The 72,089-nt window shown below is 44.8% G+C and overlaps 1 protein-coding gene across 1 annotated transcript; it reads left to right on the forward strand.

The window, feature by feature from the left end:
- The first annotated feature begins 26,758 nt into the window (after positions 1-26,758).
- On the forward strand, positions 26,759-52,596 carry PRELID3B (PRELI domain containing 3B). Its single transcript, XM_073607559.1, has 6 exons — positions 26,759-26,914; positions 38,526-38,694; positions 44,200-44,289; positions 44,928-44,998; positions 47,190-47,292; positions 48,917-52,596. The coding sequence occupies exons 1-6, from the start codon at positions 26,883-26,885 to the stop codon at positions 49,037-49,039; spliced, it is 588 nt and encodes a 195-aa protein (XP_073463660.1). The 5' UTR covers positions 26,759-26,882; the 3' UTR covers positions 49,040-52,596.
- The last annotated feature ends 19,493 nt before the right edge of the window (positions 52,597-72,089 follow it).

The following is a 72,089-nucleotide window of genomic DNA, read 5'->3' on the forward strand; positions in this document are numbered from 1 at the left end:
TGTCCCAAAATGTGTTTCCGAACCAGTACCTATGGAACAGTCCTCAACTGTATTAACGTATTGCGTTTTTCAACAGGAACATCTCCTATGGAATAGTACATAACTGTCTTACTGCGTAGCGTTTTTCAACGTGTGCTTCAGAAACAGCTCCTATGGAACAGTCCATAAGGGTCTTACCGTGTTGCGCTTCCCCACACGTGTCGCTTTGTTACTGGGTGACACACCAACATCACTCTTCCGTGATAGCTTCCATGTCACCATTCTATGTCTTCTTCTTTCTGATATCTTCAGGATGGGGTCCAGTACAGGCAAAGGGGTGTCCATTCACTCCCCATTCACCAACACACATTCAGAGCAACATATCAACCAGCTTTCTGATATAGAGTCTCGAGGAGGACCTTTTGCCCATATTATTAGCCTATAATACACCTTTATCACACTATACCAGGGATATTCAATTAGTGGACCTCCAGCTGTTGCAAAACTACAAGTCCCATCATGCCTCTGCCTCTGGGTGTCATGCTTGTGGCTATCAGAGTCTTGCTATGCCTCATGGGACCTGTAGTCCTGCAACAGCTGGAGGTCCGCTAATTGCATATCCCTGCACTATACCATAACATAAAATCAACCCATTACCATAATATATACATATATACCTATGATCCATCAGACTACGCATCCCATTCCCAACCTCTTATAACTCCTCAGTGCAAATACGGGCCAGGATTAGGCAGGTTCGCTCACAATGGCCTTTCCTACCGCAATTCTGGCACGTCAGTGGTATTTCAGGTTTCTGAACTGGCAGCAAAGCCTCTACCTTGTATGAAGAGACCTTACCGTCAATTCGTCCCTCCGCTTGTTTAGATAAATGCAAGACCTCCTATATAAATGTCGAGTCCAACAACACATACCAACTTGAACTAATGATGAAACTGCAGCAATAATGAGTAATACTACAATGGGATGTATCAAATAATTCAAAATACTGTTGGCCTTACTGGAATGTCTGAATATTACCTCCCACCAAGACCTTCCCACATCATTTTCTAGTTGATGTTCTACCTCCTTTATTACATTCTGGTCATGGTAGATGGCTATAGTAGCATTAGCTCTCTCTTGCTGCAGCATCCTCATAAGGCTCTCATCTCTATCCCAATCTGTTAACCATTCCTGTATCTTCCTTCCCATACCAAGGTTCAGGGCTCTCAGATTAACAGGGCGGTTCTGGTTGACATCCAGAGACAGATTGGCAATATGCGGTACCACATAATTCCATTCCTGTGTCTGGATTTCAGAGACACCGCCAAGGATACACCATGCTCCTCTAGCTATTGTCAGGTTCACAGAACATCCTAGTTCCATGACTAACGTTACGTTAGTATCCTTTAGGACAAAGAAACAAACTCTCCTATGTCCCAAATAATACACCGGAGTTCCCTTCCCGGCAATGTTCTCCCTATCCAGAACACAGAGTGAGGAATCTTCCCAACATTTCTCATCCACCACTGTGTATTGACCTGGCATACAAAGGACATCATGGTCATGCCTCCGACAGAGGAAAATATCAACCTGCCTCCAGCTCCCGTCCTCTCTGATCACGTGTGGGTAAGTTAGCCTCAGATGCAACAAAGTAGAATCCCCAGTCAGCAAGCCCATCAATATCACTGAATACACAGATTGAGTCTGCACTTCTGTATATGGGATCAATGAGGAAGCATAACATCTCTTATAATCCAAATTAGTACAGCCCATCCAGGCATTCGACCACCAACTTGGATTAGTGTAAGAGATGTGCTTTGGTAAAATCTTACTGAGTTGTGATGCCAACTCATAAGGCCACTGCCCCCCGTACATGGGACTGTAGAATCAGCTTGATGTTGGTTGATAATTACGCCTGTCCCTGCGTGCACGCCAGAGCCCATGACATATTTTTGCCCTGTGTCACCACACTATATCCAACCTCTTAAAATGGCGGATAAAATCTTGAGCTACTTTTACCTGGGTATTTATGTGACATTGTTGAATATTATCAAGAATGTCATTAATCTCTCTCTGAGCAACAAAGCCCCGTTTACTGTCTGAAGCTATAGCTGAGAGTTTGTTCCTCAGGAGATCGATGTTCACTCCATTAACGACATCCATCCCAGCTCCTATTCCCCCCAATATAGTGCTGAATATATCCCTCCTCTTTCGGTTACTCCTAGGAAATAAGCGTCCTGCATGGACCTCATTCTGCGTCCGCCCATCTCTGGGAGCAAGCCACTGATATACTGACCGTACTTGATTCAGTATATATTCAGCACATATAGGGTAATAGGAGTTTACCAACCATTGCGAGACATTGAAGTGCCATGTGGTGAAGGCATACTGTACCCTGGTAGCCAGCGTTTGGAACGAGCTCAGATCTATTTGTAGTGGTTCCCCTTTCTCTAACGGAGCATGCCCCTGTGTGTAGTCACTGGCATTACCTGTGCAGGGTTTTAACCTCTCAGGTGAGACATCAACCAGGCGTATCTCCCCCATGTCCAATTCTGGTGTCCCACATGTCCAATAACCGAGAGCTTCTCTGTAGGACTGATAAGACCGAGATACCACCCCCACAAGGAAATTTTCACCCCATTGATGTGTCATCTGGAGCTCCCTAGTTTGGCCAACAGCCACCTTACTATGCCTAAATGTCAGCCTCCTGGGCCTCCGCGCCCTATCACTTTGGTCATGCCAATACTGGGAGAGAGGCGTTTAGCCTCAGACAAGAATGTGACATTCTTATGGTCAGTAAGAATGAGAAGCGGCACAGTGGTACCTTTGAGGAGATGTCTTTCAGCGCTAAAATGATCGCTAACAGGTCTCTGTCATCAACCTCGTAATTGCACTCCACAGGTGACAATTTCTTGGAAAAGTAGCCACAAGGATGCATAGCGCTCTCAGCTGTAGGACGTTGAGACAGAAGGGCGCCAACTCCAGTCTCAGAAGCATCAACCTCAAGGATAAAAGGTAACGTAGGATCAGGATGTGCCAACACAGGAGCCGAAACAAAGGCAGCCTTGAGACTCTCAAAGGCCTTAATGGACTCTGGAGACCAACACTGTGGGTTACCGTTCTTTCTGGATATATCAGTCAGGGGCTTGACGAGAGACAAGAAGTTACAAATAAACTTCCGATAATAGTTGGCAAAGCCAAGAAAACGCTGCAGAGGACGTAAACCCATGGGTCGGAAACTGCCGGGGCGCTACAAAGGCAAAAGGCATTACGAGGTAATCATAATGGCCTGTTCTGGTATTAAATGCAGTTTCCACTCGTCGCCCTCCTTAATCCTCACAGGATTGTATGCACCTCTCAAATCAAGCTTCATGAAAACCATTGCACCCTTGAGGCAGTTAAATAACTCCGTAATCAACGGGATCGGATAGGCATTCCTAATTGTGAAATGATTGAGACCTCTATAATCAATACAAGGTCTCAGTTCACCACTCTTCTTCTTCACAAAGAAGAAACCAGCACCAGCAGGAGACAAGGATTTGTGTCTGCAACATACTCCTCTATGGCCTTATCCTCCAAGACCGGCAAAGGTTAAACCCGGCCACGAGGGGGTATGACACCAGATTGAAGGTCAATTGCGCAATCATACAACTGGTGTGGAGGCAAACTACTGGCTTGGTCTTTGTCAAAGACATCGCTAAAATCGCGGTACTCCTCTGGCAGGGAGGAGAGAGAAGAAATGCCTAGGATCTTGGCTACCTTCTGGAAGCATTTCTTACTGCATTGTGGCGACCAGGAGAGAAACTCAGCATGGAGCCAATCAAAAGAGGGGTTGTGCCTCTGTAACCAAGGCTAACCAATAACCAGAGGAAACTTAGGTGAGGAAATAACTTGGAATTGGATTATCTCATGGTGAAGAGCCCCTACGGCCATGGACAACAGAACAGTCTCATGAGTCACATGGGCAGGCTGTAGAGGTCTCCCATCAAGAGCCTCAATGGCAAGTGGAGTGTCATGCAGCTGCACCGGAATCGAGTGCTTCGATACAAAGGCAGCATCAATGAACAGGCCTGCAGCCCCAGAGTCGATTAGAGCCTGTATCTCGACGGACGACTCAGCCCAAGCAAGGGTAACTGAAACCAGGGGCTTATCTTTCTGGATAACTGGGGACGAAACAATGCCACCTAAGGTCAAGACAACAGGTTTTTGCATCTCCCATAGAGCCCAGGCCAAGGCTCTCTCAGAAAGCAAAGATATCACAAAACCTACTTTGCTTCTGTCCGTGGGAAATGCCTGGGGCAGCATTTCAAAGTATATCTCAATCTGGTTGAGAAACCCTCTGTATTGGACTGGATTGCCCCCAAATTGCTAGGGAAGCGGAGCAGAACCAGACATACCTCTTATAAAGGTAATACTCGAGGTGTGTGCCTGCAGCAGGGACGGCCTGCAACACAGGTTGTACCAGAGCAGCCACGGTGGGAGATTCCAGGTGAGCTGTGCGACTCAGGAGCATTTGTAATGCCATGGCAAACTGATTCATGCGGTGATCCTGCTCATCCAATCTGGAAAAAATATTACCAACATTGACTGGATTGACTGCATCTTCTGAATTCATGGCCTTCGCCTACTGTCAGAAACCATGAATCAGACTGAGACAGAAGTACAGTTAAATCTCACTTGTTTATTAATAATAAAAAAGGTAAACATAGTCAAAACATAGCCAGAGTTCAGGAACCGGAACGGATAGTCAGACAAGCCAAAATGTCAGGGAGCCAGAGATGAGCATAGTAGAACAGCAAGCAGGATCTGGAGCCAGAAGGAATGTCAGCCAAGTAAGTCTTTAACAAGAACACAGGAGAGCATCTCTAGAGACCAGGGCGAAGGCAGAGATCATCTTGGCTGGACAGCTTAAATAGGCAGGACTGACGAGCAGAATATCATCAACAGGTGAGTCACTGTGGAGAGATAGGAGCTGGCAATTAGCTGACAGCTGAGCGACCAGCTCAGAGAAGGAAGGGCTGAGCCCAGCCCTGACACCATGTGAATGTCACATGTTGGTGGAGTCTCCATGTGAACATCACATGCTCGTGGAGTCTCCATGTGAACATCACATGCTGGTGAAGTCTCAATGTGAACATCACATGCTGGTGGAGTCTCCAAGTGAATGTCACATTTTGGTGAAGTCTCAGTGTGAACTTCACATACTGGTGGAATCTCCATGTGAACCTCACATGCTGGTGGAGTCCTCGTGTAAATGGCACTTGCTGGTGGAGTTTCCATGTGAACATCACATACTGGTGGAGTCTCCGTTTGAACGTCACATGCTGGTGGAGTCTCCGTGTGAACGTCACATGCTGGTGAAGTCTCCATGTGAACGTCACATGCTGGTGGAGTCTCTGTGTGAATGTCCCATGCTGGTGGAGTCTCCGTGTGAACGTCACATGCTGGTGGAGTCTTAAAGTAACTTTCACATTCTGTCTCGCTCACTGGGGCAGACCTGCCTTGTGAGCTGCGTCTGCACTAAATACCGCGTACATCTGCAATAAAAAAGAATCGGATGTAGCACCTTTACCTACATTTCATATATCTTTTATACAACATCAAATTATAGAGAGAAACGTTCAAAATTCCAGTGCCAGGGACAATAAATAAACCTGACATGACATAGACACAAGGATGACTAATGTTGGCCTTTATATAAAAATTCTGGTTGCCTGGCAGTTATGCCAATCCACTAAAATGAATTGAGTCAGAAAGGAGACTGATTCTTCACTTTCGGGTGTGAGGGAATAATCTGCTGTGCTTCTGTTTCTTATTATTAAACTAAACACCCAGCCTCTTTTATTGTAGTCCCTCAAATTGTTGCGGTGGACTGATATAGAAGAGGTTGGGACCGGGAACCGCTGCATTGCAGATTACTCCGCCACACCCAAAAGTGAAAAAATAGTCTCCTGCACGTTTTGGCTTGATTGCCATGTGATTCTGTCATGTGACACTCGTGACAAGATCTTGCTATGTTTGGGGTGCCATTAAGAATAATGTAATCCAAATGCTGGTTGCACGTTTTCCCATTATTTGGAATTGCAGGCAGAATCACAGCGCTTCTGCCGGCCATTCCAAATCGCCAAGTGTGAGTGGGGTCTAAGGCAGAATTCCAGGCAAATACTGTAGATGCTGTATGTGGGAGCTGCTTTATGGCACAGCCCTGCAGCAACCTACTGGGGCCCCATTTGTTCAGCAGGGGGGAGGGGGCATAAAGGGTCTATTTAATGCCTTTGGGGTGCAGACAGGCTAATCTTCTGCACTGCAGTTCCCAATATTTAAATTTAAGTTCTGACCTCTTCTATATCAACCAATCAGGGACATGTCGTGACTGTAATTATTGAGGAATGCAGCACTGCAGATTACACCACCTGCACCCTAAAGGCATTAAATAACCCCCTGTCTGCCCCCTGCTGACAAAAACGGGGCCCAAGGAAGTATTTTTTGTTACTTATTTTGCCCTCTGAAGAGGGTGTTTGACAGGCAGTGATGAAGTGTTATATTGCTTGCTGGATGCACAGCAATACAAAGCTGGATTTTTTTTAATGTTGGTAACTACAGAGTGTATACTGTATGTGTTATGTGGGCAGCAAGGGGTTAAACATGTATGGAAGGTTCCCTTTTATTTCCATGTTGGGCATTTCTGGCAGCTGGTTGGCGCCACCATCTTGCTGGTTGGCACTGAGGTCATCAGCCCAGCCTTTAATAAGGGGAATGCAGCTCACAGGTGGAGAGAGAAGTGGGGGGGGGGCTTGGCTCCCTGTATACAGCACCAAGAATTACTGTTTGCTTCTCTTCATTTAAAAATCATCAGATTGCTGTTTACAAGACAAAAGCCAGCAATGTCCATGGCAATCCCTATACAAGTGTACATATGGGGGGAGCTGCCATCAATGTTCATGGTAATCCCTATACATGTGTATATAAGAGGGGTGGTGACCCCTCAGCAATGTCAATCCCTATGCATGTGTACAAATGGGGGGGGGCTGCCATCAATGTCCATGGCAATCCCTATACATGTGTACATATGGGGGGCGGACCCCACATCAATGTCTATGGCAATCCCTATACATGTGTACAGTACATATGGGGGGGAGGGAGGGAGGGACAGGAAGTTCCGGGTGAGAAGTGAGTCGGGAGGAAGTAGAGAGGAGACATTGCTGGAAGTGACAGCAGAGGAGAGATTACAGCGTCGAAACCACGCATCATCGCGAGGAGGGGACATAAGGACCAGCCGTTTTCTCTCCCTTTTTCCAGTCACAGAGACCACTAAGCCTGATTTGACTCCTCTTGCCATATGGCAAATAGGGTCAACAACCTCTGGTAAGTAATTTCTACCATATCCTGCACTGGTGTCCCATTGGAAATTTTTCATTTATTCTGTCTATGACATACATCAACCACTACCTTCCATTAATACTAGGATGATCCTATACACTTGAAAGACTTTTTTCACATTGGATGTCACAATTGTTTGTTTACGGAGGATTGTTTCATTACTTGGACTATTTTGCATTTGCTTGCTAGTTTTATATGAAATGTACTCAATCCCAAAGAATTAATTTCCTTCACATTCTTTCCTTATTGTATTTCACTTATATGCACTTGTATTGTATCTGATCATTTTATTCGTATAGTTTTGAGTAGCCAGCGCTGTTTTCTTCACACTGAGTCACTCCAGTGGATCACTTTACACTTTATCAACTCAACTGTTTGCAACAGCAGCTGCACCATATATATATATATATATATATATATATATATATATATATATATATATATATATATATATATTTTTTGTTATCCTTGTTTGGCGCGAGTGTATATATACTTTGGTATATACAGTATTCTTACAATCCCTATACATGTGTACATATGTGGGGGGGAGGGGCCCTCCCATCAATGTCTATAGCCATTCCTATACATGTGTACATATGGGGGGGGGTGACTCCTCATAAATAGGAAAGAAGGATCCAATGAATGGGTTTTATCTTGTATCTATCAATATCCATATTACCAATCCTGGCATCTCTAGCCTGGGGCAGTCCATTGGCTTTACAGCCGGATCCAAAACATCCAACAACAGCTCTGAAGCAGCCGTGCACAAAAGCCCGAGCCCTCTTTATTTTGGTGGTCTTCTTGGTATCTGCAGGCTGGTCACTGATATCTCCTTCCATAGCTGGGCTTCCTTTACTGGGTTTCTCTTTGGTGTCTTTCAGAGGAACAAGCTGTTTACATTTAAATTGTCTCATTATTAAGAATAAAGAAATGCACTTTAAATGCATAGGAATCGAAATCTCAGTGAAATTGAATCAAATGAAATCAAATCCAATTAAATCGCAAGAAAAATCTCAGGAGAGATAAAAAGAGTTCTTCACTGGTCTGCCAAACCCTCCTACAATCCCTTATATTGGATCAGCTGACAACAACAACATCAAAACACAGTGCAGGTCATGTGACCTTTTTTTTTCTTAAAAGAGCCTCGTCCTTGTTTGTGAGCTTTGTGAATTCAGCCTGTAGGCTCAGTATACAGATCTAATAGGGCTCTAATAGATCTAATATGGCTCCTGGAAAAACATGTTTTTCTTGAAGTGACGGTTATTGTGAATGAGATTTAAAGTGGTTGTAAACCCTTACAACACACTTTTTGCTACAGGTATGTGCCATTACCGGTGGCTCCCGTGCGCGTAACTCCGGGAGAGGTATACGTGGACATCTGCAGGGGCTTTGATCTCAGGTAAGTAATTCATAATGAGCTAGTATGCTATGCATACTAGCTCATTATACCTTTGTCTTGCAGTTTTATCTTTCACTTTATCATTATTAAAAACCAATATTTTCTTTTTTTTAACCCTTTCACTACCAAATCATAATGTTTTCCATTGTTAACCCTTTAACTGCCAAGTAAAATGTGTGTTTTTTTCTTTCATTTATGAACCCTTTCTTTGCCAAACCAATTCCCCTCCCCCCTTTCATTTTCAACCCTTTCACTGCCTAATCATATATTCCCCATTTTTAACCCTTTAACTGCCAAGTCAAATGTTTTCCTTTCATTTTTGAACCCATTCTTGCCAAACCAACCCTCCCCCTTAGTTTTTAACCCTTCTACTGCCAAACCATATTTTTTTCATTTCTAACCCTTTGCATTAACCCTTTCTTTGCCAAATCAAGATGTTTTTACCCTTTCATTTTTTTAACCCTTTCACCGCCAAACCAAAATGTTTTTTTTTAACCCTCCTCCTTCCCATTTTTAACCCTTTCACCGCTAAAACCATTTTTCCCTTTTTAACTCTTTCACTGCCAAACCAATCGTTTTTTTTCCCCCATTTCTCGCCCATATGTTAAAGTATAGCTAAAGGAAAACCTGTTTATTTTTAGGTTTGGATGGAGTGGAGAGGGATTAGAACCCCTGTCAGGTTTTTATTGCTGTCTGCACCCCTTTAGGGAGATTTATTCTCTCTATTTACCATTACCAACAAAAGTACCATATTATTCCACCATATTATAGCTCTCTACTTACTCCAGTAATTAATTTTGTTTTAAAACCCCTCCGGGTACACCTTGTGGGTAAACTGATTTGATCTCTAAATACTGATAGAATTTCTGTTAGATCTGTGTCTCTTTACGCTGATCATAAAGGTCTAACTATATCTATAAGTATTTGGAATTATTTTGACCCAGCTTTATACATGAGAGGAATTGATTTGGAAGCCCTGCATCGTTTGCTACGGTATGGGAATCATTATAATAATTAAAAATCTTTACTCTCTTTGCTCCATAATTATATACAAGACTGAATTCCATGACATTAATGACTTTTTCATCAGACTGTGGACTTGTGTGCCCCCTGGTGTATTGTTCCCACATTCGCCGGTACAGACTTGTACTGGTGGGTCTATACATTTGGCCATGTCCTGGGTAAGATTACGTGCAGTTCCTGTAACCACACCTGTATTTGATACTTTTCCATACCCATGAATGTTATCAATATTTCCTTTTTTCTTCTGCTTATACAATTAAAGTTGATGCTTGCTCTATAATTTATAATAAGCTCCTGAAGAAGCGGAAGTTTGTCTGCGAAACATGGCGAGCGCTCGATACACAGATGTTATATGAGAACTTAGATCTTTAGTGTCACTGCATCTGTGACTTTATAGCGCTCTTATGCTTTTTTTTATGTATGTCTGTTTTAAATTAATAATTTTTGTAATATATTACATTTTTTATACTTGCTCTGTCTATGTCAAGTCCAAGAAAGAAAATCACACATTTTGGGTTATCACCAGAACAGGAATTAGAGGGGAAATCCTTCAATGGAGACACTAGTTCTGGTGACAACCAGGGATTCCATCACTTTTTCTTTCACTTCTTTTCTGGCTATGGGAAAGGAAGTGACAGGAAATCCCCCCTGATGGGGACACAGGTGGCAAAGAAAACCTGACCGGGGTTATAACCCTACCTTACTGTATTGTAAATGAAAAAAAAAATGTTTGTCTTTAGTTCTGTTTTATCTGTTATCTGGTATGTGGGGGATGGTAGAGACTCAGTCTAAAAGAGGGTGCAGCATATTACACATTGGGCTCAGTGGGGGTGTAGTGTCTGCAGACACATGCCAATGCCACTGCCGGGGGGGGGGGGAGCGCTCAGTTAGTTTGAGGGTAATTTTAACACTTCCACTGTTGGACATTTTTTTTTCATTTTTGCACATGTGCTAATTGCTGATTTCTGCTCTCCCAGCATTCCATAATTTGTGAATTTATGAAGGCCCCAGTCACACCTCTAACATACACCTGGATGGCAAACACCAAATAAGCATGGAGCAGCCCATTGATTTCAGTGTGCTGCCCTATGCGGGACAAGCGTGGCAAAGTAGCTCATGGCGTGTTCCGGTTTGTTTTATTTGCCACGCATTTTGCCACATTTGTTGTATTGGGGGGACATTTACAATAAATGGCACTACAAGCGGGTCGCGCCTTTTGTTGCATGTTCCGGGATTGCGTGGAAACGTGCATTTCTGTGCACATTACCAGAACGCATAGATGTGAATGGAGATTGATATGGTGGAAAGTTGTCACAGCGGCATGCGGTGTTCCGCCATATTTCTTTTTTTTTTTCCTTTGTTCCTTGTTCCAATTTTTCCTTTTTCTCACTTATTGGGGTACTGATATGAGGACAACTAAGCTATGGAGCGCTCTGATGAGGCAACTAATCTATATGTGTACTTTGATGGGTGAAGCTAATCTATGGGAGCAACTAATCTAAGGGGGCAATCTGATGAGGTAACCGATCTATGAGGGCACTCTGATGGGGAAAGTGATTTGCGGGGGTACTCTGATGGGGGCAACTGATCTATGGGGGAATCCGAAATACAAAAATGTACTATACTGCAGATGACAGTCCTTAGATATAGTGGCTGCATTTGTTTTCTTTTTCCTTTTCACCTGGTGATCCTGCCAGTAACTCACTTCCTGTCCTAGGGTGACAACACTCACTGTACTGAATCTATGGAGATGTTGTGTTGTCACCGTAGGACAGAAAGTGTGTTTGGACTACAGAATACTTCCCCCTGTCTATAACATAGTGAGGTGATGTTTTGTAGTCCACATAGAGAACTGGGACTGAAAACAGTCCCGTGGCAACGAGACCAGAAAGTTATCAGCTCTGTTTATTTCCAGCAGGATCAAAAGTTACCTTTTTGCACTTATAGAACGGATAGAACAATACGCTATATACATTCGCATTTATTCATGCAGACTTGTAAAGTTGCTGAGAGGTCCACTTTAAGGTCTGCCTGGAGTCCTGCTATAAAGCCTTGTATGCCGAGCTGTTCTTGTCCAGGATAGTGACTCTTACGTGTTCCCTTTTTGTTGTCACAGGAAGAATACCTGAGCTCCTTGTTGAGTGAATATCAAGAGAAAAATAAAGTGGAGCAACAGATCAAGACCGCTGTGTGCCAAAGCCTGCCGAAGATCTTTCAAGAGTAAGTACTACCAGATAACAACCCCTGTTTCCCCACAGTGACACACTTTATTTTCTATGAAATCTGGTGGCAAAATTGAAATGACCTTGCCTTATAGAGGAGGTCCAGTCAAAAAAAAAAAAAATTAAAAGTCAGCAGCTACAAATACTGCAGCTGCTGACTTTTAATTGGACACTTACCTGTCCCAGGGTCCAGCCATGCGGGGGATCGAAGCCCCGCTCGTCTCCCCTCCGTTCAGCGGTGCCGGCAATGCTACTGTGGGCGCCAGGCTGTGGCTTCACAGCCTGGCACCCACTGCGCATGCGCGAGCAGCGCCGTGCGCCGTGATTGGCTGCTCAGTCACCTGAGACCTGTAATGGGTCCCAGATGATTGACAGGAAGGAGGGAGCAGAGCTGAGTCCTTCCTGTGCCGAGGGGGAAGTGATGTCACCAGCCCAGGCACTGGAAGAGGCAGACTACGAGGGACCCCCTAGCAACAGGCATTTAGAGGTAAGTAAAAAAAAAAAAATATCCAAATGTTTTTTTTTTATTTTTTTTTAGGATTTTTAATGTAGTTTTTTTTTTTTTTTTTTTTTTTTGGGTGGAACTCCACTTTAAGTGTGCATGTGGACTCCTGAGCAGTGGAAATATTTTGGTACTTACTGGGCATGGTAGCCTCCCCTATTCAGCCCTTTAACCACCCTATTGGACTGTGTAGCTTCCTGTCATACATGTACTGCATTATGACCACTAGATGGGGCTGAGAATCATGCTTTTTTTCTTATGATACTCATTGCCGTCTTTCCCCATTCACATTGTTTTTTTTTTTTTCTTTTAAAGTGGAATTCCAGGATAGATTCAACTAATCTTAAAACTGCTCCCACAGCCCTTCTAACACCTACAGTGGGGGGAAACGTAGTTAATCCCCTGCTGATTTTGTACTTTTGCCCACTGACAAAGAAATGCTCAGTCTATAATTTTAATGGTAGGTTTATTTTAACAGTGAGAGACAGAATTACGACAAAAATATCCAGAAAAAGGTATTTTAAAAAAGTTATAAATTGATTTGCATTTTAACGAGTGAAATAAGTATTTGATCCCCTATCAATTTAGCAAAATTTCTGGCTCCCAGGTGTCTTCTATACAGGTGACAGTCAGGAGGGGTAGAGGGGGAAGTGCCAGAGAGGCCGATCCAGGACTGGAGCATCCCAATAAGTACGCTCCATTGAGTGACATTGGTGAAACCAGTCAGGGACCAGCACTGCTGGAGATGAGGGACTCTCCTAGCTGCCGGGGGAAGAACTTCTCCAGTGAGAGTGGGGGGGGGCAGCAAAGGGAAAGGAAAGACAGATTCTGGTGGTAGGGGACTCAATTCTTAGAAGGACAGAGAGGGCAATCTGTAACCAAGACCTGAAGCGCCGAACAGTATGTTGTCTACCGGGCGCTCGGGTTCGGCACATCACGGATCTTGTGGACAGATTACTGGGAGGGGCTGGGGAAGACCCGGCTGTCATGGTGCACGTTGGCACCAATGACAAAGTCAGAGGCAGATGGAGTGTCCTAAAGAACGATTTTAGGGATTTAGGTGCTAAATTGAGCAAAAGGACCTCCAAGGTAGTGTTCTCAGGAATAGTACCGGTACATCGAGCCACACCAGAAAAGCAGAGGGAGATTAGGGAAGTAAACAAGTGGCTGAAGAGCTGGTGTAGTAAGGAGGGGTTTGGGTTCCTGGAGGACTGGGCCGACTTCTCTATAGAAGGGACGGACTGCACCTAAATGAGGAGGGTGCAGATCTGCTGGGAATGAAGATGGCCAAAAAGTAAGAGGGGTTTTTAAACTAGGCGATGGGGGGGAGGGTCCAGAGACAGTGATAGCCAGCGCGGAAGATATTCCAGAGGGTAGTATTGGGGGCATTAGTGGTAGGTTAACCAAAGCACAAAAACACAAGGTGAGTATAGTAGCAAGTCCTAGTTGCAATCTTGAAACACCCAATACAAGGACAATATGCGACCAGTCTAAACTATGTGGCATGTTCACTAATGCCAGGAGCATGGCGGACAAGATGGGTGAACTAGAGATACTGTTGTACGAGGAGGATTTGGATTTTGTGGGAATTTCAGAGACCGGGTTCAACAGCTCTCATGATTGGTTGGCAAACATTCAAGGGTATACCCTATACCGCAAGGATAGAGAAGGTAAAAAAGGTGGAGGGGTATGCCTATATATCAAGAATAATGTACAAGTGAATGTGAGAGATGACATCACTGAGGGAGCTAGAGAGGAGGTAGAATCCTTATGGGTAGAGCTCCAAAGGGATGAAGCTAAGGGGAAAATAATATTGGGAGTATGCTATAGGCTCCCTAACCTGAGGGAGGAAGTGGAGACGGATCTCCTATCACAAATTGGATTAGCAGCAAGGATGGGAAGTGTTATCATAATGGGGGATTTTAATTATCCAGACATAGACTGGGCGGAGGGAGCCGCGCATTCGTTTAAGGCTCGCCAGTTCCTTAATGTCTTGCAGGACAATTTATGGGTCAGATGGTAGATGCACGAACTAGAAATAAAACATTACTGGATCTACTGATTACCAACAATACAGACCTGATCACAGATGTGGAAATACGGGGCAATTTAGGTAACAGCGATCACAGGTCAATTAGTTTCAGTATAAATCACACAAATAGGAAACATGAAGGGAACACAAAGACACTGAATTTCAAAAGAGCCAACTTCCCTAAACTACAAACCTTGCTAAAAGGCATAAATTGGGATAAAATATTAGGAACAAAGAATACGGAGGAGAGATGGGTTTGCTTTAAGACCATATTAAATAAGGGCATTAGCCAATGTATCCCATTGGGTAATAAATTTAAAAGAGCGAACAAAAATCCTGGATGGCTTAACTCCAATGTAAAAATGCATATAAAAGCAAAGGAGAAGGCCTTCAAAAAATACAAGGTTGAGGGATCATCCTCAGCATTCAGACTTTATAAAGAATGCAATAAGAAATGTAAGGGTGCAATTAGGACGGCTAAGATAGAACATGAAAGACACATAGCGGAGGAGAGCAAAAAAAATCCCAAGAAATTCTTTAAGTATGTAAACAGTAAAAAAGGGAGGACAGACCATATTGGCCCCATAAAGAATGAGGAAGGACATCTGGTTACAAAGGATGGGGAGATGGCAAAGGTATTGAATTTATTCTTCTCCTCAGTCTTCACAAGTGAATCGGGGGGCTTCAATAACCAAATCTGCAGTGTTTATCCTCATGACACAACACAGGAAGCACCTACATGGTTAACAGAGGACGGAATTAAAATTAGACTTGAGAAACTTAACATTAATAAATCACCGGGACCAGATGGCTTGCATCCGAGGGTACTTAGGGAACTCAGTCAGGTGATTGCCAGACCGTTGTTCCTAATTTTTACAGACAGTCTATTGACTGGAATGGTACCAGCTGATTGGAGAAAAGCCAATGTAGCACCAATATTTAAAAAGGGCCCAAAAAACATCCCTAGGAATTACAGACCAGTTAGCCTAACATCAATAGTATGTAAACTCTTGGAGGGGATGATAAGGGACTATATACAAGATTTTAGTAATAAGAATGATATCATTAGCAGTAATCAGCATGGATTCATGAAGAATCGTTCTTGCCAAACCAATCTATTAACCTTCTATGAGGAGGTGAGTTGCCATCTAGATAAAGGAAGGCCCGTAGAAGTGGTGTATCTGGATTTTGCAAAAGCATTTGACACAGTTCCCCATAAACGTTTACTGTACAAAATAAGGTGCGTTGGCATGGACCATAGGGTGAGTACATGGATTGAAAACTGGCTACAAGGGCGTGTTCAGAGGGTGGTGATAAATGGGGAGTACTCAGAATGGTCAGGGGTGGGTAGTGGGGTTCCCCAGGGTTCTGTGCTGGGACCAATCCTATTTAATTTGTTCATAAATGACCTGGAGGATGGGATAAACAGTTCAATCTCTGAATTTGCAGACGATACTAAGCTAAGCAGGGCAATAACTTCTCCGCAGGATGTGGAAATCTTGCAAAAAGACCTGAACAAGTTAATGGGGTGGGCGACTACATGGCAAATGAGGTTCAATGTAGAAAAATGCAAAATAATGCATTTGGGTGGCAAAAATATGAATGCAATCTATACACTGGGGGGAGAACCTCTGGGGGAATCTAGGATGGAAAAGGACCTGGGGGTCCTAGTAGATAATAGGCTCAGCAATGGCATGCAATGCCAAGCTGCTGCTAATAAAGCAAACAGAATATTGGCATGCATTAAAAGGGGGATCAACTCCAGAGATAAAACGATAATTCTCCCGCTCTACAAGACTCTGGTCTGGCCGCACCTGGAGTATGCTGTCCAGTTCTGGGCACCAGTCCTCAGGAAGGATGTACTGGAAATGGAGCGAGTACAAAGAAGGGCAACAAAGCTAATAAAGGGTCTGGAGGATCTTAGTTATGAGGAAAGGTTGCGAGCACTGAACTTATTCTCTCTGGAAAAGAGACGCTTGAGAGGGGATATGATTTCAATTTACAAATACTGTACTGGTGACCCCACAATAGGGATAAAACTTTTTCGCAGAAGAGAGTTTAATAAGACTCGTGGCCACTCATTACAATTAGAAGAAAAGAGGTTTAACCTTAAACTACATAGAGGGTTCTTTACTGTAAGAGCGGCAAGGATGTGGAATTCCCTTCCACAGGCGGTGGTCTCAGCGGGGAGCATTGATAGCTTCAAGAAACTATTAGATAATCACCTGAATGACTGCAACATACAGGGATATGTAATGTAATACTGACACATAATCACACACATAGGTTGGACTTGATGGACTTGTGTCTTTTTTCAACCTCACCTACTATGTAACTATGTAAGGTAACGAGCTGAGATTAGGAGCACTCCCTTAAAGGGAGTGCTCCTAATCTCAGTTTGTTACCTGTATAAAAGACACCGGTTCACAAAAGCAATCAGTCAATCAGATTCCAATCTCTGCACCATGGCCAAGACCAAAGAGCTGTCCAAGGATGTCAGGGACAAGAGTGTAGGCCTACACAAGGCTGGAATGGGCTACAAGACCATCGCCAAGCAGCTTGGTGAGAGGGTGACAACAGTTGGTGCGATTATTCGCAAACGGAATAAACACAAAATAACTGTCAATCTCCTTCTGTCTGGGGCCCCATGCAAGATCTTACCTCGTGGAGTTTCAATGATCATGAGAACGGAGAAGAATCAGCCCAAAACTACACAGGAGAATCTTGTTAATGGTCTCAAGGCAGCTGGGACCATAGTCACCAAGAAAACAATTGGTAACATACTACGCCGTGAAGGACTGAAATCCTGCAGCACCTGCAAGGTCCCCCTGCTCAATAAAGCACATGTACAGGCCCGTCTGAAGTTTGCTGATGAACATCTGAATGTTTCAGAGGAGAACTGGGTGAAAGTGTTGTGGTCAGATGAGACCAAAATTGAGTTTTTTGGCATCAACTCAACTCTCTGTGTTTGGAGGAGGAGGAGGAGGAATGCTACCTATGACACCAAGAACACCATCCCCACTGTCAAACATGGAGGTGGAAACATTATGCTTTGGGGGTGTTTTTCTGCTAAGGGGACAGGACAACATCACCGCATCAAAGGGACGATGGACTGGCCATGTACTCTCAAATCTTGGGTGAGAACCTCCTTCCCTCAGTCAGGGCATTGAAAATGGGTCATGGATGGGTATTCCAGCATGACAATTACCCAAAACATACGGCCAAGGCAAGAAAGGAGTGGCTCAAGAAGCAGCACATTAAGGTCCTGGAGTGGCCTAGCCAGTCTCCAAACCTTAAAGTGATTGTAATAAACATGATGTATTGAATTCCATAGAGGTAAAGCATCTACTCTCTTCTACAAATTATGCCCTGTACACATGATCACACATTCCGACAACAAAATCCATCAGATTTTTTCCGACGGATGTTGGCTCAAACGTGTCTTGCATACACACGGTCACACAAAGTTGGTCGGAAATTCCGAACATCAAGAACGCGGTGACGTACAACACGTACAACAAGCCGAGAAAAATGAAGTTCTATAGCCAGTGCGGCTCTTCTGCTTGATTCTGAGCATGCGTGGCACTTTGTGCTACGGAATTGTCTACACATGATCGGAAAATGCGATCTGAGCTTGTTGTCGGAAAATTTTAGAGCCTGCTCTCAAACTTGTGTGCCAAAAATTCCAATGGAAAAAGTCCGATGGAGCCCACACACGGTCGGAATTTCCGACAACAAGCTCCGTCGGAAAGTCCGACTGTGTGTATCAGCAGGTGCCCCTTTTAAACTGATGGGCGCCGGGCCCAGCACAGGAGGGCTGGCTGTACCGCCTTAGCAGCCCTGATTGTCACTGTGCTGTCTCGTACACAGAGAGCCACTAGAAGACAATCATAGATTTTTATTTTATTTTTTTATTTATACTTCATAGCATACAACAAGGATGTACACACAAGAGAACAATGTGTTATGGGAGATAGACAACATCTGGAAGTGTAAATAATCATGCAATACATTAACCACAAGGTGTTAAAATTACATTAACACTGTTTAAAAAAAATCCTATTCAAGTGAGTAATTGTAAACCCTAATGCCACGTACACACGAGCGGACTTTCTGGCAGACTTTGTCCGGCGGACCGGACTCCGTCGGACAATTCGATCGTGTGTGGGCTCCAGCGGACTTTTTTTTCCCAAAAGTCCGACAGACCTAGAAATAAAATATGTTTCAAATCTTTCCGACGGACTCGAGTCCGGTCTAAAAATCCGCTCGTCTGTATGCTAGTCCAACAGACTAAAAACGACGCTAGGGCAGCTATTGGCTACTGGCTATCAACTTCCTCATTTTAGTCCAGTCATACGTCATCACGTACGAATCCATCGGACTTTGGTGTGATCGTGTGTAGGCAAGTCAGTTCATTGGGAAAGTCAGTTAGAAGTCCGCCGATAGTCCGTCGGATCAGTCCGGTCGAAAAGTCCACTCGTGTGTACGCGGCATTACATATACACAGTGAAGTGACTGGCCTCAGGTGATACACAGAGAGGAAACAAATCCTCCTACGTAAGTTGTACCTGTCTATCTGCAACTCTTTCTCCTCTGCAGCCCCCTAAAACACAGATCAAAGGCTTTTTCTCAGCTCCTGCAGGCAGGGGGCAGGGATCTGATATCACACACTGCACATCGTAGAGCACAGAGCTGAGTGTAATCTGAGAACTGAGTAGAGGGAAAGTACACGTGCCCCTCTACACAGTCTCATAGGGACACATCCACAGCTGAGGCTGTCAATCACCTGTGGAAGGCGGGGACTCCTAAGATTCTGTAGTGTTGGGATCCCCTGTGAGAAGTGACTAAGGCAGGGAGGAGAGAGGAGACAGAAATCGCACTTGGTGCTCTGGGTTGAGGCAAGTATACACTATAGCAGTGATGGTGAACCTTGGCACCCCAGATGTTTTGGAACTACATTTCCCATGATGCTCAACTACACTGCAGAGTGCATGAGCATCATGGGAAATGTAGTTCCAAAACATCTGGGGTACCAAGGTTCACCATCACTGCACTACAGTGAGATATGCTCTGTTCATTTTTTATTTCAGAGTTTTATAACCACTTTAACTCAGAGCAGTCCCTTCTATTGCTCTCAGCATCCCCCAAATCTCCAAATTCCTTTTTTTTTTTTTCTGCTGCGATACAACTATCTGTTAGAGGGTGGCTATGTTCGTTCTCCATTGTCTCACTGTATGTAGGAACATAGCCACCCTCCCTTGCATGCTCCTAAGATAGACTACAGACTGTGCATAGAAAATGCGACCAAACAGAAGTGAGGGGGAAAAGGAGAGGTTTGGGGGGGGGGGGGGTGATGGAAGACATTACAGGGAGGCAGAAGAACACAGTAAGAGATGATTTAATGAAAAATAGATTACAGGACCATTAAGTAGAGGATGTTTATGGATTGTGTTTAGAGAATAAGTGTCATTTTAGGGCAAGATTGGTATTACACAGCTCAGATTGGTATGCTGTGTAGCACTGCATGATACTATAGCTGCAGATTCCTGTATCCACATGGTGTGGAGGTAAGTTTTAAGATGACTGAAATATGGAACAGCAAGCATCTAAATCTGTGAAAGTCAAGTCTAAAGCGTAACTCCACTTTTGTTGAGAAAAAAACATTCCCCTCTGGTTGATCTACATTGTACATTGCAAAGATTTTAACAAACTTTGTTGCAGATTCCTACCTTTGTTGTTCTGAAGAAATCCCTGTGTGTTTGTCTGTGTCAATGTGGGAAAGTGAATCTAATGGGCGTGGTTTCATAATTATCAATCAGCTGTGGCATGTGCAGGGCTCTAAATGAGGAAAACTGCTGTACCTGCATCCCTTTAGACGTGTTCCTATTGGGAGTATCTCACCAAAAATGAAATTTTGGTTGCAGGGGATGCCTGAAATCTGACTTGTATCTTAGAGCTGACTTCTGAGAAAATTGGTGAGCCAATTGCACAAGCAGGGAATGATGTATCGGGGGGGGGGGCGTTCTGTATACATACTGTGTACAGAACACCTCCAGGTAGCCATATTGCATTTTACAGAAAATGACAGAGCTGCAGATTGAAAAGGAAAGGTCATTTTTAATAACATTCAGTTATAATATGACTTTTGTCGCAATTGTATACACTATATTATTTTTTCTTTATTTGCTATTTTTCCCCATGAAAGTGGAGTTACCCTTTAAAATGACTCTGAAGTAACATTAGAATACTTCATCAATATATTATAATACATTATGAGTTAGATGGAAATGATAGTAGCATCTGCATAGGTACAGTGGGGCAAAAAAGTATTTAGTCAGCCACCAATTGTGCAAGTTCTCCCACTTAAAAAGATGACAGAGGCCTGTAATTGTCATCATAGGTATACCTCAACTATGAGAGACAAAATGTGGAAACAAATCCAGACAATCACATTGTCTGATTTTTGAAAGAATTTATTTGCACATTATGGTGGAAAATAAGTATTTGGTCAATATCAATAGTTCATCTCAATACTTTGTTATATATCCTTTGTTGGCAATGACAGAGGTCAAACGTTTTCTGTAAGTTTTCACAAGGTTGTCACACACTGTTGCTGGTATGTTGGTCCATTCCTCCATGCAGATCTTCTCTAGAGCATTGATGTTTTGGGGCTGTCACTGAACAACACAGACTTTCAACTCCCTCCAAAGGTTTTCTATGGGGTTGAGGTCTGGAGACTGGCTAGGCCACTCCAGGACCTTGAAATGCTTCTTACGAAGCCACTCCTTCGTTGCCTGGGTGGTGTGTTTGGGATCAGTGTCATGCTGAAAGACCCAGCCACGTTTCATCTTCAATGCCCTTGCTGATGGGAGGAGGTTTGCACTCAAAATCTCACGATACATGGCCCCATTCATTCTTTCATGTACACAGATCAGTCGTCCTGTTCCCTTTGCAGAGAAACAGCCCCAAACCATGATGTTGCCACCCCCATGCTTCACAGTAGGTATGGTGTTCTTTGGTTGCAACTCAGCATTCTCTCTCCTCCAAACACGACGAGTTGTGTTTCTACCAAACAGTTCTACTTTAGTTTCATCCGACCATATGACATTCTCCCAATCCTCTTCTGGGTCATCCAAATGCTCTCTAGCAAACCTCAGACGGGCCCGGACATGTACTAGCTTAAGCAGGGGAACACGTAACAAACATAGTGTGTTACTGATGGTAGCCTTTGTTACGTTGGTCCCAGCTCTCTGCAGGTCATTCACTAGGTCCCCCCGTGTGGTTCTGGGATTTTTACTCACTGTTCTTGTGATCATTTTGACCCCACGGGGTGAGATCTTGTGTGGAGCCCCAGATCGAGGGAGATTATTAGTGGTCTTGTATGTCTTCCATTTTCTAATTATTGCTCCCACAGTTGATTTCTTCACTCCAAGCTGCTTGTCTATTGCAGATTCAGTCTTCCCAGCCTGGTGCAGGTCTACAATTTTGTTTCTGGTGTCCTTCGACAGCTCTTTGGTCTTCACCATAGTGGAGTTTGGAGTGTGACTGTTTGAGGTTGTGGACAGGTGTCTTTTATACTGATAACAAGTTCAAACAGGTGCCATTAATACAGGTAATGAGTGGAGGACAGAGGAGCCTCTTAAAGAAGAAGATACAGGTCTGTGAGAGCCAGAAATCTTGCTTGTTTGTAGGTGACCAAATACTTATTTTCCACCATAATTTGCAAATAAATCCTTTCAAAAATCATACAATGTGATTGTCTGGATTTGTTTCCACATTTTGTCTCTCATAGTTGAGGTATACCTATGATGACAATTACAGGCCTCTCTCATCTTTTTAAGTAGGAGAACTTGCACAATTGGTGGCTGACTAAATACTTTTTTGCCCCACTGTAATCATCCTAATCCTGGCTTTAAAAGGGATGCATTTTATTGGTTGAATGCTTGTTCCAGGCAGTGAAAGCAGGATACGGATAAACTGAACCCAGTCACCGGTGACACCTGCCATACTTGTTGGAGGGTCAGCACAGTGGAAGTGGCACAGTGTAGCAGGACGGTGATGGCACACACAGGCAGGGACAAGCACTTTTAGTGCCACGCTTTGAGTACATGGCAGAGTGCCTGGAGATCAGGGACAGTTGGCGGTGATGTGACTGGGATCTGACAATGTTCCCAGTGTGACAATCCTATTTGGAGGCCAGGCCCGTCACCTTTCCCCTAGTTACACAATGTAGTCAGGCTGGTTGCGTCATGCTCAGGGCGGGGTCCTGTCCTTGGCTTCCAGCCAGCCTCACTCATGTGTTGGGTAATTGATAGAAGAGAACACTGAGACTATATATATACATCGCTGTCCTGGAGTCCTACATTGGGAGGCCCACAAGTTCTATTTCCATACACCAGCCCCACTCTTATAACTCCGCTTGTGACTTCTTCTGTTGTCTATTTGGTTTCCTGAGACACCGAGGATGAGACATTCTGTACACTGTAATGTGTGCTTGCCTGCCAATTCTTACATGTCTGTCATACATGTAAAAATCTGCATTTTTTGCTAGAAAATTACATAGAACCCTCAAACATTATATATAAATACATATACAGTATCTCACAAACGTAAATACACCCCTCACATTTTTGTAAATATTTTCTTATATCTTTTCATGGGACAACACTGAAGAAATGACACTTTGCTACAATGTAAAGTAGTGAGTGTACAGCTTGTATAACAGTGTAAATTTACTGTCCCCTCAAAATAACTCAACACACAGCCAATAATGTCTAAACCACTGGCAACAAAAATGAGTACACCCCTAAGTGAAAATTTCCAAATTGGGCCCAATTAGCCATTTTCCCTCCCCGGTGTTGTGTGACTCGTTAGTGTTACAAGGTCTCAGGTGTGAATGGGGAGCAGGTGTGTTAAATTTGGTGTTATCGCTCTCACTCTCTCATACTGGTCACTGGAAGTTCAACATGGCACTTCATGGCAAAGAACTCTCTGAGGATCTGAAAAAAAGAATTGTTGCTCTACATAAAGATGGCCTAGGCTATAAGAAGATTGCCAAGACCCTGAAACTGAGCTCCAGCACGATGGCCAAGACCATAATAGCGGTTTAACAGGACAGGTTCCACTCAGAACAGGCTTCGCCATGGTCAACCAAAAGAGTTGAATGCACGTGCTCAGCATCATAGCCAGAGGTTGTCTTTGGGAAATAGACGTATGAGTGCTGCCAGCATTGCTGCAGATGTTGAACGGGTGGGGGGTCAGCTTGTCAGTGCTCAGACCATACGCCGCACACTGCATCAGATTGGTCTGTATGGCTGTTGTCCCAGAAGGAAGCCTCTTGTAAAGATGATGCACAAGAAAGCCCGCAAACAGTTTGCTGAAGACAAGCACACTAAGGACATGGATTACTGGAACCATGTCCTGTGGTCTGATGAGACCAAGATAAACTTATTTGGTTCAGATGGTGACAAGCGTGTGTGGCGGCAACCAGATGAGAAGTACAAAGACAAGTGTGTCTTGCCTACAGTCAAGCATGGTGATGGGAGTGCCATGGTCTGGGGCTGCATGAGTGCTGCAGGCACTGGGGAGCTACAGTTCACTGAGGGAACCATGAATGCCAACATGTACTGTGACATGCTGAAGCAGAGCATGATCCCCTCCCTTCGGAGACTGGGCGGCAGGGCAGTATTCCAACATGATAACGACCCCAAACACACCTCCAAGAGGACCACTGCCTTGCTAAAGAAGCTGAGGGTAAAGGTGATGGACTGGCCAAGCATGTCTCCAGACCTAAACCCTATTGAGCATCTGTGGGACATCCTCAAACGGAAGGTGGAGGAGCGCAAGGTCTCCAACATCCACCAGCGCCGTGATGTCATCATGGAGGAGTGGAAAAGGACTCCAGTGGCAACCTGTGAAGCTCTGGTGAACTCCATGCCCAAGAGGGTTAAGGCAGTGCTGGAAAATAATGGTGACCTCACAAAATATGGACACTTTGGGCCCAATTTGGACATTTTCACTTAGGAGTGTACTCAATTTTGTTGCCAGCGGTTTAGACATTAATGGCTGTGTGTTGAGTTATTTTGAGGGGACAGCAAATTTACACTGCTATACAAGCTGTACACTCACTCCCTAGGTGGCACTGATAGGCCGCACTGATAAGGTGGCAGTGATGGGCACTGATAGGTGGCAGGCAATGGGTACTGATAGGCAGCACTGATAGGTGGCACTGATAGGCAGCACTAATAGATGGCAATGATGGGCACTGATAGGTGGCAGTAATGGGTACCGATAGGTGGCACTGATAAGTGGCAGTAATGGGTACTAATAGGCAGCACTGATAAGTGGCAGTGATGAGCACTGATAGGTGGCACTGATAGATGGCAGTGATGGGCACTGATAGGTGGCACTGATAGGAAGCACTAATAAGTGGCACTGATAGGTGGCAGTGATGGGCTCTGATAGGCTGCACTGATAGGTGGCATTGATGGGCACTGATAGGCAGCACTGATAGGTGACAGTAATGAGCACTGATAGGTGGCACTGATAGGTGGCAGTGATGGGTACTGAGAGGCGGCACTGATAGTTGCCACTGATGGGCACTGATAGGTGGCAGTGATGGGCTCTGATAGGCTGCACTGACAGGTGGCACTAATGGGTGGCACTGATAGGTGGCAGTGATGGGCACTGATAGGTGGCACTAATAGGCAGCACTGATAGGCTGCACAGATAGGCGGCACTGATAGATGGCACTTATAGGCAGCACTGATGGGCACTGATAGGTGGCAGTGATGGGCACTGAGAGGTTGCAGTGATGGGCTCTGATAGGCTGCACTGATAGGTGGCACTGATAGATGACAGTGATGGGCACTGATAGGTGGCACTGATGGGCACTGATAGGTGGCACTGATGGGTACTGATAAGTGAAACTGATATGTGGCAGTGATGGGTACTAATAGGTGGCACTGATGGGTGCCAGTGATGGGCACTGATAGGTGGCACTGATGGGTGGCAGTGATGGGCACTGATAGGAGGCACTCATGGGTACTGATAAGCGGCACTGATTGGTGGCAGTAATGGGTACTGATAAGCGGCACGGATGGGTACTGATAAGCGGCACTGATAGGTGGCAGTGATGGGTACTGATAAGCGGCACTGATAGGTGGCAGTGATGAGGAGGCACTGATTGGGGCTGCACTGATAATCAGTGTAGATGTCCCTTTAATATGAGCTCTTCTCCCTTCCTACTGCTGTCAGCATGAGAAAAGGAATACCGATGACTGGCTTGTGTTTACATAGTGGTCATCAGTGATTGGACACAGCAGATCAAGTGGTAAAGGGTCGCTGTGATTGGCCCTTTACCGCGATCTGTGATCAGCTGTTTCTGAAGGACTTGGCGATCGCAGGGCACACAGGCAGCGGGTACAATCACCGGAGGACGTCATATGATGCCCCCCCAGAACTGGACAACTGTAGCCGTTATTCAGCTATAGCGTGGTCAGGAAGTGATTAGAGGAAGTTGAACAATAACAGACTTACTGGCTGGATCCCCAGGTGACAATGAAGTGGAATTAAGCCCATCGTTTTAACAGTTTCCAAAACAGTTCAATTCAAGGCATGCCATGAATGACAGTTGCTTGTGCTCTAAACCGAACTGTCAAGCCATCAAATGTCTGGTGTCCTAACTGATCACATGTGCAGCACCATGATAAGTGCAGATCAGAGAGGATAAGATGGCGGCTCCCTTGGCTGTATAGGAGAGGAGGGTTTAGTTCCCTGTAATGGGGCTCAGTATTGGTGAATTAAATTTTTCTGTACTCTGGACATATTCTGTTGATGATGATCACAGTCATCCCTCCCCCTTTGGCGTCTTTCTTACAGGCCCATCCCCCACCATCATCGGTGATCAGAACCTCTGATGGTGTTCTTATTACTGTCAGCCCTGGTGATCCTTCCATGTCTTCTCCTGGTGTCACTGGGACAGGAAGTGAGAGAAATCTCCCATATTGTGGGTCACAGACTGGAATAAAACCAGACAGAAGTGTCCCCTCTTCCCTGGTCTATCCAACATATTACTGTATATCTGGGCTGGGATTTCTGGGTCTGTACTGCGGGATAGAGAGAGACTGGGAGGAGGAGGAGGAGGGAGATCGGTGACATCGGTGACATGCGGGCCGTACAACAACGTGAAGGTCATCTTCTTCTGTCACTTTAACAATGCCGGGTGCGGGGGCGTGGTCTGATGACGGAAATGCGATGACGTTCCCGCCGCTGATTGGCGGCCCGGTTGTTCCCTCAGACAGAGCTGAGCGCGGATCGATCATTTGGTGACCGGAGAGCGGAGACATGAAGATCTGGACCTCCGAGCACGTGTTCGAGTGAGTACCGGGGGGGCGGCACCGTGAGGGGAAACAGAGGGGAACACAGGGGGATGGGCCTCCATGGAACCTTCTAGAAGGATCGCTGTGTGTGGAAGGAGAAGTCCCGGGGCGAGCTGCAGGTTCCGGCCTGTACTGTGCGGAACACAGGCTGTGTGCTCCCCGGAGGACTATAAGACCCAGCATGGGTCCTGTGGTGTCACTGGAGGGGGGAGGAGAACAGGTCCTGGAAGGTCTGCGGTGTCACTGGGGGAAGGACAGGTCCTGGAAGCTCTGCGGTGTCATGGGGGGGAAGGACAGGTCCTGGAAGCTCTGCGGTGTTACTGGGGGGGGGGGGGGGAGGACAGGTCCTGGAAGCTCTGCGGTGTCACTGGGGGAAGGACAGGTCCTGGAAGCTCTGCGGTGTCACTGGGGGAAGGACAGGTCCTGGAAGCTCTGCGGTGTCACTGGGGGAAGGACAGGTCCTGGAAGCTCTGCGGTGTCACTGGGGGAAGGACAGGTCCTGGAAGCTCTGCGGTGTCACTGGGGGGAGGACAGGTCCTGGAAGCTCTGCGGTGTCACTGGGGGGAGGACAGGTCCTGGAAGCTCTGCGGTGTCACTGGGGGGAGGACAGGTCCTGGAAGCTCTGCGGTGTCACTGGGGGGAGGACAGGTCCTGGAAGCTCTGCGGTGTCACTGGGGGGAGGACAGGTCCTGGAAGCTCTGCGGTGTCACTGGGGGAAGGACAGGTCCTGGAAGCTCTGCGGTGTTACTGGGGGGGGGGAGGACAGGTCCTGGAAGCTCTGCGGTGTCACTGGGGGGAGGACAGGTCCTGGAAGCTCTGCGGTGTCACTGGGGGGAGGACAGGTCCTGGAAGCTCTGCGGTGTCACTGGGGGGAGGACAGGTCCTGGAAGCTCTGCGGTGTCACTGGGGGAAGGACAGGTCCTGGAAGCTCTGCGGTGTCACTGGGGGAAGGACAGGTCCTGGAAGCTCTGCGGTGTCACTGGGGGGAGGACAGGTCCTGGAAGCTCTGCGGTGTCACTGGGGGAAGGACAGGTCCTGGAAGCTCTGCGGTGTCACTGGGGGGAGGACAGGTCCTGGAAGCTCTGCGGTGTCACTGGGGGGAGGACAGGTCCTGGAAGCTCTGCGGTGTCATTGGGGGAAGGACAGGTCCTGGAAGCTCTGCGGTGTCACTGGGGGAAGGACAGGTCCTGGAAGGTCTGCGGTGTCACTGGGGGGAGGACAGGTCCTGGAAGGTCTGCGGTGTCACTGGGGGGAGGACAGGTCCTGGAAGGTCTGCGGTGTCACTGGGGGGAGGACAGGTCCTGGAAGGTCTGCGGTGTCACTGGGGGAAGGACAGGTCCTGGAAGGTCTGCGGTGTCACGGGGGGGAGGACAGGTGACAGGTCCTAGCAGGCCTGTAATTCTTCCCATCATAGATGCACATTTGATTGTCTGATTACAGGATGTCTCCTGTGCCAGCATGCTCTGTCACCTCTGTATTGGTACCAGCATAGCTTATTACATCACCTTCATCCCCCTCCATTATAAGAGGAGTTATCACCATCCTACCACTACATGTCTCATCATGTCCATCCTCCTCACAATGACAGAATATTTCCCAGCATGCCGACTCCTTCATCTCTGAGGTTCCCATGGTGACCAGTCTGAGCACTGCACAGCTCCGCTGGATCATCGTTCTGCAGCTCCCCGCTGTCTGGCAGTGATTGGACGATCTGACGGTTGGATGGCTGAGTCAGGTTTCTGCAGAATGTGACATTCTCTGCATTTCTCAACCCCCCGGAGGAAATGATTGTGATCACAAGAAGAGGACTTCTGTATTTGATGATTTGGTTTTGAATGGGCGCTGCGGTTGTCTTGCGGCATTACCACGGGAAATGACATTTGGTAACACCTGACATATAGAAGTACAGGCCTGCCAGCTCCAGTGACTGTCCCCAGTGCCTGCCATAGATCGGTGACTGGTTTCTATAGTAGAGGTCAGGGTGCTCCGCAGTCATTGTAGAGGAGAATGGACTGTGTGTAGGGGGGTGGATTTGATTTGAATCGCTAGTAAAAAGGCTCAATTTAAATCATCATTTTTAAAGAGCAACTGTCATCTCTGTCCTGCAGAGGATCCTCCTCTGACCCACTGTGGACTCACCGACAGTCCCATTCACTTTAATGGGACGGCTGGTGATGCGGCACAACAAGGTGAGGGACGTGGCTAGAGGTCGACCGATATGGGTTTTTCTCTGGCCGATGCCGATATTAAGAAATCGCGGTGGCCGATGGCCGATATATGATGCCGATTTTTTTGGGCCGATATATTGGGCCGATTTTTTTTTTTTTTTCCCCTTCATCTCATAAAATCTAACAGTTAGACCCTTTTCACACTGGGGCGTTTTTTTAGGCGCTTTTGGGCTAAAAATAGCGCCTGTAAAGTGCCTGTAAAACGGCTCCCCTGCAGTCTGTGTGATATCCCGAGTGCTTTCACACTGAGGCGATGCGCTGGCAGGATGTTAAAAAAAAAAGTCCTGCAAGCAGCATCTTTGGAGCGGTGTATACCGCTCCTCCACCACTCCTGCCCATTGAAATGAATGCACACCGCTGCCGAAGCGCCTGCAAAGCGTTTTGGCAGCAGCACTTCATGAGTGCATTTAACCCCTTCCTCGGCCTCTAGCTGGGTTATAAGCGCCCCGCTAGCAGCCGAATAGCGCCGCTAAAATGACGGTAAAGCGCCGCTAAAACTAACAGCGTTTTACCGTCAACGCATGCCCGCTCCAGTGTGAAAGCCTTAAGTAATAAGTGATACAGAAAATTTTTTACATTTAAACATTTATTGAACAAAACAAACCTCCAATCAGTTCACTTGTATGTAGAATTTAGATTAAAAAAAAAAAAAAACTATATCTTAAATATTAAATACACAAAAACAGGTAATCATAACTTTTGGACGAAAAAAATGGGCTAACTTTACTGCTTTTTTTTTTTTTTTTTTTTAAATTAGTGTAAAAAAAAATTGCATTTGAAAGACCGCTGCGCAAATACCGTGTGACAAAAAATATTGCAACAACCGCTATTTTATTCCCTAGGGTCTCTGCTAAAAAAAATATATATAATGTTTGGGGGTTCTAAGTGATTTTCTAGCAGAAAATACAGGATTTTTACTTGTAAGCAACAAGTGTCAGAAAAGATTGAGTCTTTAAATGGTTAAACTGAGAAATTCTACACACAGAGTTCAGTCTATTGATAAAAGAACTCGAAAAGATACAAATGTATCTTCTTATCAGATTTGGCAGGCTGCCCAGAGGAGGAGAGAAGATAACTTCAGACAACTTGCATTGACTTCTATTACAGAAGTCATTTGCAAGTCCCACTGAAGTTATAATCGGCTTTTTTTATCAGCACAATCGGCCAAATATCGGCCGATATATCGGTCGACCTCTAGACGTGGCGGCAGCGGGTGAGTGGATGCCCGCTAACGGGCACTGCCATGATGGATCTGAAATGACAGGTGCTCTTTAAATGCAAGGACCTATTCTTGCTGGTAGTTAGAATCTTTAATATTTGAAAACAAAATGAAGGTTTAGAATAAGAAGCTGTCGGGTTAGTAAAACGGCGATATCAGAACCGATTTTTAGGTTAATCACACATAGTTGTACTAATCAAATTCTTTTTAATTTTTTTTTAAAACAATAACATTGCCAGTGCATGTTATCTCAGCTTGCAGAGCTTGGATTCAATCTGAATGAGTTTACCAAAAATATCAATATTGGAGAACATACAGCCTCATGCTACATAACTAAGCTCCATTTCATGCTGAATAAACTAAATAATTAATGTATCTTAAGTAGAAAACGATCTTTTAGATTTTTTTTTTTTTGTAACTCCAAAAGCATTTTATTAAAACAAATTTTATAAAAATCCAAACAATTTGATTTAAAATCAAAAAAATCCAAATTGTGTTTCTTTTTTTTTTTTTTTTTTGCTTGTTTTTTAGATCATCGCTTTTTATCCACCCTGGTGTGTATTATTAATTTATGTACCGGTCATGGTGAGTGATCACCAAATACTGTAGTCCAGGCCCAGTGGCTTCCACATGTCATCCCCTCGCTGGCTGGATGAGAACGGCATCGCTGCCTGAAATGTTGCAGAATATATCACCGCCGTCCCATCCAACCAGTAAGAGGGCCTCACATAGAGCCAGGCTGCTATCCCCCTCCTCCTATCTAGCCATGTATAATGATCCTGTTGTTTTCTAGCTGTCGCCAACAATAGAATGGCTAGCGTGAGATCAGCCTGAATGAATGTTGGTATCTGGGGAATGTCTCCAAGCTATGACAGCCGACTAGTGATTTTAGAGATCAGCGATAACATTCTCTACAGCGGAGCAACCAATTAGATCTGAGCTTACTGTCCCCAAATCAGGAAATCCTCAGATTAGGCCGTCTCGTACTCTTGCGGTGTGTGAACACAAAGCTCTGTGACATGTCAGAGTGAGGTGTGTTTGGGCAGGTCATTCGTTTACATGGGCTCCCTATAATGTGACAGAGCGCATTGATTTATCTACGTCAGCAAACCACAACGTGCATTCCCTTTAGTTGTGTGCCAAAATGTACATTATTATGTGCTGGTAAGGTGCATTGGGGTGCCTCTATGATTGGTTAAATGGCACAGGAGCACCCCATAGCACGACATGTATGCTATGGGGTAACCCCCCCCCCCCCCCAAAGCAGGTTGCGTTTTGAATGTGATAGACTTCAACGGACCCACACCTAAACTGCAAGCATTGCTTTTTTTTAATTTTTTTTTGTTTGTTTGTTTTGTTTTTTGCTAATAGGAAAGTATGACAGTACTGTTCATGTAGTGCAACTTTGATGTGACTATAAACCCTGGCATTCAAGTAGCATCCAAGTAGTTCAGGAAACTGTGTCCAAAGTTTCATGTTAGAGATAGTTAGGATTAGCAGTAATTTTTACAGTTAGAACCCAGACTAACCCCAATCCTAATGACTACCGCTAACCCTGACCCCAACATGCGACTGTGCACTTATAAAGGTTCCTGCAGGACTTTGATGTGTCTTAAGTGCCAGAGAGTATAAAGTCACTTCAGTCGCACTACATGAACAGACGTGACGTACTTTGCTATTAGCAAAAAAAAAAATGCATGTTCAAAAAATGCGCTACAAAAAACGCATCAAGCGCAACCTAGCTTCACTCCTCAAAGTACAGTCAGCACACGTCACATTTGGTGATTTGAGGTGTCTGCAGACCTTTTTGGTAACTCTCGGGTGACTTCAGCCAGCCGTACATAGATCGGAATTCAGCAGGGACCAGCTGACTTTCAATCCAATAAGGTTTAGGGAAGGGGCTGGGTTGGCGCTTGGCTATCAGTAATTGGACTGCTGCACCTAACGTAGTGAATACCCTACTAAACAAATACTATACGGAAAATGAGTGTGCTGTCCCTAAATATATGAATTTCATGCTGAGTTCACACCATTGAGATTTGAATGTGGCTTCTCCGCATCCAATTTGCAATAGCAGGAGATTTTGTCCAGCTCTCTATGGAGCCGGTTCACACATCTCCGCAGCGGCTCCTGTGCAAATTAGCACAGGAGCCCTGTGCATCTTTTGGTCCATTTTCAGGTCTGCATTCAGCCTAAAATTTGGGCTGAAATCGGACCTCAAACGTTGAACCATGGGAGCCGCATATGGCGATGGTGTGAACCCAGCCTCAGTCCATGTATGGGCAGGCTGGTTGTACACAAGTCAATCGGTTTGTGTACTAGTAGTCGGTTGGGTTTTTCCCAAATAAGTGCTGCCGGCTATAGCCAGCAACACTGATCATGGTATTCTCATGGTAGGTAAGGCTCCCGCCGTCAGAATAAAATACCACAGCGGGAGGGATTCTCCCATCCACCTTGACTGTATTGGTGGGGGTATAGAGGGATTTTAAATTGCATAATCTATTAGGGGTGTTGAAAATAATTGTTTAATTGATGCATGGCGATTCAGCCTTACACTACTCTGCATCGATGCAGAGAACGGCTGAATCGCGATTGCATTGATGATGTCATCCCGACGCTCCTCCCCCTCTCTGTATGTCACACACAGCGGGGATCTCCCGCTGTATCACGGAGCTTTCATCAGAAATGCCCAGGGCGGCCGTTCACCTGTGCCTGGATCACACACAGCGGGCATCTCCAGCTGTGTCACAGAGCTTGGATTTCAATATGGCCGCTGTAACAAAGTCCTGCCTCCTAGACCACCTTCTGTGATAGATGGCACACTGGTCCAATGGCTGCACTGATGGTTTTTTGATGAAAACCATGGGCAGTAATTGTGGAATCGAATTGTTGACACGATAATCAAATTGTGAGACCAGTGAAGATGTGCAGCTCTATAATCTATGGCCTGCTTAAGAGATTACAGAGTCGGCATGCTGGGAATTTTTCAGTCATGAAGGAATGGACATGATGGTACATGTCGGACCTAGGATAATGGTAACTGGTATAATGGAGGGTGATTGAGGTCAGCTTGCTGTGTGATCTAATGACAAGCTAGATAGATAGATAGACCAGCTGGTTGAACAAATAAAATGCACAATGAGGTTGATTTACTAAAGGCCAATCCACTCTGCACTACAAGTGCACTTGGAAGTTCAGTCACTGTAGATCTGAGGGGGACATGCAAGGATAATAAAAAACATAATTTTTACTTGCACATGATTGGATGATAAAATAGGCAGAGCCTCCCCCTTATTTCAGATCTTCCCCACAAATCTACACTTCCACTTGTAGTGAAGAGTGAATTTGCCTTTAGTAAATAAACCCCAATGTATTGGCTGCCTTTCAGGTGTGTGGAGACTTTTAAGTGACTTCCAGATGACTGTAGACCTTCAATGACTGACTCTTATCGGTCATGTTGCAATGTGGAATACCTGGTAACCTTCTCTGTGTATGTGAGTGTACACATTCCTCAGAATCCACCCGACTGGTTATTCCAAGGCGGCACGTGTTTGCTGAGTGTTCATAATGTGTCATGTGAAAGGTCTAGTCCATAAAACTCTGTAAATGACAGCATTATAGACTGATACTAGTAACCTGTACTAATCAGTCCTGGAGGCACCTTGAAAGATAATACAGGGCTATGGGGGTTATTTACTAAATGAAAAACCACTTTGCACTACAAGTGCACTTGGAAGTGCAGTCGCTGTAGATCTGAGGGGGACATGCAAGGAAAATGTAAAACAGCATTTTAGCTTGCACATGATTGGATGATAAAATCAGCAGAGCTTCCCCTCATTTTAGATCTTCCCCTCAGATCTACAGTGACTGAACTTCCAAGTGCACTTGTAGTGCAAAGTGGATTTACCTTTAGTAAATAAGCCCCTATGTGTTCTTCCCAGCTACTGGATTCCAGGGGCAGTGTCTGCTTGGAGTTTGTATATTCTCCTCTGGGCACTCCTGTCATCCTCCATCAGCCACAAAAAAAATCTATCAGTAGTTTTATCCACTTCTGGCTGAATTGTCCCTGGTGTGTTTGACACTGCTAGTGACATTAAGCTGGCCATACACTATACAATCTGTACAATTTCCTTTTTGGAGTTATCAAATGATGTAATATGAGGACACACATAAACAATACATTCAAATTGTATCAGATCAGGCAGGCCCTTGCACTACATAGGAGATTGTACAGTCAGATTGTAGTGTATGGTCAGCCTAAAGCTCGGTATAAATGCACAGCTTTTTCATTCAGTCGGCGGGTTGAACGAATAAACTTGACAGGTCCCCGGATCCACATGGGTGATGTGGCTGTAGAGATCTCCCTTGCTGGCTATTGTATTCTGATGGGGGATCTCCCTGCCTGTCCTGATTTCACAGATCAGCGCTGGTTTTCCAGCCGGACCGTTTGATGGAGGCAGGTTGGGTTGTTGGACGGTTTTTGTTGGCCAGAGCGCGGCACACAGCCTGAAATTTGTCAGGTTAACGGAGAACCAGCTGGATTCCTGTGCTTGTATACCCAGCTTTAGAGTGCAAACGCCTCATCTCCTTGTTCAAAATCAGTTAGGATAGCCATACATCCTGCGATTGTCAGCCCCAGGCTAAATAAGAGAAAATCGATTGATTCCCCTAATCGGTGACTGCATCCGATGAGGTGTACTTACTGTTCGCCTGATCGTTTTCAACCCACCTCAGTTGATTTCTTAAATCGTCCGTTGTTGAGCCAGGTTATGGCTCCAGAAAGCCGTGCTGTGTGTCAAAGGAGTCTATTTATAAAACATTAATTGCTTAAATGTTAGACGTATTTATGCAACCTGAATGAAATGTCATCATCATTTTTCTAAGAGATGAATTCCTGTTTTATCAGCTCTGTCTAGTGGTCGGCTTGGTATAAATTTCAGAAATACCGCAATGAGAAAACGTTATCGCTTTTTATCCACCAGATTGAGCTGATGATACAGGAACTAATCTCTTGGAAACATTCCAGGGACGGTTCAGCATGAACACTTCTGTAATTAGTGCAATGAATGTTTTATAAACAGACCCCAAAGTTTCCCATACCTGTACTGGTGGCGGTGTGTGTTCTCTAGTGGCGGTGTGTGTTCTCTAGTGGCGGTGTGTGTACTAGTGACAGTGTGTTTTTGCGCCTTTTGGGTTTTTTTTTTCCCCCACCACCATAAGTTGGTTATCACGTCTCATTGTCCCACCACAAAACATTTTCTTTACTGAAGAGGTTTAACAAGTCTGAAGCGGCTTCTTGAAGTTGGTCATCAATTCCGGGAAGATGATCTTAAAGTGGTTCTAAAGGTTGAAGTTTTTTTTTTTTAACCTTCATACATTCTATGCACCTCTCCATCCCTCTTTTATACTTACCTGAGCCTGATCTCTATCCAGCGATGTGTACAAGAGCTCTCCCAGCTCTCTCCTTCCTGATTGGCTCAAACACAGTAGCCAGAGCCGTTGGCTCTGGCTGCTGTCAATCACAGCTAGCATTCTGTGTGTCAATGGACACACAGGGCACAGTGTGGACGAATGTATTTATTTCAGTTACTTATATAGCGCCGTCAATTTACGCAGCGCTTTACATGTACATTCACTCTACCCTCCAGGAGCTTACAATCTAAGGTCCCTAACTCACATTCATACATACTAGGGACAATTTAGACAGGATCCAGTTAACCTACCAGCATGTCTTTGGAGTGTGGGAGGAAACCGGAGAACCCAGAGAAAACCCACGCAGACACAGGGAGAACATGCAAACTCCAGGCAGGTAGAGTCGTGGTTGGGATTCGAACCAGCGACCCTTCTTACTGCTAGGCAAAAGTGCTATCCACTACACCACTGTGCCGCCTAAGAATGCCCCTCATAGCGGCGGGGTTGGGGGGGGCACAGAGCAGCGACGGGGGAATCCAGAAGAGGAGGATCAGGGTTGCTCAAAACCATTATACAGAGCAGGTAAGTATGACATGTTTGTTATTTGAAAAAAAAAATCTTTTTAATAGTGTCATCACATACCATAGTGCTGCATTACAGGGTATACTGTTAATCATCATTGCTACTAATGTATGTACACCTAACAGGAAACACAGATAAGGCAGCACTGCTCGTTGGCTTACAATGTGAATCTTCCATTTTGTTTAGAGAAGTTGCGTTTAGCCTTCAGGAAAGTTTGAATGTGACGGGGGTGGGGTGGAAGGGGTGTGTGTCAGTTTCATCTGCCTCGTGCTTTTTCCATGATGATGGGGGGGCAGCTCCCTCGTCATCCCCCTCGTCATCCCCTCATGTGACTTCACATCAAAGGATTGTGCACAGTGTGACCTTCCTACAGCTCCGATAAAGAGGAAAGTGACTCCTCTGAGGACATTCCTGACAACTCCGGCTCTGCCACCTTCACTTCCTATTTTATGAAGAGGTTTCCTGAGCTTTGCAGAATTCTCGCTGCACCTCTGCTCACTGACATCTGATTCTAATTATGTGGAGTCACATGGCTTTTTTTCCCCAGCAGCTTCTCACAATAAGACAGCACAATATTAATTAGAGAACAGGACACTGAGGCAAGAACTTAATTATATTACATAATACAGTGATACACGAGAGCCTCCTCCCTGTACAATGTGCAACAGACAACAAGTACACCGTACATGGACAAGGTCACGCATTGTTCTGTTGTTATGACCACATGACTCAAAGCACCTATTTATCGTACATGATTATCAGGTTTGTAAGGTTGTTGCTATGGATAGACTTATTCCCTTGAGAGAATACTGCCATTAAGGTTGTCTGCTTTGTGAATATACTCAGACACGTATGATATACAATTGGGATTTATTTACCAAAGGCAAATCCACTTTGCACTACAAGTGCACTTGGAAGTAAAGTCACTGTAGATCTGAGGGGGACATGCGAGGAAAATAAAAAAACAGCATTTTTGCTTGAATGGATGATAAAATCAGCAGAGCTTCCCCTCATTTCAGATCTTCCCCTCAGATCTAAATCGACTGCACCTCCAAGTGCACTTGTGGATTTGCCTTTAGTAAATAAACCCCTATGCATCAATCTTCTCTTTTATTTTGGGGGGGGGGGGGGGGGGGGGGGGCTTCTGGTTCTATTTAGACTTATTTTCTTTGCTTTTCATTTTTATTCTGTATTTTCTATTTTGTATTCTGCTATAAAAAATTTTAAATAAAGGATTAAAAAAAAAAAAAAAAAAAAAAAGAATGGAAAAAAAAAAGACAAATAAGACAGTCCATAGAGTATGCAATTTATTTTCCCTTCCTTTAAACACGGGTTGCAGGAAAGAAATTTGCTTGATTTCCCCCATGAACACAATTCATGGGGGAATCCCTCCTGCGAGCTGTTGTGTTCTCCTGACGGGGCGGTGCGTGGAACCGTTCCTTCAAGAGAAATCTGACATGCTGGTTGTACCCAAGTGGATTGACTAACTTGGGCCCAGTCAGTCTGTCCATAGATGGATCGAATCCTGGCCAGTCCCTGCTGAACCAACGAAAGTTCAAACCATCTATGGCCAGCTTAACCAAACTTCTCCAACCACACAAACAAGAATTCCCCGTGCCAGGACATTGTATTCTGACAGTGACACCCCCAGCTGTCCGAATATCCTGATCGGCAACTAATTGGCTACAGACACTAATCAAGAGGTTTTCCGGCACCTTTCTTTAACAGAAATCGATCAAATAATCAACTTCTGTCTAGTGGAGTCAGCCACATGCCAATCGAAATTCAGATGTTCTCTCCTGAACTGACCAAATTTCAATCGGTATATAGCCTGACTGCCACATAATACGGCTTCTCCGTTTTGAACTTTGAAGATGAGCCTGCAGGTTTAATATTCACTCTGAATAACCAGACTGATGTTAAGCAAGCAAATAGATGTGTGTGGTGGGGTGTTTATTTTTTTATTTTTTTTTTATTTTTTTTTTTCCATCCCAAAAAAAGAACAGGAGACAATAAAAACCATACAGAGGCTGTAACCCTTCTCTGCTCTATGCAATACAATCGAAAATGGTATGCTTTAAATGCAGGTTTGATACTGTACAAACTTGATGTATGTCACTTTTATGTATGTTTTTTTACTTAATGCTTTTAATCCTGTTCTTGACAGCCACCCATGGGAAACGGTCACAACAGCAGCCATGCAGAAGTACCCCAACCCCATGAACCCCAGTGTGGTTGGCGTGGATGTGTTGGACAGACACGTGGATAACAGTGGGAAGTTACACAGTGACCGGCTGCTGAGCACGGAGTGGGGAATGCCTTCTTTAGTGAAATCAGTAAGTCCGATTCCATAGAAGCAGATGTGTTAGAAGAAACACAAGTGTATCCTAACCTGAGAACAAAAATGTATAACACCACAGAGTACCAGTCCTTAGATGTGGTGGCTTTCTGTCCTAGGGTAACAGCACTCTCCCCTATAGATCCAATACAGTGGGAAACAATGTTGTCTCAGGAAAGGACACCCCCTTCCATAACATGGGGGTGTTCTGTAGTTCTGGCACACTTTCTCATATCATTGTTTTAGAAAACACTGCAAGGTTAAACGGAAAAAGGGCAGCACCGGATTTCTGGCAGGTCCTTTATTGCAATTATTGAACAGCTCTAACAAAATGCTTAAATTGTAGATTTTAACAAACCAGAAGGAAGCAAATAAAAGAAGTTAATTTAGTGTTTATATGGACTTTAATTCTCTCCTCCCACGGACATCAGTGGCAATTGCTGAGCGTAGGGTGTTTCCTGTGAATGGCTTTCACTAGTTACAAAGAAATTCTTGTTATCAGCAGATTCCCTGCAGTTCACTGTAACGTGTCGCCTTTCTTAAAGGGAACCTGTCAGGGTAAAAATACGGCTGCTGTTTTCTGGTTAGTAGAATCTAATGCTTTTATTCCTGTCCTTAAAGAATTGCTGATCTTAAACAAGTGCAGTATATGCATATCAGTGGCTGAATGCAGGCTGCAAAAGTGTAGTACTAGTCAAAGCCAATTCCAGCCATGATGTTAGTTTTAAGCATGTACTTGCATATATTGAATAGTTCTGTCTATGGGACCTAATGGTGATGTATTTCCAGCTTTATGCACTACTGCAGCTTTCAGAAAAGGGTCTAGTGCTTTATTAAAGTGATACTAACCACACTGTTTAATTTACATTGTCCCTTCCCTTTCTGTATGTGGATGATGAAATTGTAATTATTTTAAAGGCGAAGTACAGCCAAAGCTTATTTGGCTGTGCTTCCCCCTATGGATCACAGGAGTCTAGTTCGTTCTTCACTCCTGTGATCCATTTTCAGCAGCCTGAAGCCCGCTGACGTCACAGAGCCAGTCCAGGCTCGGGCAAGAGCGCGACAATGAAGTCATGACCCGCCCACATGCCTGAGCTGGCCGCACCCGCCCCCTCCACAGCGTAGAGCTCCAGTGAGCTGACAGTCACCAGCTCTCTGCTCAGGGAGGACTGAGCGCTCGGTGTTTGAGCCACCGGGGGACCGATGCTGCATCCACCTAGGAAAGTTGTGCTCATAAGTTTACATACCCTGGCAGAATTTATGATTGCTTGGCCTTTTTTCAGAGAATATAAATAACACACTTTTCTTTCATTCATGGTTAGTGTTTGGCTGAAGCCATTTATTAATCAACTGTGTTTACTTTTTTTTTTTTTTTAAATCATAATGGCAACAAACTACCCAAATGACCCTGATCAAAAGTTTACATACCCTGATGATTTTGGCCTGATAACATGCACACAAGTTGACACAAAGGGGTTTGAATGGCTATTAAAGGTAACCACCCTCTCCTGCCTGTGATCTGTTTGCTTTGTAATTCGTGTGTATAAAAGGTCAAGGAGTTTCTGGACTTCTGACAGACCCTTGCATCTTTCATCCAGTGCTGCACTGACGTTTCTGGATTTGGAGTCATGGGGAGAGCAAAAGAATTGTCAAAGGATCTGTGCGAAAAGGTAGTTGAACTGTATAAAACAGGAAAGGAATATAAAAAGATATCCAATGAATTGAGAATGCCAAACAGCAGTGTTCAAACTCTAATCAAGAAGTGGAAAATGAGGGGTTCTGTTGAAACCAAACCACGGTCAGGTAGATCAACTAAATTTTCAGCCACAATTGCCAGGAAAATTGTTCGGGATGCAAAGAAAAACCAACAAATAACTTCAGGTGAAATACAGGACTCCCTGAAAACATGTGGTGTGGCTGTTTCAAGATGCACAATAAGGAGGCACTTGAAGAAAGATGGGCTGCATGGTCGAGTCACAAGAAGAAAGCCATTACTACGCAAATGCCACAAAGTATCCCACTTACAATATGCCAAACAGCACAGAGGCAAGCCTCAAACCTTCTGGCACAAAGTCATTTGGAGTAATGCGACCAAAATTGAGGTTTTTGGCCACAATCATAAACGCTACATTTGGAGAGGAGTCAATAAGGCCTATGATGAAAGGTACACCATTCCTACTGTGAAACACAGAGGTGGATCGCTGATATTTTGGGGATGTGTGACCTACAAAGGCACAGAAAATTTGGTCAGAATTGATGGCAAGATGAATGCAATATGTTATCAAAAAATACTGGAGGAACATTTGCATTCATCAGCCGGGAAGCTGCGCATGGGACGTACTTGGACATTCCAACATGACAATGATCCAAAACACGGCCAAGTCGACCTGTCATTGGCTACAGCAGAGTAAAGTGAAGGTTCTGGAATGACCATCTCAGTCTCCTGACCTCAATATCATTGAGCCACTCTGGGGAGATCTCAAACATTCAGTTCATACAAGTAGGGCTGCAACTAACGATTATTTTCATAATCGATTAATCGGCAGATTGTTTTTTCGATTAATCGATGAATCGGATAAAATCATAAAAAAAATCGTAATGTGCCATTTTTTTCTATTCCTCCCGGGGACACCAATGACGGGGTGCTATTCCTCCCGGGGACACCAATGACGGGGCGCTATTCCTCCCGGGGTCACCAATGACGGGGCGCTATTCCTCCCGGGGTCACCAATGACGGGGCGCTATTCCTCCCGGGGTCACCAATGACGGGGCGCTATTCCTCCCGGGGTCACCAATGACGGGGCGCTATTCCTCCCGGGGTCACCAATGACGGGGCGCTATTCCTCCCGGGGTCACCAATGACGGGGCGCTATTCCTCCCGGGGTCACCAATGACGGGGCGCTATTCCTCCCGGGGTCACCAATGACGGGGCGCTATTCCTCCCGGGGTCACCAATGACGGGGCGCTATTCCTCCCGGGGTCACCAATGACGGGGCGCTATTCCTCCCGGGGTCACCAATGACGGGGCGCTATTCCTCCCGGGGTCACCAATGACGGGGCGCTATTCCTCCCGGGGTCACCAATGACGGGGCGCTATTCCTCCCGGGGTCACCAATGACGGGGCGCTATTCCTCCCGGGGTCACCAATGACGGGGCGCTATTCCTCCCGGGGTCACCAATGACGGGGCGCTATTCCTCCCGGGGTCACCAATGACGGGGCGCTATTCCTCCCGGGGTCACCAATGACGGGGCGCTATTCCTCCCGGGGTCACCAATGACGGGGCGCTATTCCTCCCGGGGTCACCAATGACGGGGCGCTATTCCTCCCGGGGTCACCAATGACGGGGCGCTATTCCTCCCGGGGTCACCAATGACGGGGCGCTATTCCTCCCGGGGTCACCAATGACGGGGCGCTATTCCTCCCGGGGTCACCAATGACGGGGCGCTATCCCCCCCGGGGTCACCAATGACGGGGCGCTATCCCCCCACCCCTCCCAAGAACACCAATGGGGCACTACCCCCCCCCCTCCCAGGAACACCAATGGGGCACTATGTCTATTCTCCTCCCACCCAGGAAAACCAATGATGGGGAACTACTACTCCAGGCAGCCACCCCCCGGAACACCAATGATGGGGAATTATCCCCCCCCCTCCCAGGAACACCAATGGGGCACTATTCCCCCCCCCCCCCCCCCCCCCCAGGAACACCAATGGGGCACTATTCCCCCCCCCCCCCCCAGGAACACCAATGGGGCACTATTCCCCCCCCCCCCCCCCAGGAACACCAATGGGGCACTATTCCCCCCCCCCCCCAGGAACACCAATGGGGCACTATTCCCCCCCCCCCCTCCCAGGAACACCAATGGGGCACTATCCCCCCCCCTCCCAGGAACACCAATGGGGCACTATTTCCCCCCCCCCCCCCTCCCAGGAACACCAATGGGGCACTATGTCTATTCCCCTCCCTCCCAGGAACACCAATGATGGGGCATTCCCCCCTCCCTCCCCAGTAATACTGTTAGGATGGTGCCCGGTCATAAAAATGTGCTGTTTTTACTGTGTTATTAGCTGCTACCTTTCACTATGAATGAGCAGCTCGGCTCTCCTCCTTCTTGCCCTCGCCTCTCTGTTCCCTCGAGGCAGCGGGCAGGGCTGAGATCAGTGGGGATGACGTCTGCAAAGAGGAGGAGGGGGAGAGGTGCGCCGCGGACGTGCCTGGTCACAAACGGCGGCGCCGAGGACACAGGGAGGGAGGATTTAAAACGGACGGACAGACAGAAGGAAGGTGCGGACCAACTAATCGATAATGAAAATCGTTGACAACGATTTTCATTATCGATTATTATCGATAATATCGATTAATCGTTTCAGCCCTACATACAAGACAGCCCAAGAATTTACAGGAACTGGAGGCTTTTTGCCAAGAGGAATGGGCATCTTTACCATCTGAGAAGATAAAGAGCCTCATCCACAAAAGACTTCAAGCTGTCATTGATGTTAAAGGGGGCAATACACGGTATTAAGAACTGGGGTATGTAAACTTTTTGATCAGGATCATTTGGGTAGTTTCTGTTGTCATTATGATTTAAAGAGAGTAAACAGTTGATTGATAATAAATGGCTTCAGCCAAACACTAACCATGAGTGAAAGAAGTTTTTGTGTTATTCATATTCTCTGAAAAATGGCCAAGAAATCATAAATTATGCCAGGGTATGTAAACTTATGAGCACAACTGTAACACAAATCCCATACTACTTTTAATTAATTACAAAAAAAAAAAAAAAAATCCCCCCCCGATAATATACAACTACCACATGACTCAGATCTTCCCCAGCCTGTCTGTAGTAAATAAACTAGGAGGAGCTTCTGGTCCTCTGCTGCTGGTCACGTGTTTAAAAATAAAAAATGCTTTTGGAATACCGAGTACAAATAAATGAATATCCAACAGTTTTAAACTATCACACAAATATATATTTGACATCAAATCTTTATTATTTTTGGCAATACCATGGTGTGGGTGGATTTCTGCCAGTCACAGGTTGTCACGCCCCTCCAGCCTGTATCTTAGAATAACAGGGAGGAGAAGCCTCAATCAATCTTCATGTAATATCCCACCCCCCCATTTTTTATTTATTTATTTATTTATTTTTTTGTGTGTGTTTAGAGACACTTTAAAATATTCTTCATAATGCAGAGTGAGAAAATGCATGCCACCCTGTGTGAGCTCCGGTGTTGGAGCTTACCAGGGGTGCTGATGTCTGTGCCTTCTCCATCCTTCAGTGTGACAGTGTTTGGCCTGGTGATTTGGCTACTCTAGCATCCATACCCAGAAGCCCCACTCTACTAGAGCGAAAGAGTGGATTTGTAAATCTACTTTGCTAGGGAGTGGGCTGTCAGGAAATACAGTTACTTTCCCCTGAAGGGTCATAGTGTGCATTGACAGGAGGATAAAAATTTCCAGGAATCTGTTTTCTAATGAGTTCTATGTTTATTTATTTTTTAGATTATTGGGGCAACCAGAACAAGGACGTACGTTCAAGAACATTCGGTGGTTGATCCTGTTGAAAAAACAATGGAACTAAAATCAACAAATGTAGGTGGCGCTTTTGTGTTAGATTATGTAATGAAAGTGTAAAAAGACCTTCAACCTTGACCAGACATTACTACTTCCACATGACAGCTCTAGGTGGGTGGGGGGGGGGGCAGCGATGTTGCACACTGATGCCTGAACATCATATCACATGTGGGGTATGGCACAATGTTTTCACCTTTGAACCTCCGACAGCAGACGCAGCCACTCGGCCAGCTCTCGTCACTAATTTACACTCGTCATTTGCAGGGCAGGGATCATAACCTTCTGTCTGGTAGCTGGCTGAGTGTGCACTATTCCTAATGATAGAATGATGACATTTTTTTACTGAGCTAAAATACAGCACATTAATTGTAATGTGCCTATGCACACAGGTGCGTAAACAAGCGTGCATATTCTTCAGTAATTTATTTATTTATTTTAACTTTAAAGAGGACGAAAAATTTAAAAGTCATCAGCAAAGGTAGCTGCTGACTTTGAATACATGGACACTTGCCTGTCCAGGGAGCCTACAATGTCGGCACCACATCACCCCCCCCCCCAAAAGGGGTCAAGTGTGGCACTGGAGGGGGGGGGGGGGACAGTTAAGCGGGAGTTGTTTGCTCGTTGTGTAACTTGTTGACTTGTCTTCTTGATTCTAGATCACATTCACAAATATGGTGTCTGTGGATGAAAGACTAGTGTACAAGCCACATCCTCAGGACAACAAAAAGTAAGTACAGAGCTGTGCTAAAGATCTCTAATCTTCTAATTCAGAACATATACCGTGTTTATCTTTTTAGTATTATTTTATTTTGTTCTGTGTATTTGTATAGTCATATTTTTTTTTAAATAAGCCAACATATTCCATAGCTGTGATTTACTTAGAAACCCCCCAAACAATGACATGCCTACAGAGGCCCTGTAGAATAAAAATTATGTTAGTTGCAACTGTTTATTTTGCACAGTTGCGCAGCTGTTTATCAAACTCATATTTTCAGGAAAAAATACACTAAAATTATTTTTTATTGTTCACAATATAATACGCAATATATGGCCAAATATAACATATGGGATCGCCTGGATCACTCTTACTGAACAGCCCATCACTGGCTGCAAAAAATGCTACCGGCATGAACTTGGTTTTACCACTAGAAGTCCAGGACATTTTAAAGGTTGGCAAGTGGTTAGTGTTACTAAACCCACACAGTAAAATCAGTCTGTATATGCAGTAAAGCATGCTTGTTATACTCAAGGTGGATCCTAAGGGGTTAATCCTCTGCATTGTGTCAAAAGGCTGTTTTATCCTATATGCACAGATCCTTCTCTTTTTCCACTGACTCCAAAAAGAAGTTCATATAAGACAGAGTTTGTGGAGTTGGGGTGCACGTGCTCAGTTTGGTGCGTATTGCTAGAGGGTTTTTTCTTCTTGGGAGAGTGCATGTGCAGAGGGCCAATCAGCACTATTCAGACAGAGGGTCAGGGGTCCTTCATCCTGATAGGTCAACCAGTGCAGTATGAAAACTCCTACAAGCTTTAACCATACACTGATAGTAGTCACAAGACTGCTATATACTGCTAAGAGGTATTTAGTAGTTTATATTTACTTAAATAATTGCATTTCCATGTTCTGAGTACTGTGGAAGACCAGATATAGTAAATGCAAGGTCCTGGGTTTAGTAACACTTTAACCACTTGCCGACCGCCGCACGACGATGTACGTCCTAAGTTTGGCGGCGGATATCGTTATAATGGCAGCAGCTAGCTGCCATAACCCCAGTATCCCCATTTTCGTGCAGCGGCCGGCTTTCAGATAAAAGTGGTCCCTGCGGCGGATTCGCCGCGAGATCACTTTTATCGGTGGCGGGAGAGGGGTGCCCCCCGCCGCTTACCGGAGCCGTCGGTAGCGGCGGAGGCGATCGCGTCCTTCCCTGTGGTGTGTCTGGGGACGAGTGAGGCTAAGATGGCACCCACTCGTCTGGGCGGAAGCGACATCAAAACGTCACTTCCATCCACGCCTCTTAAAGGCACATTTTTTCAAATGTCATTTTTTTAAATGACTTTTTTTTTTTTTTTCCTGCATTTTTGTGTAAATATGAGATCTGAGGTCTTTTTGACCCCAGATCTCATATTTAAGAGGTCCTGCCATGCTTTTTCCTATTACAAGGGATGTTTACATAAAAGTGACACCATTATTTTTTTTTTTTTTTTTTTTTTATTTTTTTTTTAAACAGCGAGTAGCACCTGCATGTGAAAACAGTGGTCAAACCACACATGTGAGGTATTGCAGCGACCGGTAGAGCAAGAGCAATAATTCTAGCGCTAGACCTCCTCTGTACTGCAAAATATGCAGCCTGTAGAATTTTTTAAACGTCGCCTATGGAGATTTTTGAGGGTAAAAGTTTGACGCCATTCCACGAGCAGGCGCAATTTTCAAGCGTGACATGTTTGGTATCAATTTACTTGGCGTAACATTATATTTCACAATATTAAAAAAAAAATGGGCTAACTTTACTGTTGTCTTATTTTTTTTATTCAAAAAAGTGATTTTTTTTCCAAAAAAAAGTGCGCTTTTAAGACCGCTGCGCAAATACGGTGCAAATAAAAGTATTTGCAACGACCGCCATTTTATTCTCTAGAGTGTTAGAAGAAAAACCATATATAATGTTTGAGGGTTCTAAGTAATTTTCTAGCAGAAAAACCTGTTTTAAACATGTAAACACCTAAGATCCAAAACGAGTGGTTAAAGACATTTTATATGGTAGCAGTCAGCAATATCAGTCCTAAGCATATAAATTGTTGCTTGATTCAGCTTTGGAAATGCCTTGGCGTGCAGAGAATAGGAAGACGCTTTCTTGTTATGTGTATTTGTCTGTATTTTTCTTGGATAAGGCAAGACTTCAATGCAGTCTTTGTGTTTTCAGGACCGTTCTTACTCAGGAAGCGATCATATCTGTAAAAGGTGTCAGTCTAAGCAGCTATTTAGAGGGAATGATGGCCAATACCATTTCTAGCAATGCCAGTAAGGTAAGTATGTGACTAGCCTAAAATCCAGTACTTCCTGCCATTATTTGGGTGTCGTATTCCCCTGGATGACTTCCATTGATGTTTGTTTTTGTTAGGTGGGGTAGGAAAACAATCTGAAACAGATAAGCCTCCCTTATCTACTGTATTGCATCTAGGATTGTGCTCTCCATCCTCACATGTTTCAGTTGCAACTTGAAATTCTGGCTTTCTTTTATAATGACTTGTAAACAGCAGAATTAGTCCATCCGCAACTAGTGATTCGGGGTTAGTGTATAAAGGTCAAGTAGGCAGTGTAAGCGGCCAAATATCTAGGAAAGACCTGCCTAAACCTTTATAGGAAAAGTAGTAATTTACATTTTGTACATGCATACAGAAATTATCAGCTTACTTTAAATAGTCTTATGTCCCGTACACACGAGCTGAAAATCAGACGACCGATCGTCCGTTTAAAAATTTTAAAAAAATTATTTTTTAAAATAATTATTTTTTTGCATGCTAGTCGCATATCGAAAATAGAGAGGTTACTAAAGTTAGGAAAATTCTCGTACGACAGAATAAAAAAATCGTAAGTGATGTCATTTGTTGTAGTGTATTTTTGGACGACAACTGTACTGATTAAATGAAAATTATACGATCTGGTATCATACGAGAATTGTTCACGTTTGTCGGATAATATCGAATGAACAATCGTGATCGGCTCTGTACTAACTATCCAATTTATCGTAGGATTAGTTCGAAAGAGGTTTTTTTTTTTGTTTGTTTGTTTTTTTTGGGTCAATTTTCGGATCGTGTGTACGAGCCTTTGGTCTTAGTTTTAAGATTGCATTGTTGCATTGTAAAACTTTTTTTTTTCCTATGTATAGCTTGTAGTTACAACTGTACATGGGGCAGCTATTTTATTTTTGTCATTCAGCAGAGATCGTATACAAGGTATTCCATTGAGGTATAAAAATTAGCATACCTACCAGTCAGGGTCTGTCTAAAAGGGAAAACTTTAGACCCCTTATCCCATGCAATCATTGGTACTTTGAGACTTTGTGAGTTAAAGTGATTATAAAGGCTTTGTTCTTTTTAAAGGGGAAAAAAATGTTATACTTGCCTACTCTTTTGCAGTGGATTTGCACAGAGCAGCCCGTATCCTCCTCTTCTTGGGTCCCTCTTCTTGGGTCCCTCTTCTGTCATCCAAGCAGCTTGCTATAGGGGCACCCGAGCTGAGGCACAGCTCTGTGTCCATTTAGATACCAAGCCCGCCCCCTCTGTCCCCTGATTGGCTAGCTGACTTTGACAGCAGCGGGAGCCAGTGGCACCGCTGCTGTGTCTCAGCCAATCAGGAAGGATTGTCTGATTTATCTAAAGAGATACAATATACTTACACTAATATTGTGAGGTGTTGTGTGTGTTTTTTTTTTTTTTTTTATTAGTTTTGCATAATAGAAATAGTACAAAACAAGTTATCTAGAATATTGTTAGTTTTAGAAATGCTTGACTTGTATGAATATATGAATTTAATGACAGGTCCACTTTAATTGCTGTGTTTAGACTAGACTAGCTTGCTGCTTCAAGGGATTCTGGGTCATTTCTAAAAATTATTACTTATAACAGAACTTCTCTCTTGATTCTTTAGGGCCGGGATGCTCTGGAGTGGGTGATTGGCAAACTAAACTCTGAACTTGAGGATCTGAAGGCGGCAACAACAAGAGGGGGCATCAGGACGACCATGGCAGCAGCAGCCTATGTAGAGGAATGATGTTTACTCATGCCATAGCCATTGGGCGTTCCTACTGGAAATGCTAGGATTTTCCTCTTGGCACTTCAATTATTTATTCTTATTTAAGAATGTAACTATTAAGTAGGATTTTTCAAATTGAAGCGTGGAGAGAGGAGGCAGCGGTGTGGGAACAATGAATGAAGGGGACCAGGTAGTTAAGTGACTGTACACAGTTGTACAGTGACTTTCTCTAAATACCTCCATCACCCTTCCCAGTATTAATACTTGACAGGTTTTGATGTGATCTCAGCAGCTTTATCTCCACCATTGGACCAAGAGCCATGTTGAACCAGCTTCTTTCATCAGGCTATATTTATAAAGGTGTTCAAGGAAATTGTCCTGGACATTCTAATGCCCAAGGCAGTTAATCACAAGCTTCCATTCTGTTTCCTGGTGCCATACAGGTAGCCCAAACTTGGCAGATGTTACGTCAGACACTTCAGTAAATGAGTGCCATTTTCATCGCCTGTCGCTCATCTGCACACCTGCAATCTGACTAAACAGTGTACTAAGCTAGCTCTCAATTACAACCACATTCGTTAAAAGATGAGGAAAACATAGAGTGCCATTCTGACCTTTTTGCACATGCCAGTTGCCTGGTTTGGTGATGGACAAGTGCAGATCCAGCTGCAAACAGTCACATAACGACTTTGACTTTTCTCTGACTTGGTCTTTTGACCTGCTCTGAGTCAAAATTGGAGTTGTTCAGTTGGTCTGGCAGCCAGGCGGGTAGCATTTTCAGAAGTCACTGAAAATTGATGGGCTGCTTTGCGGTAAAAGTGCATCCACAAACATGGCTTCTTCGTCTGATAGGTGATAAAGTCTGTTGATATTGCAAAGGAACACCATGCTTGTAGCAGTTAATTGAAATCAATCGTGGCACTTATCCTCCAGGATTTTGAAGGCTATTAAAGACTTGACACTTTCTTATTTCTAGCAGTAAAGTTAATTGGATTTACATTATAAGTTTGTCTTTTGGATAAAGTTTGGAGAACCTAAATGTGGTGCAGTTACAGCCCTAGAGCACCCCTACATACCCCAGGCTGCAAAGTCTGAGTTTTGCTGCACCCCCTCTGCTTCTTAAACATATAAATGAGTTTGCATCAAGGGTGTGGCTTGGCTTTGACTTTCTGGCTGGGAAAGTTGGTATTTGCATCCAGAGTGAGCCGGGTTCAAGGGCTTCGAAGACAGAAATAGTGTGCATGTAGGTAACCTCTAGGTTTCAGCTTCTAGGTTCTCCTAAATGTGGATAGCTTTAGTGACAAGTGAACTTTTAAAATACTGTATGTGTTAGGATCAGTAAAACTGCACTCAAAATGGATTTTTCTGTATCCCCTGCAAATGAGGCATCACCACCTGTGCCACAGCTTGGAAATTTCAGTCTTGGCAGACATCCAATGTTGCCTACTGAAGTGTCTTTTCAACATTCCCCAAATTCAATACAGGGTAGCAGGCACAAATGCTGCATTGTGTGTTCTGTATTATTCTCTGTAAGGATACATGGGGGGAAGACACTATTGCAGGGGACACCTGAAAAAGCCTTTCACAGCTTTGGTAGGGTTGGAGATGATTTTGCCATCTTGGATAGCTGTGAAGACCTGAACAGGGATCACGCCTTGCCACCAAACCACCCTAAACAGACAAATCAGTTTAATCAAATAAGTGTTTTTCAGTCCAGGCTTTCAGCAAAACTGAGACTCCTACTCAGTGCTGTATAATGGTACTTCCATCTTTTTCTGACTGGGGATGTACATATCACAACAAAATAGGATACTGTACATCAGTTTAACTTTATGCTTTCATCCTTTCCCTGTATCAGTTCATTAGTTGGGTTGTTTCTGACTTATGTACAGCTAGGTAAATTCTGAAAATGTGGTGGTTATAAAGTAGATGTATGAGAGCTGATGTGATATGTTTAATGTTAAAAGCCCTCTTCATGTGGAAACAGTATTGGGGAGCCCTTTCTAGAAATTCAGTGTAAACATTGGCATCTATAGCAGCCAATCAGATGCTAGTTGTTATGTTTTGTTATTTATTTTTTATTAATATTTTGAAAAACTCAATGAAGGGGATGTTGGCTGCACTGGAAAACGCCACTTTTCTTTTGAAGAGACAGTCGTCTTGCTCAAGCAGGCAACAGTGTCATGGAAGGATATCTGCTAACCCCCTTACTGCACTCCGTTGTAGCTCCTTGCTCCTCTTCAGCCGGCGCTGAGATTGGCTCTGTCTGTGACCATGAGGAGCAGTAATGTTCAGTCCTCCAGTCACGTGACAGGGCCTAGGGATTGGCCTCTCAGAAGGGTGCCATCGCTGGTTTTCTTGCTTTCTGCTGAGAAAGGAGCTGCAAGGGAGCGCAGGTTAAGTGAATATCGGGGGGGGGAGGGAGAATACCCTTTCCAAAGTCTGTGCCATTTACTTGGGCAATGTGACAGGCTAAGCCCACCTTTTGTATGAAAATTCAGTATGCAGCAAAGGTGCACCCACAGTATGTAGAAAAAAAAAAAAAAAAAAGTAAAATATATTATATTATACTTTTTTTTTTTTTTTTTTTCTTCATACTGAATTTTCATACAAAGGTGTGTTCTATATACACACACATATTTTTATTTATATAATTAAAATATATACACACACACACACTTTTGGGGAGAAATTGAGCTTATTTTCAAGGATGTTACAGTAGGTCAAGTGTGAATTCCAATGACATCAGCTGCGTCCTGCATTTAGGATGGGAGAACTGCTGGGTGCAGCATCTAAGGTGTGTCCCAGCAACTTACGAACTTCACCTTAAGCCCATTGAAATGGATGAATACAAGTAAAAAAGGATCTCTGGTGAGCATGAAGACAGTTTGGAGTTAAATTGTCTCTTGTATAGCTGTGGAAGTGTCACAAATTTTTTTTTTTTTTTTTTTTTATTCCTAATCTCTGAAAATACCAGTTATATCAACATACTGCTTGAAATATTTTTCTAATGAATAGTATGGCTAGCATGTAGCTTTAATCCTGTTAAGTAGGAGTTTAAAAAAAATGCCACAAGGCTTCAACTCCCAGCATAGAGCTGCATAAATTTGGTTGTCGCCCAGTCCAGCAGCTATTTTGTGATTTGGACTCTACCGCCTACCAGCTGGCTAGCAATATCACCGGGTGACCAAGCAGCAGCGGCCATTTTGTCAGCTGAAGATCGTTGCCTTATGACTGCGCTGTCAATGTCGCTGGCTAAATCGGATCATTTCTCAGAATGGCGGACTGGACTATGCGTAAGCATTTGCATCATACAAATCCTGTCCTATGGTATGAGCACAGTTTTGTTTCACCCGTCTAGAAATAGTTTGTTTTATACCAAAAAAAAAAAAAAAAAACAGCTGTTTGCTTGTGTGGCAGAAATGTTAACATGGCCTTAACTGTACAGACAATAAGGGTTAAATGACAAGTTTTATACAACTAGCACTCCTGAGTTTATTTTTATATTTTACCTTGTTGTTCTTGTTATGTATGTCATTTTGGACAAGCAAATGCCAGTAAAAACTGGAAATGTCTCCGACTTGTTTGTCTTTATTGTTCTGTTCTATTATAAATGTCGGTAAAAGGTTGAGAAGAAGAAGGCCTGCAGGAACAAAACCAGACCAGAACAATACATTAGAACAGAGTCCACAGTTTGGGGTGTTAATAATGGGGGTTTAAGGGTTTTTTTTTTTTTTTCGTTTTTGTTTTTTCCTTCCTGTTTCAGTGCCAGTGGGTTTCATATTTGTGTAGAACGTGAAGCTCATAGGCTGCAGTGACCTATTTAGTGAAAATGTGACTCCAGCCAAATAGTTTTTCTGCTTTTGTATGGTGGGAAAGGGTTGGAACCCCTGTCTGCTTTTATTCCTGCCTCAGCAGGGAGATTCATCCTCACTTTTCATTCTGATGACTGTCAATAGACAGGAAGTGAGTGAAAATCTTTAATGAGGAGAACCGCAACAAAAAGCACTGCTCCTAACAAAAAAAAATGTGGTGATGGCCCGCTGGTGTGAATAGCTTCTGAATCGCTGATGCGTAAATGGTTATGGAAATTGGGAAAAGTCCCAGAAACGTATCGGCATTACGTGTTCTGCACCTATTGAAAACAGGGTTCCATTTGGAAACCAGGTAATGAGTGTTCACAAGGCTGGGTTAGTATGGTTTATTTACTAAAACTGGACAGTGCAAAATCGGGCTCACTTCTGCATAGAAACCAATAGGCTTCCAGGTTTTATTGCCACAGCTTAATATTCCAAGCTGAAGTTAGAAGCTGATTGGTTTATGTGCAGAAGTGAGCCTGATTTTGCACTCTCCAGCTTAAGTAGATAAATCCCAATGTGTCAGCTCTAAGGTTCTGATACACCTAGGTCACAATCGCAATGTAGTATTCACACTGACCTCTATGGAGATGCTCTCTGAATACAGGCCAAGCAGTCCTCGCTGATCTCTGACAGTGTTCTCAGACTACACCTAATATAGTGCCTGCAGAGTGGTGCGTTCTGGGAATTAAACTTCATCAGGGCATACTCAGCTGTGGTAAGGGCCTGACAAATCGCCCTGCATCCAGGAGTCCATGGGAAAACGCTCACATGTATTATTATACAGGATTTATATTGCGCCAATAGTTTGAGCAGCGATTTACAACGGAAAACCGTACAAATACGATTTAAATACAGGAGGAATCGGAGGGCCCTGCTCTTTAGAGTTTACAATCTAAGATCATTACTCTTTTGTTTGATGTGTTATTTGCCAGTGTATGGAAAGGCTTCTGGAACTTGAATTTCTTCTGAAGATGCTGGGCCAAGGGGTTGGCTAAGCCAGGGCCATTTGATAACCCCAAAACCAATAAAACGTGTAACAATTATGTCACTCAACATATACAGGTTTTTCTGTATACATGTATAATCCAGACAATTTGAATATTTTTTGTAGCCTGGTATGTAGAGTGCAATAAAAGCAACCCTACAATAACACATTACCCAGGTACATTGAGTCTGGCAGTATAGTCAGCTTCATGTTAACCCATTTTTAGTGGACCAAGGCTTAAAGCAGTATTAAACCCAATTAAACAATGACTGGGTGCTTACAATGGTCAGCCTATATTCACTTATGCAAAACATTTTTCCTACTCTACAAGACTCTGGTCCAGCCGCACCTAGAGTGTCCGCTTCAGCCCCGGGAGATTTTACCCCCTTCCTGACCAGAGCACTTTTTACAATTTGGAACTGCATCGCTTTAACTTACAATTGCGCGGCCGTTCGCTGTACCCAATGAAATTTACGTCTTTTTTTTTTTTTCCCCCACAAATAGAGCTTCCTTTTGGTGGTATTTGATCACCCCAGCAGTTTTTATTTTTTGTGCTATAAACAAAAAAAGAGTGACAATTTTGGAAAAAAAAACAATATTTTTTATTTTTTGCTATAATAAATATCCCCAAATTAAAAAAAAAAAAAAAAAATTTCTTCATCAGTTTAGGCCAATATATATTCTACATATTTTTTGGTAAAAAAAAATCGCAATAAGCTTTTGATTGGTTTGCGCAAATGTTATCGCGTCTACAAACTATGGGAAAGATTTATGGCAGTTTTAAGAGATATATAATTTTTTTTTTTTTTTTTACTAGTAATGGCGGTGATCTGTGGTTTTTAGCGGTATTGTGATGGACACATCGGACACCTTTGATGCATTTTTGAGACCATTAACATTTATACAGCGATCAGTGCTATAAAAATGCACTGATTACTGTGTAAATGACAATGGTAGGGAAGTGGTTAATTGTGTGTTCCCTCAGCATGTTCTAACTGTATGGGGATCAGACTGAGTAGGAGAGGAGACATTTTGTTGTTCCTATATAGTAGGAACAAACGACATCTCTCCTCCTGACAGCACAGGGATTTGTGTACACACACACACACACACACACACACACACACACACACACACACACGATCACTGGCCACGCGCATTGGGTCTCCCGCCGTGCAGCGAGCGCACGCAACCATCTTAAAGGAGCCCCGTACCTGTACGCGCAGGGGAGCCATTCTGCTCCCGTATATGTACGCGAGCCAGTCAGGAACCAGGTATGCTGTCCAGTTCTGGGCACCAGTCCTCTGAAGGAGATACTGGAAATGGAGCGAGTACAAAGAAGGGCAACAAAGCTAATAAAGGGTCTGGAGGATATTAGGTATAAAGAAAGGTTGCGAGCACTGAACTTATTCTCTCTGGAGCAGAATGAGAGGGGATATGGTTTCAATTTACAAATGCCGTACTGGTGACCCCACAATAGGGATAAATATAGCGATTTGCAGAAGAGAATTTAACAAGACATGTGGCCACTCTTTAAAATGAGAAGAAAAGAGGTTTTAACCTTAAACTACATAGAAGGTTCTTTACTGTAAGAGTGGCAAGGATGTGGAATTCCCTTCCAGAAGTGGTGGTTTCAGCGGGGGGCATTGATAGTGTCATGTACCAGATAAGACCAGAACTGTGGATTGCAACAGAGGAAACCCTGATGTATATAAGTGATTTATTAAAGGTAAGCGAATAAATATAAACACAACCACCTCCAATATCACTCAGTGCACAACAACCAATACCAAACAGAAACTCACAAATAATAATAGTAACAGAACAAATATATACAAGTAAGGGGAATACCGAGATCGTAAACAGGGCCAGGGTCGTCAACGGGAGGTCAGCAGCTGGGGAAGGGAAACAAACAGGACAATGAGAGGATGGATGGATCACAGGAGAGACAGGTCAGATACAAGGCTCAGGGAACAGGATAAACAGGTTCCAGGAATCAGGTTAACAGGATGCAAGCTGCAGGTTAGGGCTCAAGGACAATACCAAGGCAAGATGTATGTACACTTGCCGGGTAGTTATACTACAGCTGATAAAGTCAGATGATCCCTGTCTTCAGAGGGTAATACCTGCTCCATGCTGCCAGGATCCCTCCGCTAGTGGACGCCAGTACTGCGGCCCAAAGATGACAAAATACCAGCAGGAAAAACCTCTCCTGACAGCTCCAAACTACCAGGAGACACCTGCTTTTGGACCTCAGTACTGCACGCCAAATGATCGATATTACCAGCGGAGGGGACCTTTCCTGACAATACCCCCCCTCAAAGGAGCGACCTCCAGACACTCCAACTAGCTGTTGCTGGGGAAAGTCCATGGCGTCCAGCTGGACAGCGGGCAAAGTCACATCAGGTTGGGCAATAAGTCTGTCAAGCTGAATAGCAGGCACAGGAACCTCAAGCTGAGTAGCAGGCACATCAAACAGGTCAGTGGGCACTTCAAGCTGGGCAGCAGACAGTGGCACATCAGGCTGGGCAGCGAACAGGAACACGTCAGGCTGGACAGAAGACAGAGGCTCATCGGGCTGGGCAGCAGGTTCCAGATCGTCGAGCTGGGCAGCAGGCAATGAGACATCAGGCTGGAAAGTGGGCACATCGGGCTAGAAGGCAGGCACATCAGGCTGGAAAATGGGCACATCAGACTGGAAGGTAGGCACTGTCTCTTCAAGCTGGAACACTGGCACGTCCGGCTGAAACACTGGGACTCTGGCACCTCCGGCTGGAATTCTGGCACTTTAGGCAGGAATTTTGGCACTTCAAGCTGGAACTCTGGCACTTCAGGCTGGAACGGATTGGTGGGTGTGGAGGCAAGTTGGGTTAATGGCAGGATTGACTTGGTTGGGAAAAACTTCAGTTTTTTTCTTTGGCTTAGTCACTGAAGCTCTGTAGGTGGGAGGTGCAGCATGCTGGAAAGGAGGATTGGGATATGGCAGAGAAGACGCCAGCAGAGCATAATAAGGAATCACATTGGGATTCATTCCAGCAAAGCCAACAGAACCAAGATGGTTCCTCTGTGCAGCTACTTCTGGTCAGGGATGGCCTTGGTATTCTGTCATGTACCAGATAAGAACTGTGTGGACTGCAACAGAGGAAACCCAGACGTGTATAAGTGAAATATAAATGATTTATTAAAGATAAGTGAATAAATATAAACACAACCACCTCCAATATCACTCAGTGCACAACAACCAATACCAAACAGAACCCCACAAATAATAATAGTAACAGAACAAATATATACAAGTAAGGGGAATACCGAAATCATAACATGGGTGGCACAGTGGTGTAGTGGTTAGCACTTGCGCCTAAGCAGTAAGAAGGGTCGCTGGTTCGAATCCCAACCACGACACTACCTGCCTGGAGTTTGCATGTTCTCCCTGTGCCTGCGTGGGTTTCCTCCGGGTATTCCGGTTTCCTCCCACACTCCAAAGACACACTGGATCCTGTCTAAATTGTCCCTAGTATGTATGAATGTGAGTTAGGGACTTTAGTGTAAGCTCCTTGAGGGTAGGGACTGATATGAATGTACAATGTATTTTGTAAAGCGCTGCGTAAATTGACGGCGCTATATAAGTAACTGTAATAAATAAACAGAGCCAGGCCAGGGTTGTCAACGGGAGGTCAGCAGCTGGGGAAGGGAAACAAACAGGACAATGGGAGGTTTGATGGATCACAGGAGGGACGGGTCAGATACAAGGCTCAGGGTCCAGGATTCAGGGAACAGGAATCATGTTTCATGTTTAGGAATCAGGTTTTCAGGATTAGGGTAACAGGATTCAGGCTGCAGTTCAGGGCTCAAGGACAATACCAAGGCAAGATGTGTGTGCACTTGCCGGGTATTTATGCTACAGCTGCTAATTAAAGTCAGGTGATGCCTGTCTGCAAAGGGTAATACCTGCTCCATACTGCCAGGATCCCTCCGCTGGTGGACGCCAGTACTGCGGCCCAAAGATGACAAAATACCAGCAGGAAAAAGCTCTCCTGACAGCTCCAAACTGCCAGGAGACACCTGCTGGTGGACCTCAGTACTGCATGCCAAATGATCAATGTTACCAGCGGAAGGGACTTTTCCTGACAGTTTAAAAAAAACTATTAGATAAGCACCTAAATGACCGCAACATACAGGGATATTCAATGTAATAATGACATATAATCACACACATAGGTTGGACTTGTGTCCTTTTTTTTTTCTCAACCTCACCTACTCTGTAACTCTGAAACAATTCTGTAACTGCTTAAAATATGTTAGCTGGAGTTTAGCTTTAATTTGTTAGGGAAGTACATCTAAATCTACTACTTCATCTAATACTACCCTCTCCTCAGACTGACAATGCTGCTGTTCAAAGGTATCTCCAATGCCCCTACAGCCAGAGTGGAGACACCCTAAGACGCCTGTCATGCTGGGGCGATTTTCGGGCGCTTTTAGCGCTAGATATAGCCTTTGCTAAGTGCCTGAAAACTGCCTCCCATTCATTCCAGTGTGCCTTTTCACACTGGGGCGGTGAACTTGCGGGATGGGAAAAAAAAGTCCTGCAAGCAGCATCTTTGAGGTGGTTTGGGAGCATGGTATACAGCGCTGCCAAAACGCCCCTACCTATTGGAATGAATGGGCACCACTTTGAAAGTGCTGCAAAACGGGGTTTAAAAGCACCCTGCTAGTGGCCAAAAAGTGCCACTTAAACAGTGATAAAGCGCTGCTAAAACGTGCAGCGCTTTAGCTCAGCCGCGGCCCTAGTGTGAAAAGGGTCTTAGACAGAAAGTGTGGTATTGGCCAGATCACCAAATTATAACATATGGGAAAGAATCCTAAAAAAAAAACTATTGCAACCACCACATTTAAGAATTGGTAAGCTACAATAAATAAACAAATCCCACAAAAATAAGATATATTGATCAGCTGCTATAAATAAATGCTCTACCACTTATGAATAATTTTACCAGCGCTGAAAAAAGTATTATAATAAAGAACTCATTTACAATTCTTGTGCAAAAATCGTATAAATAAGTTCAAGTGCAAAATATCTATACAAAGGTGCATGCGCTGAAAAAAATTCCTATTACTGAATATTCACAAAGTCCAATAGTATATGTTCTGAAAATTTCCACCACCACCTTGCATCAATCTTGCTTTCAGGTGCCCCGAACCACTCCTTTTTTGTTTTTTTTTCCAAAAAATAGAATTTTATTGAATTGAACACAAGGCATTACATGTTGCAAGTGAGTATGCATACAGTTATAAATCAGGAGATGCAATCCTCATAACAAGAAATAATTAGTAGTAACTGCGTAGCCAACTAGTCTGTCAACAGAAGGACAGGCATTGCATCATACCTCACATTCATTACACTATCCAAAAAATAAATAAATATATAAATAAACTGATAGACAAGAGAAAAAAAAAGAGAAGAGCAAACCAACTGGAAGTACATATCAATCACCTTGTATTAGAGAGAACCCAATACCACCCGTTATTCTCAGATATCGTGTAAGGTATATCATTTCTGACAGGTCATAAGTAGTCTCATACGGTCACTCCTCTGAAGGTAGTGCAGATAATTATCTAGCCCAGTAGTAATCTAAATCCAGCAGCGAGGGTGCCACCTCTGGGGTATTTAACCAGCCTTGCCAGATGTTTATATATTTTTTCGGCAATTTCCTATGATAATAGCGTTTTCTTTCTCGAGTAAGGACGTTGTTAACCACTTGGATCCACTGCGCCTCTGTCGGGACTTGTGCCAAAAGCCAAAGTCGAGCAATCAGCTTCCTAGCTAGGTATAAAAGTCTTGTGGGGGCAATGTACACCGGTGGGGGGTACAGTTCCTCAGTGAGACTCCCCAACAGACACGTCAGCGGGTCCACCTCCAATTGAACTTGATATATTTTGTTAACTATTCTGTTCCAATATCTCACTAGCTTGGGACATCTCCAGAGCATGTGGATAAGGTCACCCGGGTGAGCCTGACATTTCAGACATATGGGAGTGTCTCGTCTACCCCATTTATGCAGCTGCACCGGTGTACGATACACTCGGTGCAGTATAAACAGGTGTGAAAGTCTCTGTGCCGTGGATACCAACACCAGTGGCCCCACCCCAAGAATTTGATCCCACTCTTCACCATCAATGGGACCGACATCTCTCTCCCATCCCTCCCTGCAAGGTACAAGGTCTGGGGCTTGTATGTGTGCTAAGAGATGGGTATAGATTTGAGAGATGATACCCTTTTTCTCGGGAGCAGTGTATATGGATTCCAAGAATGTGGAGTCCTCTAAACACAGATTAGAGTGTCTTCGCTGGCACCTCATAGCATGTTGTAACTGTAGGTATTGATAATGATGACCCTTCAGCTTTTGGAACTCCCGACTGAGCTGGACATATGGCTTCATGACAGAGTTATTTAGTATTTGGGCAATGTATCTAATCTCTGCCCTTTTCCACGCTGGATGTCTAACAACCTTAACTAGATCTTTGTAAAATCGGTTCCACCATATAGGCGTTTGGCAAAGGAACCCAGTCAATTCCAATGTATGCTTGACACTTTTCCATAGTTTTATCAGTAGCTGAACTGTGGGGCAATGAGAAAGGACCACAGGGAAACCCATTTCCATATGGGACAAGGCCGAGTAACCTGTGTCAGAGCCAAGTAGCAGATCTCTAGACGAGTCCATCACGTTGGCTCGATCCCATCCTGTAGAGTGTTGCAATTGGGCTGCAAAGTAGTACATTTGAGAATGTGGAACAGCTAAACCACCCTGATCTTTGGGAAACTGCAAAGTGGCAAGTTTAATATGAGCCACTCCACCTCACCATATGAGAGCCCTGAACTGCAAGTCTATGCGCCGGAACCAGTATTGTGCTATCCAGATCAGGGCATTATGCAAAATGTACAGTAATTGCGGGACCCAAATCATCTTTATGAGATTCACATGTCTGGTAACTGTAAGTGGTAGTTTACACCAGCTGGCGTGTTTGTGTTTAAATTATTGAAGTATGGGTTTCAGATTCAAGGTAATGTATTCCCACGGATCTCCGACCACCATTATGCCCAGATACCTGAATGAATTGACTACCTGTATCTGAGAAACATGACTTGTGCCAGTTTATGGCGAAGCCTGATAGGTGCCTGAACTGTTCAATCAGGTGCATCACAGCCCTTAAAGAGTTCCTGGTATCTCCCAAATACATTAGAGTATCGTCTGCGTATAGGGAGATTTTGTCCTCCCTCTGTCCCCTCCAAAAACCCACAATGTTCAAGGAGGCCCGCACCATCCCCGCCAGGGGTTCCACTGCAAGGGCAAACAGCAGGGGTGACAATGGGCACACCCGGGCGTGTGCCACAAAACAGAGGAAAGGGCTCTAGCAAGGTATCATTAATCCTGATTTTTGCCGTGGGTGCAGCATATAAAAGTTGTATTCAGGATATAAATCTTTCGCCCAAACCGAACCAACGCAAAACCGCCCATAGGTAGTTCCACTCAATTCTGAGGACATCAGGGCACGGGGCACATCAGGGCACGGGGCACATCAGGGCACATAGTACATCAGGGCACATCAGGGCACATCGGGGCACATAGCACATCAGGGCACATGGCACATCAGGGCACATAGCACATCAGGGCGCATCAGGGCACATAGCACATCAGGGCACATGGCACATCAGGGAACGGGCACATCAGGGCACGGGGCACATCAGGCCAGATGGCGCATCAGGGCACATCAGGGCACATGGCACATCAGGGAACGGGCACATCAGGCCACATGGCACATCAGGGCACGGTGCACATCAGGGCACATGATGGGGCACATGGCACATTATGGGGCACATCAGGGCATGGGGCACATCAGGGCACATAGGGGCACATCAGGGCATGGGGCACATCAGGCCACGTGGCACATTAGGGCACGGGGCACAGGGCACATTATGGGGCACATCAGGGCACATAGCACATTAGGGCACATCAGGCTACATGGCACATCAGGGCATGGGCACATCAGGGCACATAGCACATCAGGGCGCATCAGGACACATCGGGGCACATAGCACATCAGGGCACATGGCACATCAGGGAACGGGCACATCAGGGCACGGGGCACATCAGGGCATGGGGCACATCAGGGCACAGGGCACATGGCACATCAGGGCACAGGGCACATCAGGCCAGATGGCACATCAGGGCACAGGGCACATCAGGGCACATGGCACATCAGGGAACGGGCACATCAGGCCACATGGCACATCAGGGCACGGTGCACATCAGGGCACATGGCACATCAGGGCACATGATGGGGCACATGGCACATTATGGGGCACATCAGGGCATGGGGCACATCAGGGCACATAGGGGCACATCAGGGCATGGGGCACATCAGGCCACGTGGCACATTAGGGCACGGGGCACATTATGGCACATCAGGGCACATTATGGGGCACATCAGGGCACATAGCACATTAGGGCACATCAGGCTACATGGCACATCAGGGCACATAGCACATTAGGGCACATCAGGCTACATGGCACATTAGGGCACGTGGCACATGGCACATCAGGGCACGGGGCACATCAGGGCACATAGCACATTAGGGCACATCAGGCTACATGGCACACTAGGGCACGTGGCACATGGCACATCAGGGCACGGGCACATCAGGGCACATAGCACATCACGGCACATGATGGGGCACATAGCACATAGCACATCAGGGCACATGATGGGGCACATGGCACATCAGGGCACATGATGGGGCACATAGCACATCAGGGCACATCATCAGGGCACATTGTGGGATCTTACTAGCCAGCATGCAGAGTAGCGCAGGGAGCTTCTGTAGTAATAAGTTCTCTCTCTCGTGTCATCACGCTGTTCCCCGGCAGCCCCTCCTCTCTTCTTGTCTATACCAGATGATCTTACAAGCCAATTGGTATAGACGAGAAGAGAGGAGGGGCCGCCGGGGAACAGCGTGATGACACGAGAGAGAGAACTTATTACTACAGAAGCTCCCTGCGCTATTCTGTATGCTGGCTAATCTCGATCTACCCGTCAGGCGCCAGCTGTCGGCGGTTGACGGGTAGATCGCCGCGCATCGCAGATGCGGCTGAAAGTGAAACTGGAATCTCCCGGTAGTCCCGATGGCCAGTTCATCCCTGTTAGGATATGTGTAAAACATTTTAAAACTGCAGCTAAATTGCACTCTAAAAGCTTCAACTGCTCTTATACAGTGCCTTGAAAAAGTATTCGTACCCCTTGGAATTTTCCACATTTTGTTATGTTACAGACAAAAATGTAAATGTATTTTATTGGGATTTTATGTGATAGACCAACACAAAGTGGCACATAATTGTGAAGTGGAAGGAAAATGATAAATGGTTTTCAATTTTTTTTTTTACAAATAAATATGTGAAAAGTGTGGCGTGCATTTGTATTCAGCCCCCTTTACTCTGCTACACCTGCTACACTCTGCTTAAACTAAAATCTAGCGGAACCAATTTCTCTCAGAAGTCACCTAAGTAGTAAATAGATTCCACCTGTGTGTAATTTAATCTCAGTATAAATGCAGCTGTTCTGTGAAGCCCTCAGAGGTGTGTTAAAGAACCTTAGTGAACAAACAGCACCATAAAGGCCAAGGAACACACCAGACAGGTCAGGAATAAAGCTGTCAAGTTTAAAGCAGGGTTAGGTTATAAATAAACATCTCATGGAGCACTGTTCAATCCATCATCCAAAAATGGAAAGAGTATGGCACAACTGCAAACCTACCAAGACATGGCCGTCCACCTAAACTGACAGGCCAGGCAAGGAGAGCATTCATCAGAGAAGCAGCCAAGAGGCCCATGGGAACTCGGGAGGAGCTGCAGAGATCCACAGCTCAGGTGGGAGAATCTGTCCACAGGACAACTATTAGGAAGAGTGGCAAGAAGAAAGTCATTGTTGAAAGAAAGCCATAAGAAGTCCCGTTTGCAGTTTGTGAGAAGCTATGTGGGGGACACAGAAAACGTGGAAAAAGGTGCTCTGGTCAGATGAGACCAATATTTATCTTCTTGGGCTAAAAGAAAAATGCTGTGTGTGGCGCAAAACTAGCACTGCATATCACCCTGAACAACCAATCCCCACCGTGAAACATGGTGGTGGCAGCATTGTGTTATGGGGATGCTTTTCTTCAGCAGGGACAGGGAAGCTGGTCAGAGTTGATGGGAAGATGGATGGAGCCAAATACAGGGCAATCTTAGAAGAAAACCTTTTGGAGGCTGCAAAAGACTTGAGACGGGGGTGGAGGTTCACCTTCCAGCAGGATAACGACCCTAAACATACAGCCAGAGCTACAATGTAATGGTTTAGATCAAAGCATATTCATGGCCGGTCAAATTCCAGACCTAAATCCAATTGAGAATCTGTGGCAAGACTTGAAAATTGCTGTTCACAGACACTCTCCATCCAATCTGACAGAGCTTGAGCTATTTTTCAAAAAGAATGGCAAAAATGTCACTCTCTAGATGTGCAAAGCTGGAAGAGACATTCCCAAAAAGATGTTCTACACTTGACTCAGGGGGGCTCAGTACAAATGCATGCCACACTTTTCACATATTTATTTGTAAAAAAAATTGAGACCATTTATCATTTTCCTTCCACTTTACAATTATGTGCCACTTTGTGTTGGTCTATCACATAAAATCCCAATAAAATACATTTACGCTTTTGGCTGTAACATGACAAAATGTGGAAAATTTGAAGTGCGGATTCACATGGGTCTGTGAGTACCTGTGTATTGTCTTGTTGAGTATTAGCGTTAGGAAGCTAGTTGTTAGGTAATTTGGACAGGGTATAATCCCCAATCCTCATTAAATTAGTAGGTATGATGCCTGGCGGGTGTGGAGATGCAACTCGGTGTACATCTTGCGGCATGTATGCGTTCCTTGATCATCCGATCATGGGCGAATACTGCTGTACAAAATGTAAGCACATTGTTTCCCTGGAAGCCCAGGTACTGAATCTGGGGAAGCAACTGTCAGCACTGAGAAGACCCTCCATACTAAAGGAGAGCCAGGAACATACATGGCAGGTGCCGGCTGGGGCCAGCACAGAGGCGGGTGGAGACAAATAGGTGCAGGCACTAGAAAAGAGTAGATGGTGACAGTCAGGAAGGGTAGAGGGGGAAGTGCCAGGGAGGCCGATCCAGGGCTGGAGCATCCCAATAAGTACGCTCCATTGAGTGACATTGGTGAAACCAGTCTGAGACCAGCACTGCTGGAGCTGAGGGACTCCCCTAGCTGCCAGGGGTAAAACTCCTCCAGTGAGAGTGGGGGGGGAAGCGAAGTGAAAGGAAAGACAGATTTTGGTGGCAGGGGACTCAATTCTTAGAAGGACAGAGAGGGCAATCTGTGACAAAGACCTGAAGCGCCAAACTGTATGTTGTCTACCGGGTGCTCGGGTTCGGCACATCACGGATCTGGTGGACAGATTACTGGGAGGGGCTGGGGAAGACCCGGCGGTCATGGAGCACGTTGGCACCAATGACAAAGTCAGAGGCAGATGGAGTGTCCTAAAGAACGATTTTAGGGACTTGGGAGCTAAATTGAGGAAAAGGACCTCCAAGGTAGTATTCTTAGGAAAACTACCGGTACATCGAGCCATGCCAGAAAGGCAGAGGGAGATTACGGAAGTAAACAAGTGGCTAAGGAGCTGGTGTAGTAAGGAGGGGTTTGGGTTCCTGGAGGACTGGGTCGACTTCTCAGTCGATCACCAGTACTATAGAAGGGACGGACTGCCCCTAAATGAGGAGTGTGCAGATCAGCTGGAAGTAAAGATGGCCAAAAAGTTAGAGGGTTTTTAAACTAGGCGACAGGGGGGGCGCCCAGAGGTAGAGATAGCGCGGAACATATTCCAGAGGGTAGTATTGGGGGGCATTAGTGGTAGGTTGACTAGAGCACATAAACCCAAGGTAAGTATAGTAACAAGTCCTAGTTGCAATCTCGGAACACCCAATAAGAGGATAGTATGCGACTGGTCTAAACTACTACGTGGCATGTTCACCAATGCCAGGAGCCTGGCAGACAAGATGGGTGAACTAGAGCTACTGTTGTACGAGGAGGATTTGGATTTTGTGGGAATTTCAGAGACCTGGTTCAACAGCTCTAATGATTGCCTGGCACCCATTTAAGGGTATACCCTTTATTGCAGGGATAGAGAGGGTAAAAAAGGGGGAGGGGTATGCCTATATATCAAGAATAATGTACAAGTGAATGTGAGAGATGACATCACTAAGGGAGCTAGGGAGGAGGTTGAATCCTTATGGGTAGATCTCCAAAGGGATGAAGCTAAGAGGGAAAATAATACTGGGAGTATGCTATAGGCCCCCTAACCGGATCTCGTAGCACAATTTGGATTAGCAGCAAGGATGGGAAGTGTTATCATAATGGGGAATTTTAATTATCCACACATAGACTGGGCGGAGGAAACCGCACATTCCTCTAAGGCTCGCCAGTTCCTAAATGTCTTGCAGGACAATTTCATGGTTCATATGGTAGACGCACCAACTAGAAATAAGGCGATACTGGATCTACTGATTACCTACAATACAGACCTGTTCACGGATGTGGAAATACTCGGCAATTTAGGAAACAGCGATCACAGGTCAAATGGCTTCAGTATAAATCACACAAATAGGAAACATAAGGGGGAAAACAAAGACACTGAATTTCAAAAGAGCCAACTTCCCTAAACTACAAACCTTGCTAAAAGGCTTTAAGAGCATATTAAATAAGGGCATTAGCCAATGCATCCCAATGGGTAATAAATTTAAAAGAGCGAACAAAAGTCCTGAATGGCTTAACTCCAATGTAAAAATGCATATAAAAGCAAAGGCAAAAGCCTTCAAAAAATACATGGTTGAGAGATCATCATCAGCATTCAGACTTTATAAGGAATGCAATAAGAAATGTAAGGGTGCAATTAGGGCGGCTAAGATAGAACACGAAAGACATAGCGGAGAAAAGCAAAAATGATCCCAAGAAATTCTTGTAAACAGTAAAAAAGGGAGGACAGACCACGTTGGCCCCATAAAGAATGAGGAAGGACATCTGCTTACAAAGGATGGGGAGATGGCGAAGGTATTGAATTTATTCTTCTCCTCAGTCTTCACAAGAGAATCAGGGGGCTTCAGTAACCAAAACTGCAGTGTTTATCCTCATGACACATCATAGGAAGCACCTCAATGGTTAAAAGAGGACAGAATTAAAATTAGACTTGGGAAACTTAACATTAATAAACCACTGGGACCAGATGGATTGCACCCGAGAGTACTTAGGGAACTCAGTCAAGTAAACGCCAGACCATTGTTCCTAATTTTTACTGACAGTCTACTGACTGGAATGGTATCAGCTGATTGGAGAAAAGCCAATGTAGCACCAATATTTAAAAAGGGCCCAAAATACATCCCTGGGAATTATAGACCAGTTAGCCTAACATCAATAGTATGCAAGCTCTTGGAGGGGATGATAAAGGATTTTGGATAAAGGATACATGATTTTAGTAATGAGAATGGTATCATTAGCAGTAATCAGCATGGATTCATGAAGATTCGTTCTTGCCAAACCAATCTATTAACCTATGAGGAGGTGAGTTGCCATCTAGATAAAGGAAGGCCTGTAGACGTGGTGTATCTGGATTTTGCAAAAGCATTTGACACAGTTCTACATAAACGTTTACTGTACAAAAAAAGGTCCATTGTCATGGACCATAGGGTGAGTACAAGGATTGAAAACTGGCTACAAGGGCGAGTTCAGAGGGTGGTGATAAATGGGGAGTACTCGGAATGGTCAGGGGTGGGTAGTGGGTTCCCCTAAGGTTCTGTGCTGGGACCAATCCTATTTAATTTGTTCATAAATGACCTGGAGGATGGGGTAAACAGTTCAATCTCTATATTTGCGGACGATACTAAGCTAAGCAGGGCAATAACTTCTCCGTAGGATGTGGAAACCTTGCAAAAACATCTTAAAAAAATGAATGGGGTGGGCAACTACATGGCAAATGAGGTTTAATGTAGAAAAATTTAAAATAATGCATTCGGGTGGCGAAAATATGAATGCAATCTATACACTGGGGGGAGAACCTCTGGGAGAATCTAGGATAGAAAAGGAGCTGCAGGTCCTAGTAGATGATAGGCTCAGCAATGACTTGCAATGCCAAGCTGCTGCTAACAAAGCAAAAAGAATATTGGCATGCATTAAAAAGGGGATCAATTACAGAGATAAAACGATAATTCCCCCACTCTACAAGACTCTGGTCCGGCCGCACCTGGAGTGTGCTGTCCAGTTCTGAGCACCAGTCCTCAGGAAGGATGTACTGGAAATGGAGTGAGTACAAAGAAGGGCAACTAAGCTAATAAAGGGTCTGGAGGATGTTAGTTATGAGGAAAGTTTGCGAGCACTGAACTTATTCTCTCTGGAGAAGACACGCTTGAGAGGCGATATGATTTCAATTTACAAATATCGTACTGGTGACCCCACAATAGGGATAAAAAAACTTTTTTAGCGGAAGGGAGTTTAACAAGACTCGTGGCCACTCATTCAAATTAGAAGCAAAGAGGTTTAACCTTAAACTACATAGAGGGTTCTTTACTATAAGAGTGGCAAGGATGTGGAATTCCCTTCCACAGGCAGTGGTCTCAGCGGGGAGCATCGATCATTTCAAAAAACTATTAGATAAGCACCTGAACGACCAAGGTTTTTCAATCTCACCTACTATGTAACTATGGAAAACAAGGAAAAAGCCTGGGCGGCTGCACTTCCGTGAAGAAAAAAAGCACCTTTATTGTAACAAAAATTGACAAACAGGTCACATAAAAAAGTGGATGATACAGGACAACCGCTAACGCATTTCACATCAACTGATGCTTACTCATCAGCTATGAGAGTGTGCTTAGTGGGGACCACTAACTGACTTGTGGACCATCACTGGGACAGGTAGCGAGTTAAAATCTCCCCAATGGGAACACATATATAAAAACCTAACAGAAGTTGTAACCCTTTCCCACCCTGTCCCCCAAAAAACATAGAGGTCTACTTAAAAGGGTCATGAAAAATGAAAAGGTGAACTAACTCCAAATATGCTGGTCACCCCTCTGAGCCAGACTGCATGGAGCAATTGTGCTGCCTGTTTAGTGGTCCACACGCAGCATTACACAGCCCTGGAGTGAGTATCAATGAAAATGCTGACAATGGCGTGCTCATTGGTCAGAGCAGCCACTTGACTGTGCTGACCAATGAGGAGTGCACCTGAGCACATCCCCCACAGTTATTATTATTATTATACAGGATTCATTTAGCGCCAGTAGTTTGCGCAGCACTTTACAATATAAAGGGAGACTGTACAGCAGCAATACAATACAATTCAATACAAGAGGGTTAGGAGCAGTGGCGGCTGGAGCTCAAAATTTTTTGGGGGGGGGAGCGCAGAAACTGAAAAATTCTGAAAAAAAAAAAAAAACATCAATTGCAGCCTCAATGTGCCCATCAAATGCTGCCACTGTGCCCCATCAATTGCAGCCACTGTTCCATCAAATGCTGCCACTGTGCCCCATCAATTGCAGCCACTGTTCCATCAAATGCTGCCACTGTGCCCCATCAAATGCTGCCACTGTGCCCCATCAATTGCAGCCTTTTTGCCCCATCAAATGCAGCCACTGTGACCCCTGCCCGCCTGCTGTCTGACCGGCACTTACCCCATTTTGCTGGCGGGCCAGGCAGCGGCGAGCTATGTCCTCTGTGTGTCTCTTCTTGCTTCCTGCTACGCGTCCAATAGCAGCCCCTGTTCTTTCAGCCAGTCAGGTGATGGGTATCGGACCCATGCTATCTGATTGGCGGAGAGGCGGTTTAGTGTTAGAAAAGCAAATGTTCATTTGCTTTTCTAACACACCTGGGTGGGCTCCGAGCGCAATGCTCTGCGTTCCGAGTCCAACTTTTTTGAAGCCTATTAGAGCCTATGGCTCTAATCAGGTGCTTCAAAAAACGCCCCGCCACCGCTGTAATTCATGTGCCCGGCATCCAAAAAGAGTCCAGACGACTGAATAGAGGGTGGCGCTGGTAGCCATGGATAGATTTATGCAATGCATGAATCTATCCATGATACATAGAGGGGGTGGCTGGAGAGAGAGGGGGGCGCCGTGTGCCCTTAATGAACGGGCCGCCCCTGGTGAACAGTTATTACCTTTTGTAGCACTTGCCCCACCCTATTAGATTGTAAGCTCTTATGAGCATGGCCTTTTTACCCTCTTGCATTTTATTGTATTATAACTGTACAGTCTCCCTTTATATTGTAAAGTGCTGCTCAAACTGTTGGTGCCATATAAATCCTGTATTATAATAATCTGAGGTGTCTTCTGGATGAAGGAAGTACTTCTCCGTGGTTAGTGCAGTCACATGGTTGTGTTGACCAAAGAGCACTTGCCATTCCAAGCATTATGACAGATGCTCACTCTGGGGTTCTGTATTGGGGTTTAATTGAAAAAAGGAAAATAAGACCCCTTTCACATTGAAGCAGTTTTCAGGCGTTTTTGCGCTAGAAATAGCCTCTAAATCTTCGGGGCGGTTTGAAAGCGTTGTATTTAGCACTCCTAAAATGCCCCGCCCATTGAAATGAATGGGCAGTGCTTCCAAAGCACCTGAAAAGCGCTTCGGAAGCGCCGCAACAATGGCGTTTTTAACCCCTTCTTTAGGGGTTAGAAGCGCCGCGCTAACAGCCGAAAAGCACCGCTAAAGCGCCACTAAAACGGGTGGCGCTTTAGAGCTAATGCAGTGTGAAAGGGGTCTAAATGAGGCGTGTGACACACAACTGGTAAAATTGATGCACGATGGCACATTTATTAATTCATGAGGGTACACATAAAGAGACATGGCACATTACAGAAATTAAGGGTATTAATATGAGCTGATATGCATACCCTGACATCAAATTGTAAAATCCATGATTGCACTAAAGCTTGACGTGTTTTGTGGATTAAGCTCCACTTCCTCAGGAGCAGGTGCAGGATGCTTATCTGCAAAATATATATATATATATATATATATATATATATATATATATATATGAATACCAAAATAATCTGGTAAAAAATGTAAGGGGGGAATATTATTGTATTGGGATTTACAGTGTATGAACCACTACATCCGCAAGAACACAGCACATCATGGCCACTATGTGCAGCGGGATCTGTAGGGGTGGCCAGGATATTTGGAGTTAGTTTCCTCTTTTTTTTGTGAAAAGGTGTATTTCAGTGCAGATGTTCACAGGTGTACAGCTTGCTGCCTTCAGATCCATAACTTATACAGCTCTGACCACAGCAGCATTGCATACTTGCCAACTGTCCCGAATTTCTCGGGACATTCCCGGGATTTAGGCCCTTTTCCCGATCGTTTCCCGGGAGATGTCGCGAGAAATTTGTTTTTTCCCGTTTTACGCCGCCGGCCGCTAGAGGTCCGCGGCCGGCAGAGACCATGTCTCAGCCGGCCGCCATTTTCAAGGAGAACGTAGGCTGGCTAGATGGCTACAATAGAGATTGAGCTGCGGCGCCGCCCACCCCCCGGCCTGCTCCGCCCCGCTGCCAGTCTCTGTGACCTGTTATGGAAAGGGTTGGGGGATGGGCGGCTCAATCTCTATTGTAACCATGCGGCTCCGCTCCACCAACTTTGGGGCTGTATAGTCTGGATGTCACAGGAGGGGGGGCCGGTCTGGATGTCACAGGGGGGGATGGAAAACTATGAGAAATGGGACTTTGAGGGCACATAAATAATTAAACTATGAAAAAAATAGAAATTCCCAAATAAATGTATATAGGGACGTTGGCACATGTTTTGCCAGTACCTACAGTGTCACCCTGTTTTGAGGTACTTACCAAACTAGGATCCCCTTTTTTGCATGTCACGGGGGGGAGCTGGTCTGGATGTCACAGGGGGGGAGCCGGTCTGGATGTCACAGGGGGGGGGCGGTCTGGATTTCACAGGGGGGGGCGGTCTGGATTTCACAGGGGGGGGGCGGTCTGGATGTCACAGGGGGGGGCCGGTCTGGATGTCACAGGGGGGGGCCGGTCTGGATGTCACAGGGGAGGGCCGGTCTGGATGTCACAAGGGGGGGCCGGTCTGGATGTCACAGGGGGGGCCGGTCTGGATGTCACAAGGGGGGG

This window comes from Aquarana catesbeiana, linkage group LG12, assembly GCF_042186555.1.
Source record: "Aquarana catesbeiana isolate 2022-GZ linkage group LG12, ASM4218655v1, whole genome shotgun sequence".
In the NCBI taxonomy this organism is placed as follows: domain Eukaryota; kingdom Metazoa; phylum Chordata; class Amphibia; order Anura; family Ranidae; genus Aquarana; species Aquarana catesbeiana.

What these genes read in the sequence shown, in the direction of transcription:
- PRELID3B (XM_073607559.1), top strand. Translation starts at nt 26,883, where the DNA reads ATGAAGATCTGGACCTCCGAGCACGTGTTCGA. An exon ending in ACCTCCGAGCACGTGTTCGA is followed by an intron (nt 26,915 to 38,525) that starts GTGAGTACCGGG and finishes TGTTCTTGACAG; the next exon opens with CCACCCATGGGAAACGGTCA. An exon ending in TGCCTTCTTTAGTGAAATCA is followed by an intron (nt 38,695 to 44,199) that starts GTAAGTCCGATT and finishes TTTATTTTTTAG; the next exon opens with ATTATTGGGGCAACCAGAAC.